This window comes from Oncorhynchus mykiss, chromosome 15, assembly GCF_013265735.2.
Source record: "Oncorhynchus mykiss isolate Arlee chromosome 15, USDA_OmykA_1.1, whole genome shotgun sequence".
Classification (NCBI taxonomy): Eukaryota; Metazoa; Chordata; class Actinopteri; order Salmoniformes; family Salmonidae; genus Oncorhynchus; species Oncorhynchus mykiss.
Window position 1 is genome coordinate 6944006 of NC_048579.1, and position 63671 is coordinate 7007676.

General features: G+C 44.3%; 3 protein-coding genes, 1 long non-coding RNA gene and 1 pseudogene across 5 annotated transcripts in view; 2 read left to right on the plus strand and 3 right to left on the minus strand.

Moving 5' to 3' along the window:
* LOC118938939 (acidic proline-rich protein PRP25-like) overlaps positions 1-2411 on the plus strand; it is an 18858-nt gene extending 16447 nt beyond the window's left edge. The window contains exon 2 of the mRNA XM_036945602.1: positions 1980-2411. Coding sequence (XP_036801497.1) covers positions 1980-2411 — 432 coding nt within the window. The remainder of the gene's footprint in view (positions 1-1979) is intronic.
* A 6551-nt stretch (positions 2412-8962) lies between these two features.
* Positions 8963-12504, minus strand: LOC110490888 (annotated as a pseudogene).
* Positions 12505-20472: 7968 nt separating this feature from the next.
* LOC118938955 lies at positions 20473-22913 on the minus strand. The gene is made up of 2 exons (XR_005036347.1): positions 21156-22913; positions 20473-21109 (listed from the first exon to the last, which is right to left on the minus strand). It is a non-coding gene; the product is annotated as an uncharacterized LOC118938955 (long non-coding RNA).
* Positions 22914-23481: 568 nt separating this feature from the next.
* LOC110489535 (TLC domain-containing protein 4-B) lies at positions 23482-53020 on the minus strand. 2 transcript variants are annotated; one of them, XM_036945687.1, is made up of 7 exons: positions 52731-53020; positions 40112-40281; positions 38493-38582; positions 38306-38364; positions 33965-34059; positions 26683-26756; positions 23482-24397 (listed from the first exon to the last, which is right to left on the minus strand). In XM_036945687.1, exons 2-7 carry the CDS (start codon positions 40264-40266, stop codon positions 24082-24084), a joined length of 789 nt encoding a protein of 262 aa, XP_036801582.1. In that variant the 5' UTR covers positions 40267-40281; positions 52731-53020; the 3' UTR covers positions 23482-24081. The 2 variants fall into 2 exon arrangements, with proteins under 2 accessions (XP_036801582.1, XP_036801583.1); XM_036945688.1 differs by lacking the exon at positions 52731-53020 and adding an exon at positions 38802-38889 and having other exon boundaries at positions 40112-40240.
* A 733-nt stretch (positions 53021-53753) lies between these two features.
* On the plus strand, positions 53754-58059 carry alg14 (ALG14 UDP-N-acetylglucosaminyltransferase subunit). Its single transcript, XM_021562257.2, has 4 exons — positions 53754-53939; positions 55033-55184; positions 55727-55849; positions 57193-58059. The coding sequence occupies exons 1-4, from the start codon at positions 53795-53797 to the stop codon at positions 57421-57423; spliced, it is 651 nt and encodes a 216-aa protein (XP_021417932.2). The 5' UTR covers positions 53754-53794; the 3' UTR covers positions 57424-58059.
* The last annotated feature ends 5612 nt before the right edge of the window (positions 58060-63671 follow it).

Here is a 63671-nt window from a genome sequence, read left to right on the forward strand (position 1 = left end):
CAACTCCCTCCAAAGATTTTCTATGGGGTTGAGATCTGGAGACTGGCTAGGCCACTCCAGGACCTTGAAATGCTTCTTACGAAGCCACTCCTTCGTTGCCCGGGCGGTGTGTTTGGGATCATTGTCATGCTGAAAGACCCAGCCAAGTTTCATCTTCAATGCCCTTGCTGATGATAGGCTTTGTTACTTTGGTCCCAGCTCTCTGCAGGTCATTCACTAGGTCCCCCCGTGTGGTGCTGGGATTTTTGCTCACCGTTCTTGTGATCATTTTGACCCCACGGGGTGAGATCTTGCGTGGAGCCCCAGATCGAGGGACATTATCAGGGGTCTTGTATGTCTTCCATTTCCTAATAATTGCTCCCACAGTTGATTTCTTCAAACCAAGCTGCTTACCTATTGCAAGTTCAGTCTTCCCAGCCTGGTGCAGGTCTACAATTTTGTTTCTGGTGTCCTTTGACAGCTCTTTGGTCTTGGCCATAGTGGAGTTTGGAGTGTGACTGTTTGAGGTTGTGGACAGGTGTCTTTTATACTAATAACAAGGTCAAACAGGTGCCATTAATACAGGTAACGAGTGGAGGACAGAGGAGCCTCTTAAAGAAGATGTTACAGGTCTGTGAGAGCCAGAAATCTTGCTTGTTTGTAGGTGACCAAATACTTATTTTCCACCACAATTTGTAAATAAATTAATTAAACATCTTACAATGTGATTTTCTGGATTTTTTTTCTCATTTTGTCTGTCATATTTGAAGTGTACCTATGATTAAAATTACAGGCCTCTCTCATCTTTTTAAGTGGGAGAACTTGCACAATTGGTGGCTGACTAAATACTTTTTTGCCCCACTGTATATAGTACTGTACACACTACAAATACTGAGGTTTAAATATATAGAGTACTGTACACACTGCAATTACTGAGGTTTAAATATATAGAGTACTGTACACACCACAATTACTTAGGTTTAAAAATAAGCTCAACTGAACTGAGAGAGAAAGGGCATTCTACGGCAATAAAAACCCAATTCAAATTGAAAACCAATTACACTTTATGGCAGTGAGATGTGGGGTCCACTTGCAAAACAAGATTTCCCCCAATGGGACAAACACCCCACTGAAACCCTGCATGCAGAGTTCTGTAAGATCCTCCTACATGTCCAGAGGAAAACTGCAAACAAGGCCAATATAAACACAAATAAGAGCAATTACATTTTTGGAAACATCTAAAATACAGTGTCCCCCTCTCATATCATAAACAAGCCCTGTAATGCCAAGAGCTGAGTAAAGAAAAGAGTCCCCTCATCCAGCTGGTCCTGGGCCTGAGTTCACTAACCTATTCTACTAACACACTGAAGCCTCAGTCCCCTCATCCAGCTGGTCCTGGGGCTGAGTTCAAAGTACATGCTCGGGGAGAACAGCCATGCCATTAAGAAGACAGAGAAAAACCTGGCTCCCTGTAGAGGAAAGGCTGGGCAACCACTGCACCACAGCAGAACCCGAGACAGAGCTGCATTTCCAGACAACAACAAAAACAACTAGAGAGTGTAATTTCCCCAAATTTGAAACCCTTATCTAAGGTTTCAAAGACCTCTCTGATGAGAATAGGCTATCCATCCTGTTGGGGGAAGAAGTAGATAACTGTGGGTTGGCAGTGCACTACATTGCTAAATGCCATAAGAGGAAGGACAGTGTCTGACAGACCAACCATGTCCTCTATGCCATTGTTATTGTCCATTGTATGGTTATTTTCGGTACTGATTGTCCCGTTGAAAATCTTGATTATTATTAGTAGTTTTATTAGTAGTATTTTAATTATGTTAATATTGTAAATTAAATCACTTAATTTCCAAAGTACACTTTGGCAATATGTACATTGTTACATCATGCCAATAAAGCTATTTGAATTTAACTGAAAGAGAGAGAGCAAGAGAGAAAGATAGAGAACTAAAGAGAGCGAGAAGGACATATGCCCTGGCCGTGAGCAGAACAACAGGCCCAACCCTAAAGAGAGCGAGAAGGACATATGCCCAGGCTGTGAGCAGAACAACAGGCCCAACCCTAAAGAGAGCGAGAAGGACATATGCCCAGGCCGTGAGCAGAACAACAGGCCCAACCCTAAAGAGAGCGAGAAGGACATATGCCCTGGCCGTGAGCAGAACAACAGGCCCAACCCTAAAGAGAGCGAGAAGGACATATGCCCAGGCCGTGAGCAGAACAACAGGCCCAACACTAAAGAGAGCGAGAAGGACATATGCCCAGGCCGTGAGCAGAACAACAGGCCCAACCCTAAAGAGAGCGAGAAGGACATATGCCCAGGCCGTGAGCAGAACTACAGGCCCAACGCTAAAGAGAACGAGAAGGACATATGCCCAGGCCATGAGCAGAACAACAGGCCCAATACCTGGAGGTGTTCTTGAGGAGGGCCGACCAGGCTCTCCTCCAGGTACGACGAAAGCGGCAGACAAACATCTGGGCAGAAGGCATGCCGACCTCCTCTTCCTGCTCAGGGAAGAGCGGGGGCTGATACCCCAGGGAACACTCAAAAGGAGATAGGCCCGTGGAAGCGTAGGGAAGGGTGTTGCGGGCGTATTTGACCCACAGCAGCTGCTGGCTCCAGGAGGAGGGGTTGGCGGAGACCAGGCAGTGCAGAGTAGCCTCCAGATCCTGGTTGGCTCGCTCCGACAGGCCGTTGGACTGGGGGGTTCCCGAGAAGTTGGAGTGACCGATGAGATGGCGCTGCTAGCAGCTGGGTTACTGAGGGGCTGTGTGGTTACCACCGTGGTTGGCTGCCTCCCAGAGAACCCGTGGAATTGCTCCAGAAAAATGTCCAATACCCGGGTCATGGTGTTCAGTCAACTTTTGGACCCCCTCCATAAGGCCACGAAGCAGTTCCTAGTGCCTCCCGATGGAGGCTCCTTGGGAGATGGCATCGCGTAGTTGGCCCAGGTCAGCTGGGTCAGCCAGTACCAGTTCGTACTATAAGTATCAGGTTTGAAGGTAAGACCCAGATGCAGACTGTGCTGAAGTAACAATGTTTTTACAGCAACAGGGCAGGGAAATGACAGGTCAAGGCAGGCAGGGGTCGATAACCAGAGTAGTGGGGGCAAGGTACAAGACGGCAGGCGTGCTCAGGGTCAGGGGGAAGGCAGAGTGGTCAGGCAGGCGAACTCAGAGACAGGACAGGACAGGCAAGGGTCAAAACCAGGAGGGCGAGAAAAAGAGAGACTGTGGAAAAGCAGGAGCTGAGACAAAAAATTCTGTTTGACTTGACAAACAAGACGAACTGGCAACAGACAAACAGAGAACACAGGTATAAATACACAGGGGATAATGGGGAAGATGGGCGACATCTGGAGGGGGGTGGAGACAATCACAAAGACAGGTGAAACAGAACAGGATGTGACACCTAATGTGATGGTCCGGGCCTAAATCACACAAAAACGACACAAGACACTATGGAGCACAAAGCTTTTTACTATCTCATCCTGGAATATACAAGGTTTAAGGTCATCTGACTTTGCCCTAAAGAGCAGGAACCTGGAATTTATCAAAGAAATTGGAAATACAGACATCGTCATCCTACAAGAAACATGGTATAAAGGAGAAGGACCCACCGCTTGCCCTTTAGGTTACAGAGAGCTGGTAGTCCCATCCACCACACTACCAGGTGGATGGTATAGAGGAGACGGACCCACTGGTTGCCCTCTAGGTTACAGAGAGCTGGTAGTCCCATCCACCACACTACCAGGTGGGTGGTATAGAGGAGACAGACCCACTGGTTGCCCTCTAGTTTACAGAGAGCTGGTAGTCCCATCCACCACACTACCAGGTGGATGGTATAGAGGAGACGGACCCACTGGTTGCCCTCTAGGTTACAGAGAGCTGGTAGTCCCATCCACCACACTACCAGGTGGATGGTATAGAGGAGACGGACCCACTGGCTGCCCTCTAGTTTACAGAGAGCTGGTAGTCCCATCCACCACACTACCAGGTGGATGGTATAGAGGAGATGGACCCACTGGTTGCCCTCTAGGTTACAGAGAGCTGGTAGTCCCATCCACCACACTACCAGGTGGATGGTATAGAGGAGACGGACCCACTGGTTGCCCTCTAGGTTACAGAGAGCTGGTAGTCCCATCCACCACACTACCAGGTGGATGGTATAGAGGAGACGGACCCACTGGTTGCCCTCTAGGTTACAGAGAGCTGGTAGTCCCATCCACCACACTACCAGGTGGATGATATAGAGGAGATGGACCCACTGGTTGTCCTCTAGGTTACAGAGAGCTGGTAGTCCCATCCACCACACTACCAGGTGGATGGTATAGAGGAGATGGACCCACTGGTTGCCCTCTAGTTTACAGAGAGCTGGTAGTCCCATCCACCACACTACCGGGTGGATGGTATAGAGGAGACGAACCCACTGGTTGCCCTCTAGGTTACAGAGAGCTGGTAGTCCCATCCACCACACTACCAGGTGGATGGTATAGAGGAGACGGACCCACTGGTTGCCCTCTAGTTTACAGAGAGCTGGTAGTCCCATCCACCACACTACCAGGTGGATGGTATAGAGGAGATGGACCCACTGGTTGCCCTCTAGTTTACAGAGAGCTGGTAGTCCCATCCACCACACTACCAGGTGGATGGTATAGAGGAGATGGACCCACTGGTTGCCCTCTAGTTTACAGAGAGCTGGTAGTCCCATCCACCACACTACCAGGTGGGTGGTATAGAGGAGATGGACCCACTGGTTGCCCTCTAGTTTACAGAGAGCTGGTAGTCCCATCCACCACACTACCAGGTGGATGGTATAGAGGAGACAGACCCACTGGTTGCCCTCTAGTTTACAGAGAGCTGGTAGTCCCATACACCACACTACCAGGTGGATGGTATAGAGGAGATGGACCCACTGGTTGCCCTCTAGTTTACAGAGAGCTGGTAGTCCCATCCACCACACTACCAGGTGGATGGTATAGAGGAGATGGACCCACTGGTTGCCCTCTAGTTTACAGAGAACTGGTAGTCCCATCCACCACAATACCAGGTGGATGGTATAGAGGAGATGGACCCACTGGTTGCCCTCTAGTTTACAGAGAGCTGGTAGTCCCATCCACCACACTACCAGGTGGATGGTATAGAGGAGATGGACCCACTGGTTGCCCTCTAGGTTACAGAGAGCTGGTAGTCCCATCCACCACACTACCAGGTGGATGGTATAGAGGAGATGGACCCACTGGTTGCCCTCTAGGTTACAGAGAGCTGGTAGTCCCATCCTCAACATGACAGCAGGACATATGCCCAGGTCCTGAGAAGAGCAGCAGGCCCAAGCCCCCACCATTACACCTGCTCCAAGCCCCATCCTGCAACCTAAGAGGAATGTATCAGATGCTCAACATGCTCTGCTGACACCTACTGTGATGGTTCGGGGCCTAAACCCCTCAAAAACAACACTAGACACTATGAAACACAAAGCTTTTACTATCTCTTCCTGGAATATACAAGGTCTGAGGTCATCTGCCTTTGGCCTAAAGAGCAGGAACCCAGACTTCATCAAATACATTGGAAATACAGACATTGTCATCCTACAAGAAACATGGTATAAAGGAGAAGGTCTGACTGGTTGTCCTCTATGTTACAGAGAGCTGGTAGTCCAATAAACCAAACTACCAGGTGTGAAACAGGAAAGAGACTCAGGGGGTATGCTAATTTGGTAGGGGGCTGACCTAACCCACTCTATTAAATTAGTCAAAACAGGAACATTTTACATCTGGCTAGTAATTAATAAGGAAATGATCTCAACAGAGAAACATGTGCTACCTATATCCCCCTAATAGAATCCCCATACTTTAATGAAGACAGCTTCTCCATCCTAGAGGGGGAGATCAATCATTTCCAGCCTCAGGGACATGTACTAGTCTGTGGTGACCTAAATGCCAGAACTGGACAAGAACATGATCCCCTCAGCTCACAGGGGGACAAACACCTACCTGACGGTGACAGCATTCCCTCCCCCATATGCCCCCCTAGACACAACTATGACAACATAACCAACAAAAACAGGTCACAACTCCTGCAGCTCTGTCGGACGCTGGGTGTGTACATAGTCAATGTTTAGGCTTCCAGAGGACTCCTACGGTAGGTAAACCTATAGCTCTGTCGGACGCTGGGTGTGTACATAGTCAATGTTTAGGCTTTGAGGGAACTTGTATTGTATTTTATCCTCATTTCTTCCCTCTCTTATCTCCTCATTTCTCTGAGGGGTTTATATATATTAAATAGAGATTCAGGCATTGTGTTAGTGATCCAATTGAGGAGAAACGAAGGGATCGTTGTACAATATCTCCTGTCATCAGATTTGATTTAAAAAAAAACAATGGTTGAGCCCAGCCTCTGTTTCTGCCAGTTGACTACACTATAATAAAATATTACCTTTATTTAACTAGGCTAGCCAGTTAAGAACAAATTATATTTTACAATGACGGCCTAGCCCAGCTAAACCCTAATGACGCTGGGCCAATTGTGCACTTCCCTACAGGGCTGCCGAATCACAGACACTTGTGATAAAGCCTGGAATTGAACCAGTGTCTATAGTGACACGTCTGGCACTGAAATGCTGTGCCTTAGCCCGCTGCACCACTCAAGAGCTCACCTATCCAACCGTAAAAGTCTGAGTCTCATTGCTCTACATTGTGCAATAAGCTGAGTGCACAAATTGGAAACTAGACTGATTACTTCTCAATAGAAAACCTGACATTTCACATTTACTTTCCCAATCCCTCTCTCGCTCTCTCTCTCTCTGCCCCTTTCTCTCCCTATCTCTGTCCCCATCTCTCTTTCTCTCTATCCTTCTCTGTCCCCATCTCTCTCTCTATCATTCTCTGTCCCCATCTCTCTCTCTCTGTCCTTCTCTGTCCCCATCTCTCTCTCTATCCTTCTCTGTCCCCATCTCTCTCTCTCTATCCTTCTCTGTCCCCATCTCTCTCTCTCTCTCTCTCTATCCTTCTCTGTCCCCATCTCTCTCTCTCTATCCTTCTCTGTCCCCATCTCTCTCTCTCTATTCTTCTCTGTCCTCATCTCTCTCTCAATTCATTTCAATTCAATTCAAGGGCTTTATTGGCATGGGAAACATGTGTTAACATTGCCAAAGCAAGTGAGGTAGATAATATATAAAGTGAATATATAAAGTGAAATTAACAATACAAATTAACAGTAAACATTACACATACAGAAGTTTCAAAACAATAAAGACATTACAAATGTCATATTATATATATATATATATATTATCTCTCTCTATCCTTCTCTGTCCCCATCTCTCTCTGTCCCTGTCCCTCTGCCCCTCTGTGTCTCTCTCTCTGCCCCTCTGTGTCTCTCTCTCTCTGCCTCTCTGTGTCTCTCTCTCTGCCCCTCTGTCTCTCTCTCTCTGCCCCTCTGTCTCTCTCTCTGCCCCTCTGTGTCTCTCTCTCTCTGCCCTTCTGTGTCTCTTTCTGCCCCTCTGTGTCTCTCTCTCTGCCCTTCTGTGTCTCTCTCTGCCCCTCTGTGTCTCTCTCTCTGCTCCTCTGTGTGTCTCTCTCTGCCCCTCTGTGTCTCTCTCTGCCCCTCTGTGTCTCTCTCTCTGCCCTTCTGTGTCTCTCTCTCTGCCCCTCTGTGTCTCTCTCTGCCCCTCTGTGTCTCTCTCTCTGCCCCTCTGTGTCTCTCGCTCTCTGCCCTTCTGTGTCTCTCTCTGCCCCTCTGTGTCTCTCTCTGCCCCTCTGTGTCTCTCTCTGCCCCTCTGTGTCTCTCTCTGCCCCTCTGTGTCTCTCTCTCTGCCCTTCTGTGTCTCTCTCTCTGCCCCTCTGTGTCTCTCTCTGCCCCTCTGTGTCTCTCTCTCTGCCCCTCTGTGTCTCTCGCTCTCTGCCCTTCTGTGTCTCTCTCTGCCCCTCTGTGTCTCTCTCTGCCCCTCTGTGTCTCTCTCTGCCCCTCTGTGTCTCTCTCTCAGCCCCTCTGTGTCTCTCTCTCTGCCCCTCTGTGTCTCTCTTTCTGCCCTTCTGTGTCTCTCTCTGCCCCTCCGTGTCTCTCTCTCTGCCCCTCTGTCTCTCTCTCTGCCCCTCTCTATCTCTCTCTCTCTCTCAGCCCCTCTCTATCTCTCTCTCAGCCCCTCTCTCTATCTCTCTCTCTGCCCCTCTCTCTCTGCCCCTCTGTCCCTCTCTGCCCCTCTGTGTCTCTCTCTGCCCCTCTGTGTATCTCTCTGCCCCTCTGTGTCTCTCTCTGCCCCCCTCCGTGTCTCAAACCTGCCCCTCTCTCTCTCTATCTCTCTGCCCCTCTGTGTCTCTCTCTGCCCCTCTGTGTCTCTCTCTGCCCCCCTCTGTGTCTCTCTCTCTCACTCGCTCTCTCACCTCCAACCACAACCCGTGAAACAGCGGGTCTCATATGACAATCTGACAATATCAGGTCCAAGTAAAAATGCTAAAGCTTTTAAAAGCCTTAAGGCCTTTGTAGCTGGGTGTTAACAGAGCTTTTCATTGCCAACTATAGCTGCAGGGTGGCGATTTGAATACTAATATCACAACAGGGACGGACACGAGTGAACATTTTGCTGAGCCTGAGTCCACATCACAGAACATCAGCCCTCCTACATTGAACACAACAGAGGTAGTATCCCAAACAGCACCCTATTCCCTGTGTAGTACACTGCTGTTGACCAGCGCCCATAGAGAATACCTAGGGAATGGGGTGCTGTTTGGGATACTAACTCTGCTGTTGACCAGCGCCCATAGAGAATACCTAGGGAATGGGGTGCTGTTTGGGATACTAACTCTGCTGTTGACCAGCACCCATAGAGAATACCTAGGGAATGGGGTGCTGTTTGGGATACTAACTCTGCTGTTGACCAGCGCCCATAGAGAATACCTAGGGAATGGGGTGCTGTTTGAGATACTAACTCTGCTGTTGACCAGCGCCCATAGAGAATACCTAGGGAATGGGGTGCTGTTTGGGATACTAACTCTGCTGTTGACCAGCACCCATAGAGAATACCTAGGGAATGGGGTGCTGTTTGGGATACTAGCTCTGCTGTTGACCAGCACCCATAGAGAATACCTAGGGAATGGGTTCCATTTAAAACGAAGCAGGACACCCACTAATATGCTGTTTCAGAAGACCTTTGCTCTAAACAGACAGGATGTGGTTTTAAAGCCATGACAGATATATGCGCCTCAATCAATTTAAAACCAAATGGTTTCAGAGCCAGTAGAGCCAAAATCCTGTCCCAGACTGCATCTATAGAGTCAAAAGCTGTGCGGACGGAGATGGAGAACTCATAGGTGTCCTTGTTGAACTCTTCGTCGTAGTAATCGATCACGAAGCGGACTTCGTTCCCACAGCGGGTCCACGATCCAGTCATGACGGTCCAATGGCAACTCATATCTGAAGACTGATACGAATAGAATAATTCAAAATATCTTATACTGTGAAATGGACTTTGTACGCTTCTCAAGGCACTGCCTCTATCATATCACGCTGGCCCTTTAATTCAGAATGTACTCTGCACATATAACTTCTTCGCACAAACATTTCAAAGTAGAGGACCACAAAGTTACTGACAGCAATTTTCTGATGCATTCGAGCCCTAGAGGAGAACTGCTTGGCTTTGCCCCTCAAAACGTTTCAGGGACGGACCGCGTGGACATTCCCTAACAAGAAAAGTAAAATGTCAGCCAGAACGAGTCAAAAAAATAATAGTTATTTCCTCCTCATTTCCTCATTCCTCATCAGTCTGTAACACGGTGAAAGCAGTGTTAGATCTGGAGGTCTGATGGGTTATTGAATGTTTGGAAAGGCTTCTAAAAAGTATTCTCCATCAATTATGCCTAACTTTAACATAATTAACTTTTTTTATTTTATTTAACTAGGCAAGTCAGTTAAAGAACAAATTCTTATTTACAATGACACCCTAGGAACAGCAGGTTAACTGCCTTGTTCAGGGGCAGAGTCACTGATTTTTACCTTGTCTGCTCTGGGACTTGAACTAGCAACCTTTTGTTACTGGCCCAACGCTCTAACCTCTAGCCGACATGTCACCCCTAACTATCACTAGCTATGACTATGAATTACTAAATCCAGGAACGTCTCTTTTTCCTACTCACCTGGCGTGGTGGGCATCCCACTTCAGATTCTCCTGCCACGCCTGATTGTTGTTGGTGTTGTGGATCTTGATGATGTTGGACATGTCTTGTTGACCCAGGTCATCTTCCCTTCAGTGCCACCTGGTGGTGGGGAAGTAAATAGTTTTCTGCTGTTTTAAGCCACAGTGCTGCACCGTGTTGGCTCCTGCTTCTTGAAAGCACAGACATACAGGCCAACAGACTTCATGCCACCAGTCCAGTGAATGTTTCCAGCAACAACCACCAAAGCCACTCAGGTGACACATAGCAATTTTACATATCAATTTCATAGTCATGGCACTCTTCGTGTAAGAGATATTGAATATTGAAAGCTCAAAAAACCTAGAACAAAAACAATTATAACATTTCTACAAAAAGAAAAGTGTTGGATTCTTCCTCTATCCTCCTCTGATTGGTGATATTTCATTTTCCTAGTCACGGCACGCTCTGCGTAAGAGCTATATGAGAGATCACCGTGATGTCACAGACTTAACAGAAAACATTGCAGTCAGAACACATCGTAAGCAGTGTTCACGAAAGAGCTCTCCACGCTTCAATACAGCTTCCTAGTAGATTTAACCCTTTGTAAATAGCATGACTGTAGTACGATGTAAACCTATCTAACATCATCAATGTAGCCTTAACCTTTCCTGAGCCTTAACCTTTCCTGAGCCTTAACCTTTCCTGAGTCTTAACCTTTCCTGAGCCTTAACCTTTCCTGGGCCTTAACCTTTCCTGGGCCTTAACCTTTCCTGGGCCTTAACCTTTCCTGGGCCTTAACCTTTCCTGAGTCTTAACCTTTCCTGAGTCTTAACCTTTCCTGGGCCTTAACCTTTCCTGGGCCTTAACCTTTCCTGGGCCTTAACCTTTCCTGGGCCTTAACCTTTCCTGAGTCTTAACCTTTCCTGAGTCTTAACCTTTCCTGAGTCTTAACCTTTCCTGAGTCTTAACCTTTCCTGAGCCTTAACCTTTCCTAAGCATTCCAGAACGTCTGTTCCGAGGAGTAGACCCGGTTCTTATTGGTTCCAGCCCCTGGGATCTTAGACTCCTCTCTGTTCATTGGCAGGGGGGGGCGAGTTGGTCTGGAGCTGGGAGTTGGATGGGGGGGGGGGGGGGGGGGGTGATAATAACATTAGCCAATATGTCCCCCCATCAAGCCTTTCCCTTCACTATTCTTGTTGAACACTATTCTTGTTGAACACTATTCTTTTGAACACTATTCTTGTTGAACACTATTCTCGTTGAACACTATTCTTGTTGAACACTGTTCTTGTTGAACACTATTCTCGTTGAACACTATTCTTGTTGAACACTATTCTTTTGAACACTATTCTTGTTGAACACTGTTCTTGTTGAACACGGTTCTTGTTGAACACTATTCTTGTTGAACACTATTCTTGTCGAACACTATTCTTGTTGAACACTATTCTTGTTGAACACTGTTCTTGTTGAACACGGTTCTTGTTGAACACTATTCTTGTTGAACACTATTCTTGTTGAACACTATTCTTGTTGAACACTATTCTTTTGAACACTATTCTTGTTGAACACTGTTCTTGTTGAACACTGTTCTTGTTGAACCCTATTCTTGTTGAACACTATTCTTGTTGAACACTGTTCTTGTTGAACACTATTCTTGTTGAACACTGTTCTTGTTGAACACTATTCTTGTTGAACACTATTCTTGTTGAACACTGTTCTTGTTGAACACTATTCTTGTTGAACACTGTTCTTGTTGAACACTATTCTTGTCGAACACTATTCTTGTTGAACACTATTCTTGTTGAACACTGTTCTTGTTGAACACAGTTCTTGTTGAACACTATTCTTGTTTAACACTATTCTTGTTGAACACTATTCTTGTTGAACACTGTTCTTGTTGAACACTATTCTTGTTGAACACTATTCTTTTGAACACTGTTCTTGTTGAACACTGTTCTTGTTGAACACTGTTCTTGTTGAACCCTATTCTTGTTGAACACTATTCTTGTTGAACACTGTTCTTGTTGAACACTATTCTTGTTGAACACTGTTCTTGTTGAACACTATTCTTGTTGAACACTATTCTTGTTGAACACTATTCTTGTTGTACACTATTCTTGTTGAACACTATTCTTGTTGAACACTGTTCTTGTTGAACACTATTCTTGTTGAACACTATTCTTGAACACTATTCTTGTTGAACACTATTCTTGTTGAACACTATTCTTGTAGATCATAAGCACTTTATCCCCTTACTGACCATGTTAGTGGAGTCGATGTCAGTCTGGCCCTGTGCAGCTGCTGTCTTCCTAGGACACTCCACAAACTCATAGGCCCAGGCCTGGCGCACCTGAGGCAGCAGCGTGCATCTCTTGTGCAGGGGCATCAGCAGTAGAGTGGTACATGGGGCACTCGGATGGTGGGGTCAACTACTGAGGCCATGGATTTGAGAAGTCAACGTTACAACACAGATCTAGGTAGGTCACAGTCAGGAAAAAGTCCTGCTTCAACGAGATAAGCTTCACAGAATAGAATGTGTTGTCGTCAGAGCGGAACATTGTTTCCTCAACCTGCCAGCTACATACAACACAGATCAGCCAACATCAATCTCCACACAAAATGAAAATGGTAAAAAAATACATATATTTACATTTTATTGTCACCAGGTAGGTGCAGTGAAATGTGTTGTTTTACAGGGTCAGCCACAGTAGTACAACACCCCTGGAGCAAATGAAGGTTACCTTAAGTGCCTTGCTCAAAGGGAACATCGACAGACTCCACACCTCTTCGGCTCAAGTATTCGAACCAGCAACCTTCCGGTTGCTTGCCCAATGCTCTAACCGCTAGGCTACATGCTACCCTTTAAATCTTTTTCCACTATAACTAGTAACAATAGTACATGGTAAACAAAGCTCAGGAAAAACAACAGCGATAATATATACATACAAATAAATACATGGTTCTGGCTCAGTGGAGGCTGCTGAGGGGAGGACGACTCATAATAAGAGTTGGCACGGAGCCAATGGAATGGCATCAAACACATGTAAACCATGTATTTGATACCAATTAAATTCTGCTCTAGCCATTACAACGAGCCCATCCTCCCCAATGAAGGTGCCACCAACCTCCTGTGCTCCGGTGTTGTGCCAAAAAGCCCCCCCCCGCCGCCAGAATACCCTGCTAGAATCTTCTTCAAGCCAGTCAGAAACGAGTATTCAACAAGACTTAAAATATGTTTCATTAATTGGCGTTATTTTGGGCATTTTACCATGACGCTGTCAAACATGGATTTATTGAGAGTGGTCACGAGTGTTTTGATGATACGTCATTACGTCATATGAGGACGGGAACCATCGATAACATATTCAGTTTTTTTATGAAGGACTTCTGTTTCTATGATCCAGAAACCCTCTGCAGTGGTCAGTAGTAAACGCGGTGAACAGGTGTCCGGGTCGCGCAACGCATACGTCATCTGGATGTGATTGCAACGTTAATTAGGGAAACGGTACCATAGCAGACCTGTAGGTGTCAATGTAACTCTATAGTGCAAATCAAACCGACGTTTCTTGGTCTCGTACACAGTGTTGCAGATTTTAGCGCAGGTGCAACGATAACGATTATATTTCTACCTTAAACAATGCAGCAATATCTAGCAATACAATAACAATATACACGTTGTCCAAAATACGTATCAGAATGATCAATATCAGAACGAGCAATAAGAGTCCAGAATTTAAATACGTATATATGTCTGTGAATGGTGTGTCTATAGTCAATATTGACAGTGCATGGATAGAAAAGGTGTGGACAGCAGTAGTTATATAGGATGAGCCTTGACTAGAATACAGTATATACATATGAAGTGGACAGTAGTAGTTATATAGGATGAACTAGAATACAGTATATACATATGAAGTGGACAGTAGTAGTTATATAGGATGAGCCTTGACTAGAATACAGTATATACATATGAAGTGGACAGCAGTAGTTATATAGGATGAACTAGAATACAGTATATACATATGAAGTGGACAACAGGATGAACCATGACTAGAATACAGGATATACATATGAAGTGGACAGCAGTAGTTATATAGGATGAACTAGAATACAGTATATACATATGAAGTGGACAGCAGGATGAACCATGACTAGAATACAGGATATACATATGAAGTGGACAGCTGGATGAACCATGACTAGAATACAGTATATACATATGAAGTGGACAGCAGTAGTTATATAGGATGAACTAGAATACAGTATATACATATGAAGTGGACAGTAGTAGTTATATAGGATGAGCCTTGACTAGAATACAGTATATACATATGAAGTGGACAGCAGTAGTTATATAGGATGAACTAGAATACAGTATATACATATGAAGTGGACAACAGGATGAACCATGACTAGAATACAGGATATACATATGAAGTGGACAGCAGTAGTTATATAGGATGAACTAGAATACAGTATATACATATGAAGTGGACAGCAGGATGAACCATGACTAGAATACATTATATACATATGAAGTGGACAGCAGGATGAACCATGACTAGAATACAGTATATACATATGAAGTGGACAGCAGGATGAACCATGACTAGAATACAGTATATACATATGAAGTGGACAACAGTAGTTATATAGGATGAACCATGACTAGAATACAGTATATACATATGAAGTGGACAGCAGTAGTTATATAGGATGAACCATGACTAGAATACAGTATATACATATGAAGTGGACAGCAGGATGAACCATGACTAGAATACAGTATATCCATATGAAGTGGACAGCTGGATGAACCATGACTAGAATACAGTATATACATATGAAGTGGACAGCAGGATGAACCATGACTAGAATACAGTATATACATATGAAGTGGACAGCTGGATGAACCATGACTAGAATACAGTATATACATATGAAGTGGACAGCAGTAGTTATATAGGATGAACCATGACTAGAATACAGTATATACATATGAAGTGGACAGCAGGATGAACCATGACTAGAATACAGTATATCCATATGAAGTGGACAGCTGGATGAACCATGACTAGAATACAGTATATACATATGAAGTGGACAGCAGGATGAACCATGACTAGAATACAGTATATACATATGAAGTGGACAGCTGGATGAACCATGACTAGAATACAGTATATACATATGAAGTGGACAGCAGTAGTTATATAGGATGAACCATGACTAGAATACAGTATATACATATGAAGTGGACAGCAGTAGTTATATAGGATGAACTAGAATACAGTATATCCATATGAAGTACACAACAGTAGTTATGTAGGATGAGCCATGACTAGAATACAGTATATACATATGAAGTGGACAGTAGTAGTTATATAGGATGAACTAGAATACAGTATATACATATGAAGTGGACAGTAGTAGTTATATAGGATGAACTAGAATACAGTATATACATATGAAGTGGACAGCAGTAGTTATATAGGATGAACTAGAATACAGTATATCCATATGAAGTACACAACAGTAGTTATGTAGGATGAGCCATGACTAGAATACAGTATATACATATGAAGTGGACAGTAGTAGTTATATAGGATGAACCATGACTAGAATACAGGATATACATATGAAGTGGACAGCAGGATGAACCATGACTAGAATACAGTATATACATATGAAGTGGACAGCAGTAGTTATATAGGATGAACCATGACTAGAATACAGGATATACATATGAAGTGGACAGCAGGATGAACCATGACTAGAATACAGGATATACATATGAAGTGGACAGCAGGATGAACCATGACTAGAATACAGTATATACATATGAAGTGGACAACAGTAGTTATATAGGATGAACCATGACTATTAAGGTGCCCAGTGTTTAATGGCTCTACAGTATGCACAGAGGGCAGCAGTCTCTGAGGTGCAGGGTAGAGTACTTGGTGATAGCCAGTTATTAATAGTGACTAAGGTTCAGGGCAGAGTACAAAGGCAGAGGCTCACTAGTGATGTCTGTTTAACAGTCTGATGGACTGGAGATAGAAGCTGTTTATCAGTCTCTCGGTCAGAGTCTCTGTTTATTAGTCTCTCGGTCCTTGATCATCTTTGACATAGTTCTCCACAGAGCTACAGCCTTGTGCTAGGTAACTGACAAAATAAAATAAACATTTGAGTACACGAGGGATACAAAGAATATTGAAAACAGGTGCTTCCACACAAATAAAATCAATCAAATCAAATTGTATTAATAATACATTAATATTAATATTAATAATTAATACATGTTATTGGTCACATACACATGGTTAGCAGATGATATTGGTCACATACACATGGTTAGCAGATGTTATTGCGAGTGTAGTGAAATACTTGTGCTTCTAGTTATATATATATATATATATATATATATATATATATATATATATGAGATGAGTAATGCAAGATATGTAAACATTATTAAAGTGACTAGTGTTCCATTTATTAGTGGCCAATGATTTCAAGTCTGTATGTGGGTGTCACACCCTGACCATAGTAAGATGTTTCTTCTCTGTGTTGGTTGGGGTGTAATAGTGACTAGGGTGGGTCATCTAGGTGTTTTGTATGTCTATGTTGGCCTGATATGGTTCCCAATCAGAGACAGCTGTTTATCCATATCCTCCTCGTTATGGGTGAACATTGGACCCCATATCTTCCTCGTTATGGGTGAACATTGGACCCCATATCCTCCTCGTTATGGGAGAAAATTGGACAACATATCCTCCTCGTTATGGGAGAAAATTGGACCCCATATCCTCCTCGTTACATTCTGAACATATTAATAAAAACAATGAATGTCAAATCATAAAAAGGGAACACATATCTTCACAGATTTGACATGTAATTGTAAAAGATTTAAAAACTAAAAGTCAACCATGGCCAGCAACCAAGGATTTTTATTTTGAACATTTGTAGAATTCAGGGTTCACTTCACTGAACCATCTTAGCCTGTGTCCCCTCCCCCTCGTCATTCACTAAACACATGCAGAATGAGAGGACCTTTATTTTGAAAACTTATTTTGCACCATCACCAGTGCACTTCCTGGTTTACTTGAAGAATAAATAGATCATTGTAATGAAATGCAGACATGTAAGTTATTCATGTTTATTTGTATACTTTTCCTAATTGGATATTTCTGTGCTAGGTGTTAAGTCACATTTTTGTTTTCACATGTTCGCCATCATCATCATCATCATCATCATCATCATCATCATCTCTGGATTCCATGATGAACAAGTAGGTCTACCAAAGAATACTCATGGGGTTAATCATCATGTACAGGACTCAAATATTAACTACAGCTTGCAATAACATGGCTTTTATTTTAGTCTATCTGCGTGCTGTTAGAGAGGGTTTGTGAGGAGAGGACCGTGATCATGCAATGACCACACTGTCACAACCATAGACTGACTGTATGGCCACAACCATAGACTGACCACACTGTCACAACCATAGACTGACCACACTGTCACAACCATAGACTGACTGTATGACCACAAACATAGACTGACTACACTGTCACAACCATAGACTGACTGTATTGACCACAACCATATACTGACCACACTGTCACAACCATAGACTGACTGTATGACCACAAACATAGACTGACTACACTGTCACAACCATAGACTGACCACACTGTCACAACCATAGACTGACTGTATGACCACAAACATAGACTGACTACACTGTCACAACCATAGACTGACCACACTGTCACAACCATAGACTGACTGTATGACCACAAACATAGACTGACTACACTGTCACAACCATAGACTGACCACACTGTCACAACCATAGACTGACTGTATGACCACAAACATAGACTGACCACACTGTCACAACCATAGACTGACCACACTGTCACAACCATAGACTGGCTGTATGACCACAAACATAGACTGACCACACTGTCACAACCATAGACTGACTGTAATGACCACAACCATAGACTGACCACACTGTCACAACCATAGACTGACCACACTGTCACAACCATAGACTGACTGTATGACCACAAACATAGACTGACTACACTGTCACAACCATAGACTGACCACACTGTCACAACCATAGACTGACTGTATGACCACAAACATAGACTGACCACACTGTCACAATCATAGACTGACTGTAATGACCACAACCATATACTGACCACACTGTCACAACCATAGACTGACTGTATGGCCACAACCATAGACTGACCACACTGTCACAACCATAGACTGACTGTATGGCCACAACCATAGACTGACCACACTGTCACAACCATAGACTGTCCACACTGTCACAACCATAGACTGACTGTATGACCACAACCATAGACTGACCATACTGTCACAACCATAGTCTGACTGTATGACCACAACCATAGACTGACCACACTGTCACAACCATAGACAGACCACACTGTCACAACCATAGACTGACCACACTGTCACAACCATAGACTGACTGTATGACCACAACCATAGACTGCCCACACTGTCACAACCATAGACTGACTGTATGGCCACAACCATAGACTGACTACACTGTCACAACCATAGACTGACTATATGACCACAACCATAGACTGACCACACTGTCACAACCATAGACTGACTGTATGGCCACAACCATAGACTGACTGTATGACCACAACCATAGTCTGACTGTATGACCACAACCATAGACTGACCACACTGTCACAACCATAGACTGACTGTATGGCCACAACCATAGACTCACTACACTGTCACAACCATAGACTGACTATATGACCACAACCATAGACTGACCACACTGTCACAACCATAGACTGACTGTATGGCCACAACCATAGACTGACTGTATGACCACAACCATAGTCTGACTGTATGACCACAACCATAGACTGACCACACTGTCACAACCATAGACTGACTGTATGGCCACAACCATAGACTGACTGTATGACCACAACCATAGACTGACTGTATGACCACATTACTGAGTGCTGATGTTCTGATATTGACTATTCCAACTCTACCATCGCTTCCTTCCCACAATCCTTCCTTCCCATAATCCTTCCTTCCCACAATCCTTCCTTCCCACAATCACTCCTTCCAACAATCATTCCTTCCCATAATCCTTCCTTCCCACAATCCTTCCTTCCCATAATCCTTCCTTCCCACAATCCTTCCTTCCCATAATCCTTCCTTCCCACAATCCTTCCTTCCCATAATTCTTCCTTCCCATAAACCTTCCTTCCCATAATCCTTCCTTTCCATAAACCTTCCTTCCCATAATCCTTCCTTCCCACAATCCTTCCTTCCCATAATTCTTCCTTCCCATAAACCTTCCTTCCCATAATCCTTCCTTCCCATAATCCTTCCTTCCCATAAACCTTCCTTCCCATAATCCTTCCTTTCCATAAACCTTCCTTCCCATAATCCTTCCTTCCGTAAACCATATTTCCACCCATGCTTTCAGATCAGTGAACATTGAGGAGAGTTGATGATGAGATTATAAAATAACACGTCAGGGTTTCTACAAACACGTCAGGGTTTCTACAAACACGTCAGGGTTTCTACAAACACGTCAGGGTCTCTACAAACACGTCAGGGTCTCTACAAACACGTCAGGGTCTCTACAAACACGTCAGGGTTTCTACAAACACGTCAGGGTTTCTACAAACACGTCAGGGTTTCTACAAACACGTCAGGGTCTCTACAAACACGTCAGGGTTTCTACAAACACGTCAGGGTTTCTACAAACACGTCAGGGTTTCTACAAACACGTCAGGGTCTCTACAAACACGTCAGGGTCTCTACAAACACGTCAGGGTTTCTACAAACACGTCAGGGTCTCTACAAACACGTCAGGGTCTCTACAAACACGTCAGGGTTTCTACAAACACGTCAGGGTCTCTACAAACACGTCAGGGTCTCTACAAACACGTCAGGGTCTCTACAAACACGTCAGGGTTTCTACAAACACGTCAGGGTTTCTACAAACACGTCAGGGTTTCTACAGTTTAGTTAAACTGAAATGTACAGAGCTTCAATTAACGTTGCTCTATACTGGCAAACATTTAACTTAGAAACTGTTTATTACAATACCTTCTTATAATCCCCTCCACAAACATTGACGTGTTATTTTCCTTTTCACAGTGGACACGGTTTGTTAATCACATTGAGGCGGGCTTATGAAATAGAAAACAAACACAAATTAAACGTTGTAAGAAAAGATCGCTGTGCAATTTAAAAATGTGTTCAATTTTAAATTGTAAAAAACAAGACTGCAGAACATGACAAGGGACAAATGTGATGACTGGGGTATCCTCTTTAATTTCACAGACGATTAAAAATATGCTTCTTTGTGTTCACCATAGAAAATAAAAGTACAATCAAAAAAAGTACACATTTAAATCAATAAATCAAAAGTTTTTTTGAAAAGTAAACTTTTCATTTTGAATGAGGACAATGCTAGTATTTCTTATTAAGTATCCTCACATAAAAACATTTGTCAAAACTACTTTGTTTTTTAAAAAGTCATTCAGTCAGTAAAATGCAAAATGTAGTATGACACACCTTTCCATAAGTAATAATCTTAAGTAATTACAAGAAATACATATTTAATGTGTGTATGTGCACATTAAACTAAACTCCTCAGAGAAAAGGCAGGCATAATATACATGTTACTTGTAATCATGAAAACTTTTCCTCATAAATCTACTAAAAAGATACATCATGAATACCTCTTTTACCAAATAAATTATACCTCTTTTACCAAATAAATTATACCTCTTTTACCAAATAAATTATACCTCTTTTACCAAATAAATTATACCTCTTTTACCAAATAAATTATACCTCTTTTACCAAATAAATTATACCTCTTTTACCAAATAAATTATACCTCTTTTACCAAATAAATTATACCTCTTTTACCAAATAAATTATACCTCTTTTACCAAATAAATTATACCTCTTTTACCAAATAAATTATACATCTCCTTAAACATAATAAAAATACACAGAGTGTACAAAACATTAGGAACACCTGCTCCTTCCATGACATGCTGACCAGGTGAAAAATATGATTCCTTATTCGTGTCACTTGTTAAATCCACTGTAGATGAAAGGGGAGGAAACCGGTTAAAGAAGGATTGTTAAGTCATGAGACATGTGTTGTGTATCTGTGCCATTCAGAGGGTGAATGGGGCAAGACAAAATATTTCTCTGCCTTTTCGAACGGGCTACGGTAGTATGTGCCAGGCACACCGGATTGAGTCACTGGCATCAACATGGGCCAGCATCCCTGTGGAACGCTTTAGACACATTGTTGACTCCATGCCTCTGACAAAACTGAGGCTGTTCTAAGGGCAAAAGAGGATGAAACAACATATTAGGAAAGGTGTTCCTAATGTTTGTACACTCAGTGTATGTAGATAAACATTGAAGACTTGCTCCAGTACATAACTGGTAAAAAAATGATATTTAATGCGATTCAGAAGAAGTTCCTTACACCAAGATCATGGAACAAGGGGAGTGTTAGTAGCCATTGGTCGAGCTCAGAGGGGACAAACTCATCCAATGACATTGTCTCAGTGGCACCTCATCCAAACAAACTCCAAGTTCCATATTGATCTGATACCCGGTACACACAATTCATTCCAGCATGCACCAGTTGACTGTACATATACGTTGGTATTGACAGTATGTGTGGAAAAAGAGAGAAACAACTTGTTACCACGATTATGGTATTTAAACTCTAATAAATTATTAAAAGTTTATTATTATATTTTAAATAAATAAATTATTAAGAGTTTATTATTAAATTATTATTAATGTTGACGACAAACCCTAACCCTATCATCTGAACAAATAAAATCCGGAAGGAATATCAGAATCCAGTTGACAACTCCCACAATGCATTTCCCCATTGCTTCAACTCACACATTCTCAAAGTTTCCCTTTCGACATCTTTTTGGTCAGACAAGCGAGCAGCGTGACATATCGTATGGCATAATCAGCAAAGTGTACCCATATCAGTCCCATTTTCGATTAAAACAAAAATATCAACATGAATATTTAGAACTAAAATCCTCCTAAATCGAACCCGGCTGGACAAATGTAAGGAATCCATTTATGCTTTTCTACTTCAACTTTCCCCTTTCCCCTACTTCAACTTTCCCCTTTCCCCTACTTCAACTTTCCCCAGAGAGTGACTGGCCCATAGGAGGCCTCACTCCATTTGAACAAGGGGTCTGTGTCTGTCGTTGAGCCAGGGGTCCGCCGGTCTGTATTCTTTGAGCTGGGGGTCTGTCTGTATTCTTTGAGCTGGGGGTCTGTCTGTATTCTTTGAGCCAGGGGTCTGTCTTCTTTGAGCCAGGGGTCTGTCTTCTTTGAGCCAGGGGTCTGTCTTCTTTGAGCCAGGGGTCTGTCTCTGTATCAGAGTGTCTCCCTGAGAGGTTTCTTTCAGTTGAGCTCACTCGTCTTGGATATAGGTTTGATTGCACTAGATGTTCATCCAGCCAACTGACAGACAGTCAGTTCGGGTTTAAACAGGAAGATGCTACACCCTGCCCTTCCTCAGCAGACAGATAGCAGATTTTTAATGACACAATTACAACAATAGGTTTTTGCTGCATGGGTTATTTGAGTTGGTTGGGTTTTTTGGGTTGGTTGGGCTATTTGGGTTGGTTAGGTTGATTGGGTTGGTTGGGTTAGTTAGGTTGATTGGGTTGGTTAGGTTGATTGGGTTGGTTAGGTTGATTGGGTTGGTTAGGTTGATTGGGTTGGTTGGGCTATTTGGGTTGGTTGGGTTATTTGGGTTGGTTGGGTTAGTTAGGTTGATATGGTTGGTTGGGTTAGTTGGGTTAGTTAGGTTGATTGGGTTGGTTAGGTTGATTGGGTTGTATGGGTTAGTTAGGTTGATTGGGTTGATTGGGTTAGTTAGTTTGATTGGGTTGGTTGGGTTGTTTAGGTTAGGTTGGTTGGGTTGGTTAAGTTGGTTGGGTAAGTTAGGTTGGTTGGGTAAGTTAGGTTGGTTAGGTTTAGTTGGGTAAGTTAGGTTGGTTGGGTAAGTTAGGTTGGTTGGGTTGGTTGGGTAAGTTAGGTTGGTTGAGTTGGTTAGGTTGGTTGGGTAAGTTAGGTTGGTTGGGTAAGTTAGGTTGGTTGGGTAAGTTAGGTTGGTTGGGTAAGTTAGGTTGGTTGAGTTGGTTGGGTAAGTTAGGTTGGTTGGGTTGGTTGGGTTGGTTAGGTTGGTTGGGTAAGTTAGGTTGGTTGGGTAAGTTAGGTTGGTTGGGTAAGTTAGGTTGGTTGGGTTGGTTAAGTTGGTTGGGTAAGTTAGGTTGGTTGGGTAAGTTAGGTTGGTTGGGTAAGTTAGGTTAGTTGGGTTAGGTTGATTGGGTTGGTTGGGTAAGTTAGGTTGGTTGTGTCCCAAAAAACTGTTTTTCAAAAACGGTTATTTTATTTGTACTCACCATTTGAACAATAATTAATTCCTCTGTGTTCAAAAGGGGCTTCAAGTTACTTTGGGGAGCACATGAGCATCACACCTTGAGTCTATGGTCTGGAACAAGCAGGAAACGTTTGACTTGGTGAAGTGTTGGGGAAAAACAGATACGTCATCCCAGGCATGCCGTTTTGTGATAAAATGCACAGAAAGTGTTGCTAACAGTTTCACCAACCACTGCCCCAGTTATTGACCCTTTGTCCACATCCAGCACAATGCTCCAATCTCAAAAGGGAAGCAAAAATGTGCTGCGTCAACTAGCATAAAATTCAGTCCGTGTGAGACTTGGCTTTTGATGTGTGTTAGTTGACCCTGAAACAGTCAGGTACTAATCCAATTGTGCACTAAAAAAAAAGGGGGGACAGTGGTTCAATGGGTTTCCCCTGGTCATTCCATCAACCATCCCCTTTTTGCTTCTTAGTCAGTCTTTCCATTCTCTCGTGTCTCCACGTTGTGCCGTCGGGCCGAGCACATGACCTTGTAGCAGCCGCGGGCGATCTTGTGCATCCACATGACGTTCATGACATCCAGCGAGACGCTGGAGATGATCCAGGCGGCGCGGCCTTCCGGCGGGACGCGGTAGAAGGCTTCGGTGCCGTACACGGACCACATGCGGCTGTAGTAGAGGGGCATGACGGCGATGCGAACCAGGAAGAAGACCAGGGCCATTGCCATCCCGTTAGCGATGTTGGGCTTGGAGGACTTGGGGTAACCTAACACTTCAAAGAACCAGCTGGAAGACAGTCAGAACAACGATGTAAAGAACGAGTCAGTCAGAACAACAATGTAAAGGAAGACACAGTCAGAACAACAACATAAAGAAAGACACAGTCAGAACAACAACATAAAGAAAGACACAGTCAGAACAACAATGTAAAGGAAGACAGTCAGAACAACAACATAAAGAAAGACACAGTCAGAACAACAATGTAAAGGAAGACACAGTCAGAACAACAATGTAAAGGAAGACACAGTCAGAACAACAACATAAAGAAAGACACAGTCAGAACAACGATGTAAAGGAAGACACAGTCAGAACAACAACATAAAGAAAGACACAGTCAGAACAACAATGTAAAGGAAGACACAGTCAGAACAACAATGTAAAGGAAGACACAGTCAGAACAACAACATAAAGAAAGACACAGTCAGAACAACGATGTAAAGGAAGACACAGTCAGAACAACAACATAAAGAAAGACACAGTCAGAACAACAATGTAAAGGAAGACACAGTCAGAACAACAATGTAAAGGAAGACACAGTCTGAACAACAATGTAAAGAACGAGTCAGTCAGAACAACAATGTAAAGGAAGACACAGTCAGAACAACAATGTAAAGGAAGACACAGTCAGAACAACGATGTAAAGAACGAGTCAGTCAGAACAACAATGTAAAGAAAGACACAGTCAGAACAACAACATAAAGAAAGACACAGTCAGAACAACAACATAAAGAAAGACACAGTCAGAACAACAATGTAAAGGAAGACACAGTCAGAACAACAATGTAAAGAAAGACACAGTCAGAACAACAATGTAAAGAAAGACACAGTCAGAACAACAATGTAAAGGAAGACACAGTCAGAACAACAATGTAAAGAAAGACACAGTCAGAACAACAATGTAAAGAAAGACACAGTCAGAACAACAATGTAAAGAAAGACACAGTCAGAACAACAATGTAAAGGAAGACACAGTCAGAACAACAATGTAAAGGAAGACACAGTCAGAACAACAATGTAAAGGAAGACACAGTCTGAACAACAATGTAAAGGAAGACACAGTCAGAACAACAACATAAAGAAAGACACAGTCTGAACAACAATGTAAAGGAAGACAGTCAGAACAACAATGTAAAGGAAGACACAGTCAGAACAACAATGTAAAGAAAGACACAGTCAGAACAACAATGTAAAGAAAGACACAGTTAGAACAACAATGTAAAGGAAGACACAGTCAGAACAACAACATAAAGAAAGACACAGTCAGAACAACAATGTAAAGGAAGACAGTCAGAACAACAATGTAAAGGAAGACACAGTCAGAACAACAATGTAAAGGAAGACACAGTTAGAACAACAATGTAAAGAAAGAGCAAACTGAAGTTTAACTTTGGGCCTAACAGGATTCAAACAACATATCTTTCACACATGTGAACATAAAAAATGGCCAGTAAAATCAATATATGGACGTTCGGGGTCATTTTGACCCTTAGACAAACCCCCCCCCCCCCCCCCCCCCCCCCCCCCAAAAAAAAACTTAATTCCACCTTTAATAATTTGAAAGGTGTTGAACTTTATTTGAATGCAGTTCTCTCTGAAGACATAATAACAAGTTATCCATACCAGCAGAGGTGGAGGGGGACCTGTATCAGTGCTTTAGACCAGATAGACGGATCATCCACAGAGATATAGCTCCTCCCCATGTTCTCCCCTAAGACTGTGCTTTTCTACACCATGTATCGTATGACTGTGTACAAGACCAAAATTACCTTATTCTTGTGCATATAAAGATCTGCCAATAGTATAAATACTTAATAGAACTGCAAAACAGAACTCAGATACGCTGTAAATCTACACAGCTGTAGTGGTGGGTATTTCCCCGAATCAGCCCCGATCGTGGACTACAGGAAAAGGCGGGCCCGAACAGGCCCACATTAACATCAACGGGGCTGTAGTGGAGCGGGTCGAGAGTTTCAAGTTCCTTGGTGTCCACATCGAATCCCCTGGCTGACAAGGTCGTTCTGCCCCTGAACAAGGCAGTTAAAACATATATTTTTATCTAACTAGGCAAGTCAGTTTAGAGCAAATTCTTATTGACATTGACGGCCTACCGGGGAACAGTTGGTTACACCGTCAATGTAAATAAGAATTTGCTCTAAACTGACTTGCCTAGCTAAATAAAGATTATTTTCTTTTATGTTTTTTTTTTTTAGAAAGTTCAGGCCTCAGAGTGTGGGGTGGTACCTACCATACGCATAATAAATATGTTTATATACAGTACATCTTATACATACCGCTGGTTCACACACGGCGTGGAGAACTCTGCAAGCAGACGGAAGTTAGCAAAATAAGGCAACATCCCTTGTCCCTGAAAGAACAAGGTGAAAAAGAAAAACCCGAAAGAAACAATGAAACAGGAACGAAAGGGAGTCAAAAATGCTTTCGTTTTGGTCGAACATCACATCAGTATGGTTCAAGTGAGGCCTTCACACCGTTTGTGCCCAGAAAGACTCATCCATCGTCAATAACAAAAGAACACAAGGCATGTGATAATTGTTTTGGGGGGGCGAGTTAAGATCTCACTTTTACCATACTGAACTTTTCAGCGCATAAACGTACATTTCAGGATCAATATTAAGGTACAAAATGGTAAATGTATTTTCCAATGGCAATAAGAAGTGGGAAAAAGTGCCCTCAAACAGCCTTGGTATTACCTACCGTACGTGAGGGTTATAACTCTGCTACAGATATCTTGGTGAAGAGACATTTTGATCTGTCAGTGCTGAACCAAAACTGAGATTAAGGAGACATTTTCAGATCTAAAATTAAATCATTGAAATCACTCTCTGAATATAGGTCGGCTCTTCTTCTATTTTTCAGATCAAACAGAAAACGTCTCGTCCCTCTCGGGAGACTCTAACTTCTGAAGGATTTATAGGTTCCATTTAATCTGTTGTTCTATTTCATCTCCAGTAGACCCTAATAACCCCAGTCATATGATTCAGGGTCTATTTGAGATGAGAACAGCTATGAGAACAGCTATGAGAACAGCTACGAGAACAGCTACGAGAACAGCTACGAGAACAGCTATGAGGCTTCAGTACCCGAAAGACCACGGGAAGTTAAAAAGGGTGCCACTCATTGAAAAGTGTGAGTTTTGCCAGTGAAACAGCTCATTGAAAAGTGTGAGTTTTGCCAGTGAAACAGCTCATTGAAAAGTGTGAGTTTTGCCAGTGAAACAGCTCAATGAAAATCCCTTCACACAAACCGTGAATAGGATAGCACCACTGCTAACAACATAGTGTGCGCATACAGCCAGGATTTTACGAGTAGACATTCAGCCACTAGCCAAATGTGCAATGATTAGCCATGATTAGCCATGATTAGCCATGATTAGTCATGATTAGCCATGATTAGCCATGATCAGCCTTGATTAGCCATGCTTAGCCATGATTAGCCATGCTTAGCCATGATTAGCCATGATTAGCCATGATTAGCCATGCTTAGCCATGATTAGCCATGCTTAGCCATGATTAGCCATGCTTAGCCATGATTAGCCATGATTAGCCATGCATACAGTGCATCCGGAAAGTATTCAGCCCCTTTGACTTTTCCCACATTTTGTTAAGTTGCATTCTAAAATGTATTAAATTGTTACATTTTTTTTCTCCCATCAATCTACACATAATACCCCATAATGACAAAGCCGAAAACAAGGTTTTATAAATGTTTGCAAATGTATACAAAATAAAAAATAGAAATACCTTATTTACATAAGTATTCAGACCCTTTGCTATGAGACTCGAAATTGAGCTCAGGTGCATCCTGTTTCCATTGATCGTCCTTGAGATGTTTCTACAACTTGATTGGAGTCCACCTGTGGAAAATTCAATTGATTGGACATGATTTGGAAAGGCACCCACCTGTATATACTGTATACGGTCACACAGTTGACAGTGCATGTCAGAAAGTGCATGTCAAAAACCAAGCCATGGGGTCGAAGGAATTGTTCGTAGAGCTCCGAGACAGGATTGTGTCGAGCCACAGAGCTGGGTGAAGTTACCAAAACAATTATGCAGTGTTGAAGGTCCCCAATAACAAAGTGGCCTCCATCATTCTTAAATGGAAGAAGTTTGGATTCACTAAGAGAGTCTTCCTAGAGCTGGCCGCCCGGCCAAACTGAACTTGGTCAGGGAGGCGACCAAGAACCCAATGGTCACTCTGACAGAGCTCCAGAGTTCCTCTGTGGAGATGGGAGAACCTTCCAGAAGGACAACCATCTCTGCAGCACTCCACCAATCAGGCATTTATGGTAGAGTGGCCAGACGGAAGACACTCCTCAGTAAACGGCACATGACAGGCCACTTGGATTTTGCCAAAAGGCACCTAAAGACTCTCAGACCATGAGAAACAAGATTCTCTGCTCTGATGAAACCAAGATTGAACTTTTTGGCCTGAATGTCAAGTGTCACGTCTAGAAGAAACCTGGCACCATCCCTATGGTGAAGCATGATGGTGGCAGCATCATGCTGTGGGAATGTTTTTCAGCGGCAGGGACTTGGAGACTAGTCAGGATCGAGGGAAAGATGAACGGAGCAAAGTACAGAGAGATTATTGATGAAAACCTGCTCCTGAGCGTTCAGGACCTCAGACTGGGGTGAATGTTCAACTTTCAGCAGGACAACGACCCTAAGCACACAGCCAAGACAACGCAGTAGTGGCTTCGGGACAAGTCTCTGAATGTCCTTGACTGGCCCAGCCTGAGCCCGGACTTGAACCCGATCAAACATCTCTGGACAGACCTGAGAATAGCTGTGCAGCGACGCTCCCCATCCAACCTGACAGAGCTTGAGAGGATCTGCAGAGAAGAATGTGAGAAACTCCCCAAATACAGGTGTGCTGTACTGAGTAATGGGTCTGAATACTTTAAATGTGATACTTCAGTTTTTTTAAATTATCAATTTGCAGAAATTTCTAAAAACCTGTTTTTGGTTTGTCATTATGGGGTATTGTGTGTAGATTGATGACGATTTTATGTTTTATTTAATCCATTTTAGAAAAACGAGGTAATGTAACAGAATGTGATAAATGTCAAGGGGTCTGAATACTTTCCAAATGCACTGTAAAAGAGTCATGTGGTTATAGGACGGTACTGTAGCAGACCTCTGGGCCATTAAAACCCTCACATGAGCAGCAGTTAAGGGTCTCTCTCTCTCTCTCTCTCATATGTTATTTATTTCAGGCCTAACACAGGCTACGATTATCCAAAAGGGGAAACTTACCTTTTAACAAAAGTTCATAAATGGCATGTACTCACTCTCAAGATATGGACGTGTCAGGACACAATGCATTTGCTTCAAGTCTATACCAGAGCGGATATGAACTTTCCCCAGCATCTCTATGCTAATACCTCTAGATACTGGTAAGTCCATACTGTTACTGGACAGATAGGTCAGTGTAGCAGACAAGACAGGAAGGATTCAGTCCAGACGAGTCAGCCCGTTTTACATCCTACAAAACCTCATTTGAATTTGGTCTGTTTTTTTTTTTTTGCTTGAATGTTTTGCTGGTAATTGTGGGCCTAAATTATTTTAAGAAATCATATTAGCAAAGGATAAAGATAGACAGACAGATTAGGGGGGGGGGGGGGGGGAAAGTGTAACTATAGTTACAAGCAACAAAAAGAAGCAACGACAACGTTGATAGTTTAGCATGAGTTCTTGAACTCAAACAGCAATCAAATATTAGTCTATGAATTAATTTGCTTGTTTAGCAAGCTATTTTACCACAAGTTCTGTAGTATAGCCTCATTGTTTTCCCACTGATCTAGTATGACATAATAACAGAACACAATCTAACAATATGTCACCGAATTAACTACATGGGGCGGCAGGGTAGCCTAGTGGTTAGAGCGTTGGACTAGTAACCGGAAGGTTGCAAGTTCAAACCCCCGAGCTGACAAGGTACAAATCTGTCGTTCTGCCCCTGAACAGGCAGTTCTGGCAGTTCCTAGACCAGTTAACCCACTGTTCCTAGACCAGTTAACCCCACTGTTCCTAGACCAGTTAACCCACTAGGCCGTCACTGAAAATAAGAAAAAAAAACATATACCAGCTTTGATACAATTCTTATTTTAAATCACACAAAAAAGTAAGTCAATCAATTAGTAAGCTATGAATTAAATTGGATGATAGGGTTTTATGTTGATTAAGTTCTTCATGTTGACTAAGCAGTCACGAATGTCCAGTGACAGTACGGCCTTAACCACCGTGTCCATCTGTCCTTCTGATCGCCTGTCAGTTGTAGCAGCAAGACAATTCAACCACATGGTCAATTATCTTACGAAGTAGGAAGTATTGCGTTCTTCAACAACACCATTCATTTTGCTCCGTTGCTTTACCATAATGGACTTTTCTGTCTCTAGAGAGAAAGGTTTTTTAAAAAGACATTTACATAGGAATGCATTACACCTCCGATAGGGTAGCTTATGCAATGCATATACTGTACAGTATGGTACTTCAAGTGTATTCGTTTAATCCAGTCGGGTAGGAATACAATTTGCATACAATGCTAAGGGATAATTATTGTAAAAAGGTTTAAGGATTTGGGTTGGCCTGAATCAAGGCCTGATCTTTGCCTTACTGATGAGCCTAGTGGTTAGAGCGTTGGGCCAGTAACCAGCAGGTAGCCTAGTGGTTAGAGCGTTGGGCCAGTAACCAGCAGGTAGCCTAGTGGTTAGAGTGTTGGGCCAGTAACCAGCAGGTAGCCTAGTGGTTAGAGCGTTGGGCCAGTAACCAAAAGGTTGCTAGATCAAATCCCCGAACTGACTAGGTAAAAATCTGCCGTTCTTCCCCTGAACAAGGAAGTTAACCCACTGTTCCTTGGTAGGCCGTCATTAAAAATAAGAATTTGGTCTTAACTGACTTGCCTAGTTAGATAAAAAGGTTAAAAACTTAAAACAGAGATGCTTGAAGTTAAGTAGGCGAGCCCTCACAGAGCTATTATGGGGCATTACAGTGAGCACACATTCATAGACGAGATGCATTTAAGCATCATACATGGCGAAGGGTTATCATTAACATTTCAGTTGTTTTCAAGGGCCCTTTGCCATAACAGACAAGTGAGAAGAAACTGTGGAAATAGTGGGGTGGAGAGTGTGAGAGAAAGGAGACAGAACAGTAGGAAAGTAAGTTGCTTTGGCATGCACACACAGTACTGTTAAGACCTGGGAAAGCCAGGAGAAAATGGAGGCATGCACAGCTCAGCTCAGTCCAGCTCTATATAAGGCTGAGTCAGTGAAAGAAAAGCAGGATATTTTAATGGGAAGGTGATGACGAAGGGAAAGGCAACGAGGGTGTCGGCCACTACCATCACTAAGCATTCCATGCAAAAAAACACCAACACTGTCACCATAGCCATAATCATGAGCTATAGAACCAGGTGACCAGGAAGACTACAGACCAAGGGTGAACAGCAGTGACCTGGATGGCTGGGCTCAAAACCTGTTTCAGCATTATAACTAGTGGTTATAGTGGTTATAACCAGTATATAACCTGTTTCAGCATTCTAACCAGTTGTTATAGTGGTTATAACCAGTTGTTATAGTGGTTATAACCAGTTGTTATAGTGGTTATAACCAGCTTCTGTGTCACTGTCCATTCAAACGAGACAAGTTGCTTGACAAGACAGTGCTGATGAAGCATGGTCATACCTGATACTCAACGATATCAAACCTATCAAATGTTCTTTCAATCCAAACTAAATCGCTAATGATCATCCTAAACACGAAATAACACGTACCTCTCGTACCGTAACCACAACCCTTGTCATAACAAGAGACTCCCCCAAAAACTGTACAACACAACATCTAATTTGTGTGAGTGAACACAGAATCCTAAATCCAAGCCTACAGTAGAGTTTGACCTCATACTAATGTAACTGATTTCCTGCTCTTCTTCTGAGGACTAGCTAACGAGAGGCACTTAACCTACTGTTTTACATGTTATTCTAACATCACATGTTCTCACTAGCAGAGACCTAGCGGAGCTAACAGTAGGTTAACATCACATGTTCTCATTAGCAGAGATCTAGCGGAGCTAACAGTAGGTTAACATCACATGTTCTCTCTAGCAGAGTCCTAGCGGAGCTAACAGGAGCAAAGCTGTGTTAGTTAGTTAGCATCACTGACCCTCCCTGCCCTGTGTTCAGCATCACTCACCCTCCCTGCCCTGTGTTCAGCATCACTCACCCTCCCTGCCCTGCGTTCAGCATCACTCACCCTCCCTGCCCTGCGTTCAGCATCACTCACCCTCCCTGCCCTGCGTTCAGCATCACTCACCCTCCCTGCCCTGTGTTTAGCATCACTCACCTTCCCTGCGTTCAGTATCACACTCACCCTCCCTGCCCTGCATTCAGCATCACTCACCTTTCCTGCCCTGCGTTCAGCATCACTCACTCACTCACCCTCCCTGCCCTGTGTTCAGCATCACTCACCCTCCCTGCACTGTGTTTAGCATCACTCACCTTCCCTGCCCTGCGTTCAGCATCACTCACCTTCGCTGCCAAGCGTTCAGCATCACTCATCTTCCCTGCCTTGCATTCAGTATCACACTCACCCTCCCTACCCTGCATTCAGCATCACTCACCTTCCCTGCACTGCGTTCAGCATCACTCACTCACCCTCCCTGCCCTGCGTTCAGCATCACACTCACCCTCCCTGCCCTGCGTTCAGCATCACACTCACCCTCCCTGCCCTGCGTTCAGCATCACATTCACCCTCCCTGCCCTGCGTTCAGCATCACACTCACCCTCCCTGCCCTGCGTTCAGCATCACACTCACCCTCCCTGCCCTGCATTCAGCATCACACTCACCCTCCCTGCCCTGCGTTCAGCATCACTCACCCTCCCTCCCTGCGTTCAGCATCACTCACCCTCCCTGCCCTGCGTTCAGCATCACTCACCCTCCCTGTCTTGCGTTCAGCATCACACAGCGTGACACTCTCCCTCCCTTCATTCAGCATCACTCACCCTCCCTGCCCTGCGTTCAGCATCACTCACCCTCTCTGTCCTGCGTTCAGCATCACTCACCCTCCGTGCGTTCAGCATCACTCACCCTCCATGCCCTGCGTTCAGCATCACTCACCCTCCCTGCCCTGCGTTCAGCATCACTCACCCTCCCTGCCCTGCGTTCAGCTTCACTCACCCTCCCTGTGTTCAGCATCACTCACCCTCCCTGCCCTGCGTTCAGCATCACTCACCCTCCCTGCCCTGCGTTCAGCATCACTCACCCTCCCTGCGTTCAGCATCACTCACCCTCCCTGCCCTGCGCACAGCATCACTCATCCTCCCTGCGTTCAGCATCACTCACCCTCCCTGCGTTCAGCATCACTCACCCTCCCTGCCCTGCGTTCAGCTTTACTCACCCTCCCTGCCCTGCGTTCAGCATCACTCACCCTCCCTGCCCTGCGTTCAGCATCACTCACCCTCCCTGCCCTCACCGTCACACAGCTGTTCACCTTTAGCTGTATCTTTCCCATCATGCCTGCATGTTCTGCTATTGGACAATAGGGAACTCACCAGTACATAGTAGTAAGCATACAGTGCAGCCAGGTGATGCACTACAAAGAACTTGTCGCCTATCGCCTTCCAATAGTAAAATATTATCAGCAGATCTGGAACACAAAGGAAAAGAGCAACACGGGAGTTAACTGAGATCATGTTGCAGCAGGTGAACAAAAAGCTGGTTTCAGAAATGAAACTATAAAACAAAACATTTTTACAGTCGAAAAGGAAATAGCCGATGTTCCCGATGCCGATAACCAACGTCGCCGAAGTGTGGCTAAAGATGGTCGAGGATGGCCTGTAATGAACGAGGAACGGCGATAGAAAGCCTGCTAAATCAAATCAAAGTTTATTCGTCACGTGCAGCGAATACAACAGGTGTAGTAGACCTTACAGTGAAATGCTGAATACAACAGGTGTAGTAGACCTTACAGTGAAATACTGAATACAACAGGTGTAGTAGACCTTACAGTGAAATGCTGAATACAACAGGTGTAGTAGACCTTACAGTGAAATGCTGAAAACAACAGGTGTAGTAGACCTCACAGTGAAATGCTGAATACAACAGGTGTAGTAGACCTTACAGTGAAATGCTGAATACAACAGGTGTAGTAGACCTTACAGTGAAATGCTGAATACAACAGGTGTAGTAGACCTTACAGTGAAATGCTGAATACAACAGGTGTAGTAGACCTTACAGTGAAATACTGAATACAACAGGTGTAGTAGACCTTACAGTGAAATGCTGAATACAACAGGTGTAGTAGACCTCACAGTGAAATGCTGAATACAACAGGTGTAGTAGACCTCACAGTGAAATGCTGAATACAACAGGTGTAGTAGACCTTACAGTGAAATGCTGAATACAACAGGTGTAGTAGACCTCACAGTGAAATGCTGAATACAACAGGTGTAGTAGACCTTACAGTGAAATGCTGAATACAACAGGTGTAGTAGACCTTACAGTGAAATGCTGAATACAACAGGTGTAGTAGACCTCACAGTGAAATGCTGAATACAACAGGTGTAGTAGACCTCACAGTGAAATGCTGAATACAACAGGTGTAGTAGACCTTACAGTGAAATGCTGAATACAACAGCTGTAGTAGACCTCACAGTGAAATGCTGAATACAACAGGTGTAGTAAACCTCACAGTGAAATGCTGAATACAACAGGTGTAGTAGACCTCACAGTGAAATGCTGAATACAACAGGTGTAGTAGACCTCACAGTGAAATGCTGAAAACAACAGGTGTAGTAGACCTTACAGTGAAATGCTGAATACAACAGGTGTAGTAGACCTCACAGTGAAATGCTGAATACAACAGGTGTAGTAGACCTCACAGTGAAATGCTGAATACAACAGGTGTAGTAGACCTTACAGTGAAATGCTGAATACAACAGGTGTAGTAGACCTCACAGTGAAATGCTGAATACAACAGGTGTAGTAGACCTCACAGTGAAATGCTGAATACAACAGGTGTAGTAGACCTTACAGTGAAATGCTGAATACAACAGGTGTAGTAGACCTCACAGTGAAATGCTGAATACAACAGGTGTAGTAGACCTCACAGTGAAATGCTGAATACAACAGGTGTAGTAGACCTTACAGTGAAATGCTGAATACAACAGGTGTAGTAGACCTCACAGTGAAATGCTGAATACAACAGGTGTAGTAGACCTTACAGTGAAATGCTGAATACAACAGGTGTAGTAGACCTCACAGTGAAATGCTGAATACAACAGGTGTAGTAGACCTCACAGTGAAATGCTGAATACAACAGGTGTAGTAGACCTTACAGTGAAATGCTGAATACAACAGGTGTAGTAGACCTTACAGTGAAATGCTGAATACAACAAGTGTAGTAGACCTTACAGTGAAATGCTGAATACAACAGGTGTAGTAGACCTTACAGTGAAATGCTGAATACAACAGGTGTAGTAGACCTTACAGTGAAATGCTGAATACAACAGGTGTAGTAGACCTTACAGTGAAATGCTGAATACAACAGGTGTAGTAGACCTTACAGTGAAATGCTGAATACAACAGGTGTAGTAGACCTTACAGTGAAATGCTGAATAAAACAGGTGTAGTAGACCTTACAGTGAAATGCTGAATACAACAGGTGTAGTAGACCTTACAGTGAAATGCTGAATACAACAGGTGTAGTAGACCTTACAGTGAAATGCTGAATACAACAGGTGTAGTAGACCTTACAGTGAAATGCTGAATACAACAGGTGTAGTAGACCTTACAGTGAAATGCTGAATACAACAGGTGTAGTAGACCTTACAGTGAAATACTGAATACAACAGGTGTAGTAGACCTTACAGTGAAATGCTGAATACAACAGGTGTAGTAGACCTTATGGTGAAATGCTGAATACAACAGGTGTAGTAGACCTTACAGTGAAATGCTGAATACAACAGGTGTAGTAGACCTTACAGTGAAATGCTGAATACAACAGGTGTAGTAGACCTTACAGTGAAATGCTGAATACAACTGGTGTAGTAGACCTTACAGTGAAATGCTGTATACAACAGGTGTAGTAGACCTTACAGTGAAATGCTGAATACAACAGGTGTAGTAGACCTTACAGTGAAATGCTGAATACAACAGGTGTAGTAGACCTTACAGTGAAATGCTGAATACAACAGGTGTAGTAGACCTTACAGTGAAATGCTGAATACAACAGGTGTAGTAGACCTTACAGTGAAATGCTGAATACAACAGGTGTAGTAGACCTTACAGTGAAATGCTGAATACAACAGGTGTAGTAGACCTTACAGTGAAATGCTTACTTACATGCTCTAACCAATGGTGCGGGGAAAAAAAGAGAAAAGAAAGTGTGTGTGTGTGTGTGTGTGTGTGTGTGTGTGTGTGTGTATGTATGTGTGTGTGTGTGTTTGTGTGTAGGTAAGTAAAGAAATAAAACAACAGTAAAAATACATTTGAAAATAAGAGTAGCAAGGCCATATCCAGACACTGTTAGTCAGGCTGATTGAGGTAGTATGTACATGTAGGTATCGTTAAAGTGGCTAAGCATGTAGTGAACAAGGAATAGTGAAAGACAGCCTGGTGGAACAGTGAAGGACAGCCTGTAGGAACGGTGAAGGACAGCATGTAGGAACGGTGAAGGACAGCCTGGTGGAACGGTGAAAGACAGCCTGTGACTGTCTGAATGGTGAAAGACAGCCTGGTGGAATGGTGAAAGACAGCATGTAGGAACGGTGAAAGACAACCTGTAGGAATGGTGAAAGACAGCCTGTAGGAACGGTGAAAGACAGCCTGTCAGAACGGTGAGAGACAGCCTGGTGGAAAGGTGAAAGACAGCATGTAGGAACGGTGAAAGACAGCATGTAGGGACGGTGAAAGATAGCCTGTCAGAACAGTGAAAGACAGCCTGTAGGAACGGTGAAGGACAGCCTGTAGGAATGGTGAAAGACAGCCTGTAGGAACGGTGAAGGACAGCCTGTAGGAACGGTGAAAGACAGCCTGTCAGAACGGTGAAAGACAGCCTGTAGGAATGGTGAAAGACAGCCTGTAAGTACGGTGAAAGACAGCCTGTAGGAACGGTGAAAGACAGCCTGTAGGAACGGTGAAGGACAGCCTGTGGGAATGGTGAAAGACAGCCTGTAGGAACGGTGAAGGACAGCCTGTAGGAACGGTGAAAGACAGCCTGTCAGAACGGTGAGAGACAGCCTGTAGGAATGGTGAAAGACGGCCTGTAGGAACGGTGAAGGACAGCCTGTAGGAACGGTGAAAGACAGCCTGTAGGAACGGTGAAGGACAGCCTGTAGGAATGGTGAAAGACAGCCTGTAGGAACGGTGAAAGACAGCCTGTAGGAATGGTGAAAGACAGCCTGTAGGAACGGTGAAAGACAGCCTGTAGGAACGGTGAAAGACAGCCTGTAGGAACGGTGAAAGACAGCCTGTAGGAACGGTGAAAGACAGCCTGGTGGAACGGGGAAAGACAGCCTGTAGGAACGGTGAAAGACAGCCTGTAGGAACGGTGAAAGACAGCCTGTAGGAACGGTGAAAGACAGCCTGTCGGAACGGTGAAAGACAGCCTGTCGGAACGGTGAAAGACAGCCTGTAGGAATGGTGAAAGACAGCCTGTAGGAACGGTGAAAGACAGCCTGTCGGAACGGTGAAAGACAGCCTGTAGGAACAGTGAAAGACAGCCTGTAGGAACGGTGAAAGACAGCCTGTCGGAACGGTGAAAGACAGCCTGTAGGAACGGTGAAAGACAGCCTGTAGGAACGGTGAAAGACAGCCTGTAGGAACGGTGAAGGACAGCCTGTAGGAACAGTGAAAGTGTGTATGCAACTAAAGTATGTCCGTGCCGATCTTACCAGATATGAGGTAGCCTGTTGTCATGCCAACATTTATCTTCACAAGTGTGGGATCTCCCCTGTTGGCAGAAAAAGACGGGATAAACGTTCAACACATCACAACACGGTTCTATATAACATACAGTAACAGTATGTACACAACACCGTGCCTCCATCACGCACTACGACAGAGCAACAGGGTCCTCACCAGACGGGGTCTTCATTGACGGCGTCGTCAAACAGCAGGATGTAGAGGCAAAAGAACCCCACTACCAGGGCATGAAGTGTGGACACCGTCCTAAAACACACAGAAACCTTGTCAAATCTGTGATGAAACACACACACACACACACACACACCTTGTCAAATCTGTGATGAAACACACACACCTTGTCAAATCTGTGATGAAACACACACACACCTTGTCAAATCTGTGATGAAACACACACACCTTGTCAAATCTGTGATAAAACACACACACACACCTTGTCAAATCTGTGATGAAACACACACACACCTTGTCAAATCTGTGATGAAACACTTTTTAATAAGTGATGCAGATTAAGCGTTTCAGAGTGCAGGAGGGCGCAGGGTGAATTAACTCTCTGGTTTCACGGCCACCGGCAGGCAGATTCAGACCAATTAGAGAAGGAGATGAAACGCTGTTCAGGGGTCAGTCAGTCACTCAGATATCAGAGAAGCAGGCAGTCATACAGACAGCAGAGGGTCAGTCAGTCAGTCAGAGGAGAGTCAGGCAGTCAGTCAGAGGAGAGTCAGACAGTCAGAGGAGAGTCAGACAGTCAAAGGAGAATCAGACAGTCAGACAGACAGCAGAGGGTCAGTCAGTCAGAGGAGAATCAGTCAGTCAGAAGAGACTCAGGCAGTCAGAGGAGAGTCAGTCAGTCAGAGGAGAATCAGGCAGTCAGACAGACAGCAGAGGGTCAGTCAGTCAGAGGAGAATCAGTCAGTCAGTCAGAGGAGAGTCAGACAGTCAGAGGAGAATCAGTCAGTCAGTCAGACAGCAGAGTCAGTAAGTCAGTCAGATATCAGTCAGTCAGTCAGTCAGTCAGATATCAGTCAGTCAGTCAGTCAGATATCAGAGTCAGTCAGTCAGATATCAGTCGGTCAGTCATATCAGTCAGTCAGTCAGTCAGTCAGTCAGATATCAGTCAGTCAGTCAGACAGATATCAGAGTAAGTCAGTCAGACGGCAGAGTCAGTCAGACAGCACAGTCAGTCAGACAGCACAGTCAGATGGCAGAGAGTCAGTCAGTCAGAGAGCACAGTCAGTCAGTCAGACAGCACAGTCAGTCAGATGGCAGAGAGTCAGTCAGTCAGATGGCAGAGAGTCAGTCAGTCAGTCAGACAGCACAGTCAGTCAGATGGCAGAGAGTCAGTCAGTCAGATGGCAGAGAGTCTGGCAGTCAGATAGCAGAGAGTCTGGCAGTCAGATGGCAGAGAGTCTGGCAGTCAGATGGCAGAGAGTCAGTCAGTCAGATAGCAGAGAGTCTGGCAGTCAGATGGCAGAGAGTCTGGCAGTCAGATAGTTGGGATTCTGGCAGTCAGATAGCTGGGATTCTATCTTGCAACCTTTCGGTTACTAGACCAACGCTTTAACCACTAGGCTACCAGCCGCCCCAGATAAGGAGCCACATTGAGTAAATTACCTGTGTAATGACCTGTGAAAACATCTGGGTGACTTGAGGCATTGACAAATTAACAACAATAACACATTTATAGCAGACTGTCAAAACTGGCATGTATGTAGTGACACATGAAGGACGATCATATGATATCAGTGTTGCAGCCAGTAGCCAATGTTGTGTACCTTGAGTTCCATTCCACTTTCTGCTGGTCTGCTAGGCGTAGGAAGCCAGAACTGGCGCGGGGGGAGACCCAGGGACTGACCCGGTGGAAGAGCCACTGGAAGGAGAGGAAACTGGTGACCAAGATGACTAGGATCAGCTGGCTGAACAGGTCCATGGCTGCCCAACCCCACTGGAGAGAGAGAGGAAGAGAGGAGAGGAGAGGGGAGAGAGGAAGAGAGGAAGAGAGGAAGAGAGGAGGAGAGAGGAAGAGAGGAGAGAGGAAGAGAGGAGAGAGGAAGAGAGGAGAGAGGAAGAGAGGAGAGGGGAAGAGAGGAGAGGGGAAGAGAGGAGAGAGGAAGAGAGGAAGAAGGGAAGAGAGGAAGAGAGGAGAGAGGAAGAGAGGAGAGAGGAGAGAGGAAGAGAGGAGAGAGGAAGAGAGGAGAGAAGAAGAGAGGAGAGAGAAGAGAGCAGAGGAAGAGAGGAGAGAGGAAGAGAGGAGAGAGGAAGAGGGGAGAGAGGAAGTGAGGAGAGAGGAAGAGAGCAGAGAGGAAGAGAGGAGAGAGGAAGAGCGAGGAAGAGAGAGAAGAGAGAAGAGAGAGAAAGAGGAGAGAGGAAGAGATCAAGAGAGGAAGAGAGGAGAGAGGAAGAGCGAGGAAGAGAGAGAAGAGAGAAGAGAGAGAAAGAGGAGAGAAAGAGAGAGGGAGAGCGAGGAAGAGAGAGAGCAGAGAAGAGAGAGAAAGAGGATAGGAAGAGAGTAAGAGAGGAAGAGAGAGAGAAGAGAGAGAAAGAGGAGAGAAAGAGAGAGAGCAGAGAGGAAGAGCGAGGAAGAGAGAGAGAAGAGAGAAGAGAGAGAAAGAGGAGAGAAAGAGAGAGAGCAGAGAGAAGAGAGGAGAGAGGAAGAGAGGAGAGAGGAGAGAGGAAGAGAGGAGAGAGGAGAGAGGAAGAGAGAGAGAAGAGAGAAGAGAGAGAAAGAGGAGAGAAAGAGAGAGCAGAGAGAAGAGAGGAGAGAGGAAGAGCGAGGAAGAGAGGAGATAGGAAGAGCGAGGAAGAGAGAGAAAGAGAGAGAGCAGAGAGAAGAGAGGAGAGAGGAAGAGCGAGGAAGAGAGAGAGAAGAGAGAAGAGAGAGAAAGAGAGAGAGCAGAGAGAAGAGAGGAGAGAGGAAGAGCGAGGAAGAGAGAGAGAAGAGAGGAGAGAGAAAGAGGAGAGAAAGAGAGAGAGCAAAGAGAAGAGAGGAGAGAGGAAGAGAAGAGAGAGAGAAGAGAGAAGAAAGAGAAGAGAAAGAGAGAGCAGAGAGAAGAGGAGAGAGGAAGAGAGAGGAAGAGAGAGAGAAGAGAGAAGAGAGAGAAAGAGGAGAGAAAGAGAGAGAGCAGAGAGAAGAGAGGAGATAGGAAGAGCGAGGAAGAGAGAGAGAAGAGAGAAGAGAGAGAAAGAGGAGAGAAAGAGAGAGAGCAGAGAGAAGAGAGGAGAGAGGAAGAGAGAGGAAGAGAGAGAGAAGAGAGAAAGAGGAGAGAAAGAGGAGAGAAAGAGAGAGAGCAGAGAGAAGAGAGGAGAGAGGAAGAGAGAGGAAGAGAGAGAGAATAGAGAAGAGAGAGAAAGAGGAGAAAGAGTCTTTAAACATTAAAATGCATTTTATAATACAATCACATTTTCACATAAAACACACTGTTACAAACAGACATAATACACTGATAAATTGACTAGATAAATATTCTAACAGTCTATAAAGATAGATTGATTCTTCATCTGTCATAGTCCAGCATAACTTTCCTGTATTATATTTAAATGCTTTTAAAGTATCGTTTGAATTTATACATTGAAATGTTTCTGGTTTCATCAGATAAATGATTCCATTTCTTTATTGCTCTGAATCTAAATGTTATTTTGCTTATTTCTCTTTTCTGTCTGGATAACACATAGATGGTGGACAATCTATTCCTAGTATTTACTGAATGTGTTGTCTCTTACCAACTGAATACTGCTGTGAATTGAGTTTGGCTGTTTTAAATGGTGTATATTATGAATTAAAATAAGCATGTTTTTTTTCAATTATTTGTTGACTGATGACCAACCAGGAGCATTGTGTGTGACTGCAACAGAAGAACCGTATCTCCACCTTAAAACAATCCTTTCTGCTTTGTTCTGTGCAATGTGCAGCCTCCTAATCTCACTTGCTGTTGCATTTTCCCAGACCACAGAACAGTTGTTCACCTGACTCCCAATTAATGCTTGGGTTATTTGCTTAAGAATCTTTCCCGGTAAATATTTAGCTATCCTTCTGATCATGCATACAGTTGTACATTTTTTTTTTTTTTACATAGATTATTTATTTGAGACAACCAAGATAAGCAGGTTTCTAGCCGCACTCCTAGAGTTTGGTTTCTGACACTTCCTCAATTTGTACTCCTCCCATACTTCATTGTATCCCATGCTGCGTTGATCTGGTCCTGGTGGAACAGACCAACATAACGGTGTGGTTTTCTCGGTGTTTAAAATAAGTTTGTTCCGGCAAACCCACTCCCTGATATTTCCCATATCCTCTTGTAGAGCTTGCTGTACCTGTTGAACCAAATGTCTTGCTGTATAAATTGTAGTATCATCTGCAAATATAGTAGCTTGAGTTTCAGATAAGGCATAGGGAATATATTAAGTAAAGAAGTGGCCCAAGGCAGAGAGAGAGAGAGAGAGGGAGAGGGAGGGCAGGGGAGAGAGAGGGCAGAGAGGGAGGGCAGGGGAGAGAGAGGGCAGAGAGGGAGGGCAGGGGAGAGAGAGGGCAGGTGAGAGAGAGGGAGGGAGGGAGGGAGGGGGAGGGAGGGCAGGGGAGAGAGGGCAAGTGAGAGAGAGGGAGGGAGGGAGGGAGGGAGGGAGGGAGGGAGGGAGGGAGGGAGGGAGGGAGGGAGGGAGGGAGGGAGGGAGGTGAGAGTTGAATGAAAGGTCAGATAGATTCAACTAAATAGGGGAGTGGAGAAGCTAGGTGCTTTAGTCTGAACTAGGGGAGTGGAGAAGCTAGGTGCTTTAGGCTGAACTAGGGGAGTGGAGAAGCTAGGTGCTTAAGGCTGAGGAGCCAACAGCGGGTCACAATTCACCTTGTATTTTTTCATTTGTTAAGCACTTTTGAAAAGCATCTATTAATGAAGTTTGATGGATCGCAAGAGGCACACTGACTCAAACAGAGGAAGCACTGTGGATAATAAAGTGTTTGTGGCAATGCTGACATTATTGCCAGGGACAGGGTCCAGGCAAGGAATAAACAAAAGAGTTCACCTAGAACATGGAGCCAAGGTATTACGCCAGAGACACTGGAGTAGATCATTGCTGATCTATACAATGTGTTAGGCTATAAACACAGGGTAGGCTAAATATTAAAAGACCTGTGTAGATATGGTGGGCCTGTCATAGGCTGGACTTTAGGGTTGTCGGCTATCGTTTGTTCTTCTGTAGTTCTTGTCACTTGGCCACTCCCCGTGCTCTGGGTGATGGTGGCTTCGTCAGGTAGATTTGTCACGATGATACTATGATAGGCAATGTCATTCGATGGTCTTAAAGTGACAGTACATGATTTCAAGTCCTACGTATGTATTATTGTCTGAGTAGAGCGTAAGACACCATCTGTGTATGTATCGTTGTTTGAGTAGAGCGCAAGACACCATCTGTGTGTGTATTGTTGTGATTCTGGCTTGAAGAAAGAAGATTGCCAGTTGGGTTTTTTTTAACCTGTAACTGAACCAAGTTTATTGTAATACATATTGTATATTTTTCATAGTTTTTGCCTGGTCCATTGTATTGCTCATGATCCAACCGGTGGCCTGTCATCACCAGTCTCGTACTGGTTGAGATGGTCCCCGTCACCAACTGTCTCGTACTGGATGAGATGGTCCCCGTCACCAACTGTCTCGTACTGGTTGAGATGGTCCCCGTCACCAACTGTCTCGTACTGGATGAGATGGTGCCCGTCACCAACTGTCTCGTACTGGTTGAGATGGTCCCCGTCACCAACTGTCTCGTACTGGATGAGATGGTGCCCGTCACCAACTGTCTTGTACTGGTTGAGATGGTCCCCGTCACCAACTGTCTTGTACTGGTTGAGATGGTCCCCGTCACCATCAGTCTCGTACCGGTTGAGATGGTCCCCATCACCATCTGTCTCGTACTGGTTGAGATGGTCCCAGTCACCACCAGTCTCGTACTGGTTGAGATGGTCCCCGTCACCATCAGTCTCGTACCGGTTGAGATGGTCCCCATCACCATCTGTCTCGTACTGGTTGAGATGGTCCCAGTCACCAACTGTCTCGTACTGGTTGAGATGGTCCCTGCCACCACCAGTCTCGTACTGGTTGAGATGGTTCCCGTCACCAACTGTCTCGTACTGGTTGAGATGGTCCCCGTCACCAACTGTCTCGTACTGGATGAGATGGTGCCCGTCACCAACTGTCTCGTACTGGTTGAGATGGTCCCCGTCACCAACTGTCTCGTACTGGTTGAGATGGTCCCTGCCACCACCAGTCTTGTACTGGTTGAGATGGTTCCCGTCACCATCAGTCTCGTACTGGTTGAGATGGTCCCCGTCACCATCAGTCTCGTACCGGTTGAGATGGTCCCCATCACCATCTGTCTCGTACTGGTTGAGATGGTCCCAGTCACCACCAGTCTCGTACTGGTTGAGATGGTCCCGACACCATCAGTCTCGTACTGGTTGAGATGGTCCCCATCACCATCTGTCTTGTACTGGTTGAGATGGTCCCAGTCACCAACTGTCTCGTACTGGTTGAGATGGTCCCCGTCACCAACTGTCTTGTACTGGATGAGATGGTCCCCATCACCATCTGTCTCGTACTGGTTGAGATGGTCCCCATCACCATCTGTCTCGTACTGGTTGAGATGGTCCCCATCACCATCTGTCTTGTACTGGTTGAGATGGTCCCCATCACCATCTGTCTCGTACTGGTTGAGATGGTCCCAGTCACCACCAGTCTTGTACTGGATGAGATGGTGCCCCTCATTAAACAGCAACTGGCGTAGCCTGGTAGTTGAGCTCTTTCAGGTAACCCTAGTTGGCAGGTGTAGCTGTGGCAAACGCTTAATACATCTGACCATATAGGCCCTATGCATCAAACAAAACACTTGGTTTCCATTGAGCTTGAGACGCTGTCAGCAGACTAGAAGGCGAACTGTAGCACACAACAGTGATCCCTGGAGTTCTACAGGAAGTATCCATAGAGATAGGTTCCTTCTGCTGCAGAATCTTCCTTTCGGAGCCGTGCAGCGTGCAAGGAGCTCATCCGTACAGATAAAAGCATTTGGCTCCAACAAGAGCCAGCTCAACAGACACCACTTACACACAGTGCAGTCTCTATGCAGAGGAGAACCCGAACAACTGGAGATTATCGTGGTTGCAGCTGCGATTGGACACCCTAGATCGTCAATTCCTGATGCTGCTGCGATTGGACACCCTAGAACGTCAATTCCTGATGCTGCTGCGATTGGACACCCTAGAACATCAATTCCTGATGCTGCTGCGATTGGACACCCTAGAACATCAATTCCTGATGTCCTACTGTACTATGTTGCCACATGAATTCCGTCAGTAACCATTCACGCAGTAAAATGCAGCTGCTAAGCATGTTAGTTCTGCTCTCCAAATATGTTTCTGTCACTTCAGGTAACAACATTTACAGTCATGTATTATTACTGCCTGTACCAGTAGATAGGCTACTCGGCTTTTACACTGCGAATCCCCCCCCTGTGCAAGGGACTATTATTGTGTACTGCAGGTTCAGCCCACCAGCTCCCAGCCCCCAGCCTCAGCTGTAAAGCCTTTATCCAGCAGCAGCAGTGTTAGGGCTATGACCCAGGAGACAGCCCGTCTCAGCCACAGCACTGACGTGTGGCAATAAAACAGACAGATCCTGCCACTCAGAGATACACGCATCAGCATAGCTTCCGCAGCGCAGAAAGAACAATGAACGCACGCAATCACAGAGGACATCTGCTGTAGCTTCGGGGTGACTCTCCCACTGAGCTAGATCAATCACTGTGGTTTTACAATCAAAAAAAAAACGTCCTGAAGGACGGAGTCATCAAATCAAATTGTATTTGTCACATGCTTCGTAAACAACAGGTGAAACTAACAGTGAAATGCTGACTTCCCAACGACGCAGAGAAAGAAAATAGAGAAATAATATAAAGGTAATAACATGTAATAATAAAAGTAATAATAAATACAAGATGAGTAATGATAACTAGGCTTTATACACAGGGTACCAGTACTAATGATAACTAGGCTATATACACAGGGTACCAGTACTAATGATAACTAGGCTATATGCACAGGGTACCAGTACTAATGATAACTAGGCTATATACACAGGGTACCAGTACTAATGATAACTAGGCTATATACACAGGGTACCAGTACTAAATGATAACTAGGCTATATACACAGGGTACCAGTACTAATGATAACTAGGCTATATACACAGGGTACCAGTACTAATGATAACTAGGCTATATACACAGGGTACCAGTACTAATGATAACTAGGCTATATGCACAGGGTACCAGTACTAATGATAACTAGGCTATATACACAGGGTACCAGTACTGAGTAATGATAACTAGGCTATATACACAGAGTACCAGTACTGAGTAATGATTACTAGGCTATATACACAGGGTACCAGTACTGAGTAATGATAACTAGGCTATACACACAGAGTACCAGTACTGAGTAATGATAACTAGGCTATATACACAGAGTACCAGTACTGAGTAATGATTACTAGGCTATATACACAGGGTACCAGTACTGATAACTAGGCTATACACACAGAGTACCAGTACTGAGTAATGATTACTAGGCTATATACACAGAGTACCAGTACTGAGTACTGATAACTAGGCTATACACACAGAGTACCAGTACTGAGTAATGATTACTAGGCTATATACACAGGGTACCAGTACTGAGTCGATGTGCAGGGGTACGAGGTAATTGAGGAGGATATGCAAATATAACTAGGAATAAAGTAACTAGGCTACAGGATGGATAATCCATCTTCACAGTGGAGGTGTCATAATACCCATAATACCTAGCGGTCAAATAGGGAAATGGTTCCAATCATTTTTCCACCATTCCCTTTTCCCATAGCGAATTTTAGAAACACTTAAAATAAAAGCTGTGTTTCATGTAGGTTTACCCTGGCGTGACGTTTTGACAACCGGGTAAATCTCTCTAGGACAAAGACTACTTTTATCAATATAATCGTCCCTATTTACTCTCAGACTCAAAAAATGACTCATGCACTGCGCCTGGCTCACCACAGGAGTCGCTAGTGCACGATGAGACAAGGATATTCCTGTCGGACAAACCCTCCCTAACCCGGACGACACTGAGCCAATTGTGCGACGCCCCAAGGGCCTCCCGGTCACGGCCGGCTGCGACAGAGCCTGGGCTCGAACCCAGAATCTCTGGTGGCACAGCTAGCACTGCGATGCAGTACCTTAGAGCACTGTGCCACCCAGGAGATTGATGAATCCAGAGATTCTTACATTTGCCTCGATTCGGCAGTCTAGTCCAGATCATCATGGCATTTGTAGTTCTTTATGATAGCCACATTAGCAGCTAATTAGCATTTCATTTTGGGGGATAAATAGATAGATATAAATAGAAATGTCCTAAATGTATTTACACAGTTAGCAAAACCTCACACCAGGGTAAGCCTATTTTATTTGAAGAGTTTCTAAAATCCTCTATGGGAAAAATGAATGGTGGAAAATGAATGATATTACCCATTTCCCTGTTTGACCGCTAGGTTTTATGGGTATTATGACTCATACTGTGGTACTTTATAAATAGTAGCAGAAGCATATGTGATGATGCAACAAAAAAAAAGCTAGGGCAAAAAGGGGTCTATGCAAATAGTGAAATAGTTAACCAAAAAGCTACCTGGACTAACTATTTATCAGTCTTATGTCTTGGGGGTTAGAAGCTGTTCAGGGTCCTGTTGGTTCCAGACTTGGTACCGCTTGCCGTGCAGTAGCAGAGAGAACAGTTTATGACTTGGGAGGCTGGAGTCTTTGAAAACATGTTGGGTCATCCTGGGAGAGTTAGTATGTGTGTGTGTGTGTGTGTGTGTGTGTGTGTGTGTGTGGTGTGTGTGTGTGTGTGTGTGTATTTGTTGTTGCTTCTCTGTAATACTACAAGCAACCTAATTTATTGGGACACTGTGTTAACGAACCTCCAGACGAGCTTCAATACCATACAACTATTCTTCCGTGGCCACAAACTGCTCTTAAATGCAAGTAAAACTAAATGCATGCTCTTCAACCGATCGCTGCCCGCACCTGCCCCGAGCCGTCCAGCATCACTACTCTGGATGTTTCTGACTTACAATATATGGACAACTACAAATACCGAGGTGTCTGGTTAGACTGTAAACTCTCCTTCCAGACTCACATTAAGCATCTCCAATCCAAAATTAAATCTAGAATCGGCTTCCTATTTCGCAACAAAGCATCCTTCACTCATGCTGCCAAACATACCCTCGTAAAACTGACCATCCTACCGATCCTCGACTTCGGTGATGTCATCTATAAAATAGCCTCCAACACTCTACTCAACAAACTGGATGCAGTCTATCACAGTGCCATCTGTTTTGTCACCAAAGCCCCGTATATTACCCACCACTGCAACCTGTATGCTCTCGTTGGCTGGCCATCGCTTCATATTCGTCGCCAAACCCACTGGCTCCAGGTCATCTACAAGTCTCTGCTAGGTAAAGCCCCGCCTTATCTCAGCTCACTGGTCACCATAGCAGCACCCACCCATAGCAGGCGCTCCAGAAGGTGTATCTCACTGGTCACCCCCAAAGCCAATTCCTCCTTTGGCCGCCTTTCCTTCCAGTTTTCTGCTGCCAATGACTGGAACGAACTGCAAAAATCACTGAAGCTGGAAACCCATATCTCCCTCACTAGCTTTAAGCACCAGCTGTCAGAGCAGCTCACAGAGCACTGCACGTGTACATAGCCCATTTGTAAACAGCCCATCCAACTACCTCATCCCCATACTGTATTAATGTATTTATCTTGCTCCTTTGCACTCCAGTATCTCTACTTGCACAGTCATCTTCTGCACATCTACCATTCCTGTGTCGAATTGCTATATTGTAATTACTTCGCCATCATGGCCTATTTTTTGCCTTACCTCCCTTATCTTACCTAATTTGTACTCAATGTATATATATATATTTTTTTAAATATTATTATTGACTACATGTTTGTTTACTCCATGTGTAACTCTGTGTTGTTGTTTGTGTCGAACTGCTTTGCTTTATCTTGGCCAGGTCGCAGTTGTAAATGAGAACCTGTTCTCAACTAGCCTACCTGGCTAAATAAAGGTCAAATGTAAAATGCAAATTATGAAGTTAGGTTCCCAATCTGGGCTAGCTAAAGCTACCTCATAGCTAGCCGCCAAGCCATTTAATGCCATCAATCAAGTTAGTTAGACAAGCTAGCTGCTCTATCTTAGCTGGCATGCTTGGTAGACTTTAGAAAAGCAAGCACGCAAGTAATTACTAAGTGCAATTTGTTCTTAACTCTTGCCTAGTTAAATAAAGGTAAAAAAAAAATGGATCACCAACCAGTAAGATTTCCAGCTCTCACAGACCTGTTATTTTTTCTTTAAGGAGCCCTCCTGTTCTCCACTCATTACCTGTATTAACTGCACCTGTTTGAACTCGTTACCCGTATAAAAGACAACTGTCCACACTCAATCAAACAGACACCAACCTCTCCACAATGGCCAAGACCAGAGAGCTGTGTAAGGACATCAGGGATAAAATTGTAGACCTGCACAAGGCTGGGATGGGCTACAGGACTATAGGCAAGCAGCTTGGTGAGAAGGCAACCACTGTTGGCGCAATTATTAGAAAATGGAAGAAGTTCAAGATGACGGTCAATCACCCTAGGTCTGGGGCTCCATGCAAGATCCATGCAGCAGTAAAATAACAATAGCGAGACTATATACAGGGGGGTACTGATACTGAGTACTCACCGGTTAGTTAGGTAATATTTACATGTAGGTAGAGTTAAAGTGACTATGCATAGATGATAACAACAGAGAGTAGAGGTGTAAAAGCGGGGGGGCAATAAAAATAGTCTGGGTAGCCATTTGATTAGGTGTTCAGGAGTCTTATGGATTGGGGGTAGAAGCTGTTTAGAAGCCTCTTGGACCTAGACTTGGGCCTCCAGTACCGCTTGACGTGCGGTAGCAGAGAGAACAGTCTATGACTAGGGTGGCTGGAGTCTTTGACAATTTTTAGGGTCTTCCTCTGACACCGCCTGGTATAGAGGTCCTGGATGGCAGGAAGTCCGGTCCCAGTGTTGTACTGGGCCATTTGCACTACCCTCTGTAGTGCCTTGCAGTCGGAGGCCAAGCAGTTGCCATACCGGGCAGTGATGCAAGCAGTAAGGATGTTCTTGATGGTGCATCTGTAGAACCTTTTGAGGATCTGAGGACCCATGCCAAATCTTTTCAGTCTCCTGAGGGGGAATAGGCTTTGTCGTGCCCTCTTCACGACTGTCTTGGTGCGCTTGGACCATGTTAGTTTGTTGGTGATGTGGACACTAAGGAACTTTGAAGCTCTCAACCTGCTCCACTGCAGCCCTGTCGATGACAATGGAGGCGTGCTCTCTGAACCAACTATATTAATTTGGCGACAGGTTGAAAAGCATTAAACATTTATGGCAATTTAGCAAGCTAGCTTGCTGTTTGGCAACCAACTTTAAGGTGTATTACCACTACCAACTGGACTGGAGAGTGGACCTCAGTTCATCTTTCAATCACCCACGTGGGTATATACTCCTAAAAACCAATGAGGAGATGGAAGAGGCGGGACTTGCAGCCCATCAAGCATCACAAACAGAAGCAAGTTCTTTTTTACATGATGAGCACACTGCTCATGTCACTTAAAATAGAACTTGGTTCTATTTGTGAAGCTCAATGCACTGCAAGTCCCGCCTCTCAAATCTCCTCATTGGTTTTTAGGAGCATATACCCACGTGGGTGATTGATAGATGAACTGAGGTCCACTCTCCACTCGGTTGTAGTAATGCAGCTGACCCCATATCAAGTCCAAAGAAGAAAAAGAAGCCTGAAGGAAGGAGGAGAGATGACGAGAAACAAATCTGGTTTACCGTTTTAACTGTGGATTCATTGTCTGAGTAGAGGACCTTGTGCATTTCAGGTAAAATAACAACCCAATGTTTATATACCAGGACAAATTAGACAGCAACAGCAAGCTAGCTAAATTGCCATGAATGTTTAATGCATTTCGACCTGTCCAAAAAAAATGTATATAATTGGTTCAGAGTTTGTTTTGATATTTCAACATGCATGTCCTGATCATGTCTGGTGTGGGGGGGGGACAAAGTCAGTGCAGGCACATGTGCGGTCTGGTCAGCATGTTAGCCTCTGGCTACACAGAAGCTCATTAATGCGCGCGAGCAGTGTGGGCGCAATGACTGAATAACATGTATGTGTAAAAAAAAGAAATTGCAATGCAAGCGTGATTTTGTCCACCCACACCAGACGCGATCAGACCAGATTAAAATATCAAAACTAACTCTTAACCAACTATATTCATTTGGGGACAAGTCAAAAAGCATTAAACATGCGGCAAAACCCAGCTGATTAATCAAATTACATTCTAAACTGAAGATCATGATTAGGTGATTATTGGAGTCAGGTGTGTTAGCTGGGGCAAAACAGTGACACCAATCAGACCCTGGAGGACTGGAATCAATCTGGGTTTGGGGTTTTGCTTGCATGCATCACCCAACCTGGCATTACAGGAAGGATACTGGGAGGCTGAGGACAACATCAGGGCCAGCAAACCAACTGCATAATCTGGCATCCCCGTCATCAAATCATATAGCTCCAGTGGGGTGTTAGAAGCACCAGTCGCTGTCATAAACGGGCACACTCCGTTGTGAAGGAACTCTCCGAGCTGGTTTAATCAACATCAATGTCTTTGTTTTGTTCATTTACCTAATTGTTATGTCTACTTAAATGTTTTCTCTTTATGGCTCCCGACTGGGGTAGAAATCTAAGGCACTGCATCTCCGTGTTAGAGGCGTCACTGCAGACACCCTGGTTCGACTCCATGCTGTAACACAACCGGCCGTGATTGAGAGTCCCACAGGGCGGCACACAATTGGTCCAGCTTCGGTGTGGGCAGTCATTGTATATAATAATGTGTTCCTAACTGACTTGCCTAGTTAAATAAAGGTTAAATGAAGAAAACAAAATATTGTAGGCCTATACTGCAATTCAGTTTGTAGCCAACAAATGAAACAATAAATCCTGCGCATGTGTATATACATATATACAGTATATGTAATGTAGCGTAACATTAAAACGATGCAGTTATATCGTGATAAATGCGTTTACAATCAAAGATAATTCAGTCAATGTATTATTCATTTTCATTCGGATATTTTCAACCGATTTAACTAACAACATTCACGAACCAGCTCACGTTGCATTGCACGAACGACATTTCCTTCACTGTAATTGTAACATAGCGTATGGTTCAAAATCATAAACGAACAGCCTAAGAGACACACATGAACAGTCAGATTTACCTTTCTTCAGGCTTCCATGCAGATCTCTGTTCCGAACTCAACTGGTTTGTGATGGTGCGAAGGCATGGCAAATTCTTTCCGATGCCATGTTATGTTTAGCACTTTTAATATAGCTCTCTCGGAGCCTACAAGTCCGATTTTACCGTGCAAAGGGGAACCGTAGTTCTAAACTGCATTGCACAGAATGATAAATCCACCCCACATAACGCGCAAATTGACAGCGGTGTGGGATGCAGCGAAATTGACGCTCGCTTATGGAAGTGATGGGGAGGTTACAGTAGGGCAGGGCACTTCGATCATTTGGGGATCGAACTACAGCTACATTCTTAAAGAGATAGGCCTATTCACATACACCCCCACCCTCCCAACACACACACCCGTTCATGAAATATATGTGAATTTGCTAATATCAATTTAACTCCCTGATCAACAGTGACAATGTTTGGTGTTGCTGAAAAAAACATGGTTAGAACAGTGGTCCTGTGACTCAGATGGTGTTAGGGGGGGGGGGGGGGATGGCCTACCAGGTGGTTTAGACTAGGGTGGGCAATTCCAGTCCTCGGGGGCCTGATACAGTTTTGGGCTGACCCACGCTCAAGCAATAAATAGGCTAATATTGCTTGAGATTTGAGGTTGCATGGCTCCCCAAGCCAGTCCACCAGGCCTATTAAAATTAAAATATGCTTCTGGGAAGATTTATCCCCCACAGCCGTCCTTCCTGCATGTTCTGGTTCAATGTAGTAGAAACTGTTATTATTGAGATTATTATATTGGCAGGTTATGACATGACAGTATGGCCATCAAATACAATGATTTAAGCCACATGACAGGGGATGTTGCATTTTGTGGTCTGGATGCTGACTTGTTTTGTTGAATAAACTCAACAAAGCCAAAAAGCTTACTTGATTAATGGTTAAAGCTTAATTAAAATCAATCTCAGCAGTTTGGTTTCCCCCGTTGACATCCATTTTATTGTTGCTTAGACCGTTTCCAGGAAACTGTACATGCATAACGCTTTCGCGCTCCGCTCCAACTGGTCCAAACGAGTGTCCGTAGTAGCAATCATGGCAGTGTTGTTAGGACTATTCACAGGATTTTGTTTTACAGTGATTTGTGTTATAGTGCGGCTTCTGATTGTGATTCGTTCTGGATCAAAATGTAAACCTGGAGAGAAAGGTCCCGTCTGCGTGCTTATCGTTGCTGGATCAGGTATCAACATTTTAAAAGTAACGTTAGTTAGCTAACTGGCTAAGCTAGCAGCAGGTACTGAAGCGTCCGAGACAATCCTTTGCTTTTTGGGGCATTTATGAATATTTTATCAATTACTAGGCTTTACTCTTTACTTTACACTTAATTGGCATTTCTTGCTGCCTTTATGCTAGTTATTAAACTACAGAGTAATAACAAATAATCGCGTTGTAATAATCTAGCTACTATTAGGGCTGACGTCACCAATAACAAACATGACGTGGCGGGTAAAATGAGGAAGAGATCAGCTCCTTTAAATCTAAATATATTTTTTATAGTCTGTAACATTATAATGCGCAGTCAGTGTTTTTTTTTTTTTGTCAAAACATCACGTTTTGACTTTCTTTAGAAACACTATTTTGCTTGTCTTCGAGTAATTGTAAATTGCACCATTATACGGATGATACTGTTTTGTTCTCTAAATTAGAGCCCTCTCTGTGAAACTCGCCATTTGTGAACTGCAGCATGCTTTCGATTCCATACGAAACTTGCTTGTTGACATTAAAACAACGTTTGTTATCCAAGTCTCATAGTATGGACCCCACTGACTTGCATAATGTAGCCTATAGGATAGCTTGAGTGGAGCACAAATTGATTGATGCATATAGATAAAAATAGATAGATAGGTAAACTAACTAAAACACGGATTAACCTTGGTTTCTTATTTAGAATAGTCCTGTTTGACTTTTGACAACAGGACGAAGATTGTACAGGCGACACTCCTGCCAGTCCTAGATTATGGTGATATAATATGTCTCCTCTGTTTTGGGCCAAACTGCTTTTAGTTCTAGTGCTGCTCATTCCTTCAGGGTATATTACAGCTGGACATCCTGGTTAATTAGGTCCATTTAAGAATTTAATACCGGTTCATTGTGAAATGTACTTGTAAAATCTAAGAATTATACTTTGTATATACTTTGTTTTAAACTGTTTGGATTGTTGTAACACAGAGCACCATTGGGAAAGGAGACCCAGGGGATAATATTAGTGCTTGCTTCTATTGACCATGTAGCCTATGTTACATCTATGCATTCATTGTGTTTTTTTTCTTCAGGGGGACACACCACTGAGATCCTGCGACTGATGGAGAGTCTCTCTCAGTCCTACAGCCCAAGACACTATATAATCGCAGACACAGACAAGATGAGCGAAGACAAAATACGCACCTTTGAAAACTCAAAGAAAGACACTGGTTCAAAAGGCCAGGTAGGCCTTACAGCCTCTTGCACATTTAAGTAGCATAGTTGTTGAGTAGCCGATTTCAGACACTGTCATCAACTGCCCTTCAAAATAAGGAAAACATGGACAAATGAAGGTCTCAAGATCCCTGTTTCTTACTGCATTGTTACCGTTTGTTGAAATATGAATTCCTCTCTGTAATAGAATGTCTTACATAACATTTTTGAGTTTTAATTATCTTTATAAGTCCTATTCAAATGAACATTTTATGTTGCTAAAATTCTCATTGAGATGAGATTCTGATCTGTAGTGTAAATCGAGTTCTCAGTGCAAGTCCTGTCCTCACCCCTAGATGGCGTCAACTCCCTTTTCTTTCTTTCTTTGGTGTAACAAAACTTCCCATCACTAGGCTACTTGCCATTGGGATAGATTTCTCTCTGTATATAGTCAGAATTGCTTGTGGTACCTGTCCCTGCTGTAACTTGTATATTTTAGCCTACTTTGTCCATTCGATGTACCTGTGAGATTTAAGCTAGACGTCTCCATTTTATCACTTCCTTCCCTGTCAGTTTACCATCCAGCGGATCCCTCGAAGCCGTGAGGTGCGGCAATCCTGGAGTTCCTCTGTGATCTCCACTCTAAACGCTCTGCTCTACGCCGTTCCTCTGGTGTTCAGGCTCAGGCCAGACATGGTAGGCTGAATCATAATATATCATCTAGCCTTGTTAGGCCAGACATGGTAGGTTGAATCATAATATATCATCTAGCCTTTTTAGGCCAGACATGGTAGGTTGAATCATAATATATCATCTAGCCTTGTTAGGCCAGACATGGTAGGCTGAATCATAATATATCATCTAGCCTTGTTAGGCCAGACATGGTAGGCTGAATCATAATATATCATCTAGCCTTGTTAGGCCAGACATGGTAGGCTGAATCATAATATATCATCTAGCCTTGTTAGGCCAGACATGGTAGGCTGAATCATAATATATCATCTAGCCTTGTTAGGCCAGACATGGTAGGCTGAATCATAATATATCATCTAGCCTTGTTAGGCCAGACATGGTAGCTTGAATCATAATATATCATCTAGCCTTGTTAGGCCAGACACGGTAGGTTGAATCATAATATATAATATAGCCTTGTTAGGCCAGACATGGTAGGTTGAATCATAATATATCATCTAGCCTTGTTAGGCCAGACATGGTAGGCTGAATCATAATATATCGTCTAGCCTTGTTAGGCCAGACATGGTAGGCTGAATCATAATATATCATCTAGCCTTGTTAGGCCAGGCATGGTAGGCTGAATCATAATATATAATCTAGCCTTGTTAGGCCAGACATGGTAGGCTGAATCATAATAAATCATCTAGCTTTGTTAGGCCAGACATGGTACTGTTGTCTGTGTACTGTACACTGCTTTATCCCATTTAGTCTCTGACAGTGCTTGCTTAAAAGCCCTTAACCAACAACGCAGTTCAATAAATAGTTAAGAAAATATTTACCAAATAAACTAAAGTAACACAAAATAACGAGTTTATATACAGGAGGTACCGGTACCGAGTCAATGTGCCGGGGTACAGGTTAGTAATGAGGTTATATACAGGAGGTACCAGTACCGAGTCAATGTGCCGGGGTACAGGTTAGTAATGAGGTTATATACAGGAGGTACCAGTACCGAGTCAATGTGCCGGGGGTACAGGTGAGTAATGAGGTTATATACAGGAGGTACCGGTACCGAGTCAATGTGCCGGGGTACAGGTGAGTAATGAGGTTATATACAGGAGGTACCAGTACCGAGTCAATGTGCCGGGGGTACAGGTGAGTAATGAGGTTATATACAGGAGGTACCGGTACCGAGTCAATGTGCCGGGGGTACAGGTTAGTAATGAGGTTATATACAGGAGGGACCGGTACTGAGTCAATGTGCTGGGGTACAGGTTAGTCGAGGTAATTTTGAGGGCTTGTGAGTGTCATGCTATATGAACATGTGCTCATCTCTCTGTGTCTCTCTCTCTGTGTTGTTTCAGGTGCTGTGTAACGGCCCTGGGACCTGCGTCCCTCTGTGCGCGGCAGGACTTCTCCTGGGCCTCCTGGGATTGAAGAGAGTCCTGCTCGTCTACGTTGAGAGCATCTGCAGAGTGGAGAGCCTATCCCTGTCCGGGAAGATCCTCTATCACATCTCGGACTACTTCTTTGTGCAGTGGTCCACCTTGAAAGACAAATACCCCAAATCAATTTACCTCGGAAGGATAGTCTGACTGAATAGACTATCTGGGGGGGGAGGGGGGGGTTTACTGATACTATTTCATCATGTTACAAACGGGAAAACTTTGCTCTGATAGATCATGTTTAATAGTTTGCCTGCTTGATGGACTGTGATGTACATTTTTCTACAAACTACAATGTGAATACTTTGGAACATCGAGCCCTATACATAATCTATAGATAATCTATAGATAATCTATACATAATCTATACAAACTACAATGTGAATACTTTGGAACATCGAGCCCTATACATAATCTATAGATAATCTATACATAAACTGTAGATAATCTATAGATAATCATACATAATCTATACATAAACTGTAGATAATCTATACATAATCTATACATAATTTATAGATAATCTATACATACACTGTAGATAAACTATAGATAATCTATACATAAACTGTAGATAATCTATAGATAATCTATACATAATAACTATGTAAAGCTCTTTTGGACCACTTCAATGTGTTATGAAATGGTGCTTTTATTACATGGTGCTGTGTACAGTGTAAAGAAATACTAAATGGTATTATTCATACCTGATATGTAGCTACAGTAGATCTGACTTGAGTGAGGTGTTGTTGTCACTACCATTGTGAATAAATTACATTACCTAAACTTTCTGGTTTTGGATTCAACCCGATAAAGATAATCAGAGAGAACACCCAAAAACAATATGCTGAAGACATGACGCTGAAACCAGCTGTAGTGCTGTCTAGTGGTATGGTAGGATGGTGTTGTCCTGTCTAGTGGTATGACGGGATGGTGTAGTGCTGTCTAGTGGTATGACGGGATGGTGTTGTCCTGTCTAGTGGTATGACGGGATGGTGTTGTCCTGTCTAGTGGTATGACAGGATGGTGTTGTCCTGTCTAGTGGTATGACAGGATGGTGTAGTGCTGTCTAGTGGTATGACGGGATGGTGTTGTCCTGTCTAGTGGTATGACAGGATGGTGTAGTGCTGTCTAGTGGTATGACGGGATGGTGTTGTCCTGTCTAGTGGTATGACAGGATGGTGTAGTGCTGTCTAGTGGTATGACGGGATGGTGTAGTGCTGTCTAGTGGTATGACGGGATGGTGTAGTGCTGTCTAGTGGTATGACGGGATGGTGTTGTCCTGTCTAGTGGTATGACGGGATGGTGTTGTCCTGTCTAGTGGTATGACAGGATGGTGTTGTCCTGTCTAGTGGTATGACGGGATGGTGTTGTCCTGTCTAGTGGTATGACAGGATGGTGTAGTGCTGTCTAGTGGTATGACGGGATGGTGTTGTCCTGTCTAGTGGTATGACAGGATGGTGTAGTGCTGTCTAGTGGTATGACGGGATGGTGTAGTGCTGTCTAGTGGTATGACGGGATGGTGTTGTCCTGTCTAGTGGTATGACGGGATGGTGTTGTCCTGTCTAGTGGTATGACGGGATGGTGTAGTGCTGTCTAGTGGTATGACGGGATGGTGTAGTGCTGTCTAGTGGTATGACGGGATGGTGTAGTGCTGTCTAGTGGTATGACAGGATGGTGTTGTCCTGTCTAGTGGTATGACGGGATGGTGTTGTCCTGTCTAGTGGTATGACAGGATGGTGTAGTGCTGTCTAGTGGTATGACGGGATGGTGTAGTGCTGTCTAGTGGTATGACGGGATGGTGTAGTGCTGTCTAGTGGTATGACGGGATGGTGTTGTCCTGTCTAGTGGTATGACAGGATGGTGTAGTGCTGTCTAGTGGTATGACGGGATGGTGTAGTGCTGTCTAGTGGTATGACGGGATGGTGTAGTGCTGTCTAGTGGTATGACGGGATGGTGTAGTGCTGTCTAGTGGTATGACGGGATGGTGTTGTCCTGTCTAGTGGTATGACGGGATGGTGTTGTCCTGTCTAGTGGTATGACAGGATGGTGAAACCAGCTGTTGTCCTGTCTAGTGGTATGACGGGATGGTGTTGTCCTGTCTAGTGGTATGACGGGATGGTGTAGTGCTGTCTAGTGGTATGACGGGATGGTGTTGTCCTGTCTAGTGGTATGACAGGATGGTGTTGTCCTGTCTAGTGGTATGACAGGATGGTGAAACCAGCTGTTGTCCTGTCTAGTGGTATGACGGGATGGTGTTGTCCTGTCTAGTGGTATGACGGGATGGTGTAGTGCTGTCTAGTGGTATGACAGGATGGTGTAGTGCTGTCTAGTGGTATGACGGGATGGTGTAGTGCTCTCTAGTGGTATGACAGGATGGTGAAACCAGCTGTTGTCCTGTCTAGTGGTATGACGGGATGGTGTTGTCCTGTCTAGTGGTATGACGGGATGGTGTAGTGCTGTCTAGTGGTATGACAGGATGGTGTAGTGCTGTCTAGTGGTATGGTAGGATGGTGTAGTGCTGTCTAGTGGTATGACGGGATGGTGTTGTCCTGTCTAGTGGTATGACGGGATGGTGTTGTGCTGTCTAGTGGTATGACGGGATGGTGTAGTGCTGTCTAGTGGTATGGTAGGATGGTGTAGTGCTGTCTAGTGGTATGACGGGATGGTGTAGTGCTGTCTAGTGGTATGGTAGGATGGTGTAGTGCTGTCTAGTGGTATGACGGGATGGTGTTGTCCTGTCTAGTGGTATGACGGGATGGTGTTGTGCTGTCTAGTGGTATGACGGGATGGTGTAGTGCTGTCTAGTGGTATGGTAGGATGGTGTTGTGCTGTCTAGTGGTATGACGGGATGGTGTAGTGCTGTCTAGTGGTATGGTAGGATGGTGTAGTGCTGTCTAGTGGTATGACGGGATGGTGTTGTCCTGTCTAGTGGTATGACGGGATGGTGTTGTCCTGTCTAGTGGTTTGACGGGATGGTGTTGTCCTGTCTAGTGGTATGACGGGACGGTGTTGTGCTGTCTAGTGGTATGACGGGACGGTGTAGTGCTGTCTAGTGGTATGACGGGATGGTGTAGTGCTGTCTAGTGGTATGACAGGATGGTGTAGTGCTGTCTAGTGGTATGACGGGATGGTGTAGTGCTGTCTAGTGGTATGGTAGGATGGTGTAGTGCTGTCTAGTGGTATGACGGGATGGTGTTGTCCTGTCTAGTGGTATGACGGGATGGTGTTGTGCTGTCTAGTGGTATGACGGGACGGTGTAGTGCTGTCTAGTGGTATGACGGGATGGTGTAGTGCTGTCTAGTGGTATGACAGGATGGTGTAGTGCTGTCTAGTGGTATGACAGGATGGTGTAGTGCTGTCTAGTGGTATGACGGGACGGTGTAGTGCTGTCTAGTGGTATGACAGGATGGTGTAGTGCTCTCTAGTGGTATGACGGGATGGTGTAGTGCTGTCTAGTGGTATGACAGGATGGTGTAGTGCTGTCTAGTGGTATGACGGGATGGTGTAGTGCTGTCTAGTGGTATGACGGGATGGTGTTGTCCTGTCTAGTGGTATGACGGGATGGTGTAGTGCTGTCTAGTGGTATGACAGGATGGTGTAGTGCTGTCTAGTGGTATGACGGGATGGTGTAGGGCTGTCTAGTGGTATGACAGGATGATGTAGTGCTGTCTAGTGGTATGACAGGATGGTGTAGTGCTGTCTAGTGGTATGACAGGATGGTGTAGTGCTGTCTAGTGGTATGACAGGATGGTGTTGTCCTGTCTAGGGGTATGACAGGATGGTGTAGTGCTGTCTAGTGGTATGGTAGGATGGTGTAGTGCTGTCTAGTGGTATGACGGGATGGTGTAGTGCTGTCTAGTGGTATGACAGGATGGTGTTGTCCTGTCTAGTGGTATGGCAGGATGGTGTAGTGCTGTCTAGTGGTATGGCAGTGTTGGCTGGAGTGGTGTAAATCACCATGCCAAGTGTCGGCTGGAGTGGTGTAAATCACCCTGCTTAAGTGTCGGCTGGAGTGGTGTAAATCACCATGCCAAGTGTCGGCTGGAGTTATGTAAATCACCCTGCCAAGTGTCGGCTGGAGTGGTGTAAATTACCCTGCCGAGTGTCGGCTGGAGTGGTGTAAATCACCCTGCCAAGTGTCGGCTGGAGTGGTGTAAATCACCATGCCAAGTGTCGGCTGGAGTGGTGTAAATTACCCTGCCAAGTGTTGGCTGGAGTGGTGTAAATTACCCTGCCAAGTGTCGGCTGGAGTGGTGTAAAGCTTGCCACCATTGGACTCTGGAAACGCGTTCTCTGGTGTGATGAATCACACTTCACCATCTGACAGTCCAGCGGACTAATCTGGGTTTGGCGGATGCCAGGAGAACGCTACCTGCCCGAATGCACAGTGCGAACTGTAAAGTTTGGTGGAGGAGGAATATTGGTCTGGGGCTGTTTTTCATGGTTCGGGATAGGTCCCTTAGTTACAGTTAATATTACAGCATACAATGACATTCTAGACAATTCTGTGCTTCCAACTTTGTGGCAACAGTGACAATGCTCTAAGCGAGGTCCATACAGAAATGGTTTGTAGAGATTGGTGTGGAAGAACTTGACTTGGCCTGCACAGAGCCCTGACCTCAACCCCATCGAACACCTTTGGAATTAATTCAAACACCGACTTCGAGCCAGGCCTAATCGCCCGACCTCACTAATGCCCTTGTGGCTGAATGGAAACAAGTCCCTGCAAAAATGTTCCAACATCTAGTGGAAAGCCTTCCCAGAACAGTGGAGGCTATTATAGCAGCAAAGGGGGGGACCAACTCCATATTAATGCCCCATGATTTTGGAATGAGATGTTGGACGAGCAGGTGTCCACATACTTTTGGTCATGTAGTGTATGTAACTGACTCGCCACACACAGACCATATGAGACATTTTGAAGTTCATCTCTATGAGGATGATACAAGAACCCTCCTCCCCCAGCTGACAAGGTAAGAATCTGTCGTTCTGCCCCTGAACGAGGCAGATTAACCCACTGTTCTTAGGCCGTCATTGTAAATTTGAACTGGTTCATAACTGACTTGCCCAGTTACTAAATCGAGCAGTATAGCTGACCATTTAGGAAGCTTGACTATAACTTAATAACAGACTTTATGAAAATTGATAATCCATATATATTCAATTAGACTGTACCAAGATGAAGCAGAAGTGTGACTCTGCCCAGCTCCTATATGACTACTCTGCATGACTCTGTGTAACAGTATAGCCTCTCCTAGCCCCTACCTGGGCTCAAACCAGGGACCCTCTGCACACATAGACAACTGACACCCATCGTTACCCATCGCGCCACAAAAGCCGCGACTCTTGCAGAGCAAGGGGAACAACGACTTCGAAGTCTCAGAGCGAGTGATGTCACCGATATTAGCGCGCAACACCGCTAACTAGCTAGCCATTTCACATCGGTTACATCAGCTCCTGTATGACTCTGCCCAGCTCCTATATGACTCTGCCCAGCAGCTCCTATATGACTCTGCTCTGCTCCTATATGACTCTGCCCAGCTCCTATATGACTCTGCTCTGCTCCTATATGACTCTGCTCCTTTATGACTCTGCTTCTATATGATTCTTCCCAGCTCCTATATGACTCTGCTCCTTTATGACTCTGCTTCTATATGACTCTTCCCAGCTCCTATTTGACTCTGCTCCTTTATGACTCTGCTTCTATATGACTCTGCTCTGCTCCTATATGACTCTGCTCCTTTATGACTCTGCTCCTATATGACTCTTCCCTGCTCCTATTTGACTCTGCTCCTATATGACTCTGCTCCTATTTGACTCTGCTCCTATACCAGGTGGTGTGTTGAAGATGATGAAACGTCAGTTCTAAAATATTACCTGTAAACCTGACACTGACAAACTGCATACTTTCAAACAAGGTCCCTTTATACACAGCGCAGAGGTTGAATGACAGTGGAAGATCGCAATCTCAACAAAGACAACGTGTGTGTGTGTGCGTGCGCGTGCGTGTGTGTGTGTGCGCCATGCCCTTGAGTGTCCTTTTCCACCTTGGATGGAGGCAAAGGGACCAATACTGCTTATTATGGACTCAGGGCTTCCAGTGTATAGCAGCTTGGCTGTTACTATTACACCAATAACATGCAAGGCAACCACCCGAGATGTAATTGATCTTTTCAGTGATGTATTAGCCCTCCAGAGCAGCTTACAGAAGCACGTATGTTTGAGTGCCTTGCTCAAAAGCACATCCACAGATTTTTTTTCACTTAGTCAGCTCAAGGATTCAAACCAGTGACCTTTTGGTTCCCAGCCCTATGCCCTTAACCTGGGGCGGCAGGGTAGCCTACTGGTTAGAGCGTTGGACTTGTGACTGGAAGGTTGCACTGTTCCTAGGCCGT

Bases quoted from the DNA above. Each gene is read 5' to 3' on its own strand.
- alg14 (XM_021562257.2), top strand. From the start codon at position 53,795: ATGGCAGTGTTGTTAGGACTATTCACAGGATTTTGTTTTACAGTGATT. The intron at 55,185-55,726 runs GTAGGCCTTACA...CTTCCCTGTCAG, and splicing joins ACACTGGTTCAAAAGGCCAG to TTTACCATCCAGCGGATCCC. The intron at 55,850-57,192 runs GTAGGCTGAATC...GTGTTGTTTCAG, and splicing joins TCAGGCTCAGGCCAGACATG to GTGCTGTGTAACGGCCCTGG.
- LOC110489535 (XM_036945687.1), bottom strand. From the start codon at position 40,266: ATGGACCTGTTCAGCCAGCTGATCCTAGTCATCTTGGTCACCAGTTTC. The intron at 34,060-38,305 runs GTAAGATCGGCA...TTTGTGTTCCAG, and splicing joins AACAGGCTACCTCATATCTG to ATCTGCTGATAATATTTTAC. The intron at 24,398-26,682 runs GTATGTATAAGA...ACTGTCTTCCAG, and splicing joins ACGCCGTGTGTGAACCAGCG to CTGGTTCTTTGAAGTGTTAG.